This window comes from Nicotiana attenuata, chromosome 5, assembly GCF_001879085.1.
Source record: "Nicotiana attenuata strain UT chromosome 5, NIATTr2, whole genome shotgun sequence".
NCBI classification, from domain to species: domain Eukaryota; kingdom Viridiplantae; phylum Streptophyta; class Magnoliopsida; order Solanales; family Solanaceae; genus Nicotiana; species Nicotiana attenuata.
Window position 1 is genome coordinate 43648442 of NC_031993.1, and position 72089 is coordinate 43720530.

The 72089-nt window shown below is 37.9% G+C and overlaps 3 protein-coding genes across 3 annotated transcripts; 1 reads left to right on the forward strand and 2 right to left on the reverse strand.

Annotated features, from left to right (window-relative positions):
• On the forward strand, nucleotides 15045-18037 carry LOC109226370 (GDSL esterase/lipase EXL3-like). The gene is made up of 5 exons (XM_019391150.1): nucleotides 15045-15455; nucleotides 16095-16225; nucleotides 16504-16746; nucleotides 17437-17692; nucleotides 17775-18037. Exons 1-5 carry the CDS (start codon nucleotides 15149-15151, stop codon nucleotides 17963-17965), a joined length of 1128 nt encoding a protein of 375 aa, XP_019246695.1. The 5' UTR covers nucleotides 15045-15148; the 3' UTR covers nucleotides 17966-18037.
• LOC109226371 (expansin-A8-like) lies at nucleotides 32346-34457 on the reverse strand. Its single transcript, XM_019391151.1, has 3 exons — nucleotides 34246-34457; nucleotides 33669-33981; nucleotides 32346-32966 (listed from the first exon to the last, which is right to left on the reverse strand). The coding sequence occupies exons 1-3, from the start codon at nucleotides 34391-34393 to the stop codon at nucleotides 32663-32665; spliced, it is 765 nt and encodes a 254-aa protein (XP_019246696.1). The 5' UTR covers nucleotides 34394-34457; the 3' UTR covers nucleotides 32346-32662.
• On the reverse strand, nucleotides 54897-59803 carry LOC109225724 (transcription factor RF2b). The gene is made up of 4 exons (XM_019390489.1): nucleotides 59218-59803; nucleotides 56487-56619; nucleotides 55867-55951; nucleotides 54897-55589 (listed from the first exon to the last, which is right to left on the reverse strand). The coding sequence occupies exons 1-4, from the start codon at nucleotides 59658-59660 to the stop codon at nucleotides 55219-55221; spliced, it is 1032 nt and encodes a 343-aa protein (XP_019246034.1). The 5' UTR covers nucleotides 59661-59803; the 3' UTR covers nucleotides 54897-55218.

A 72089-nucleotide genomic window follows, 5' to 3' on the forward strand; every position in this document is an offset into this window, starting at 1 on the left:
CTCCAACTTGAAGGGGGGTGTTGGGCTATCTGAATATTTAGCCTCAGACCCAATAAGGGACATTTAGTGTTTGGGCTGGCCACTGGCCATTATTTTATTTTATACGTAACCACATTTGTATTTTGATTAGTTTTGGCTTTTTGTGTAAATGGACCATGTATGTAAATAGGCTACATATAAATAGAAAATGGCTGAATGCCTAATTACTTTTTCCAGCCATAAACATTGCATCTCTTCTTCTTCTCCTTCTCGAATATTCCGCAGATTTCTAATCTTCTCGTTCCTAAATCCTCAATCGATCCAGAATGTTCACAGTCATACTAGCTGTTTTTATCTAGAATTTAGTATTTTCTTAATGAGTATGCCCAAAGCAAATTGGTCATTTATTGTGAATCGGTGAAGCACTTAATATGAACAGGAGGGAGTAATAATCATCCTTATCACTGCAAGGGAGTAATAATCATCCTTATCACTGCAAGTCTGCCAGGCATCTGATCTAACTTTTTAAAAGACAAATACTTTATTATTCTAAGAATTAGTCACGGGGTTCAACATGAAATGAAGACATGGAAAATTAGGCGGAATACAAGCTATTAAAAAATAATTCTCTTTCTTCATTTGATTGGTCATGGACTATAGTCTATATATACACACACCAGATTTAAAGTATGTGCAATGCACGTGTACCTTGTATTAGTGTACACAATTTTTTTTAAATCATATAAATATTGGAAAACATATTTGAGTTATAAAATAGAATCTAAGGAAATAAATCATAAATTTATAAAAATGATAAATGTTAAGTTGTTGATTCTATTTAGCTAACTCACTGAATAAAGGAATCATATCTTATATAATTATCAGTTCTTATATATTTTAATTGAATTTTCAGGTCTTCCAGGTATTCTTTTTGCAATTTCGGACGATTTATTTCCTACTTCGGCATGAGCTGAGACTAAGATCCTGTCTTCCTCCTCTGTCCACAAATCCTTCTGCTCAAAAACAATTACAAAATAAATTAAAATTCCAATAAATCTAATGGTACCGGTGAAATTCTCCTATATAATCGTTTTGTTTCAATTCACTGTCTCCTTTTGTTGTTGTAATAAAACGAACTTTAAAATTAATAAAAATAAGGCCATTTTAAGTTTTAGCTACACTCAAATGTAGAAGAAGGAAAAACTCATATGTATTATCCAATTGAAATCTAGAAGCCAATAGTTTGGGAAGGGAGATGTTAGAGATATTAGCTATAAATCATCTTATAAAATGTATTATCAAAAAATTATATTAGCTACTAGCAATTTGATGATAAATTAGCGACGAATTTCCTAATTAATTTTTATCATTTTGTAGAGATAGCATACTTTTTTTATTTAAAAAAAATTATTTTTTCGTATAATTCAAAGTTTATGGATACACGTGGTAAGCATTTGAATGAGAAATTCTATAGACAGATATAAAAAGAAAGACCTCAATGAAAGCAAAAAAGACCCTTTAGATGGAAGGTGATAAACTTACATTTAATTAACAAATCTATCTATCTATCTATACTATATTATATTAAAAGCACGAAAGCCCTTAGCGAAATGTCGTTCGCCTTTTTTACCCCTTAAAAATAGATTTTATACTAGGCAAAATAGTAATTTAATTATTTTTCTTATATTTAAGAATACTAGTCTCTACGAATGTGCGTTGCACGTTAAAAATTGTACCTAATGGTTTAGGCAATTATTTTTATGAAGGAATATAAAATTTAAGTAATGAGAGAATTATATAGAATACAATAATTATTTAAACACCGAAAAATGTCGTTACATTAGCATAAGACATGATTTCAAAATGATTGAACATCGTTATTTGAACCTGCAAAAATGATCAATTTAGTCATGTTAGTTAGATAATATTATTATACTTATAGTTCTTACCTAAGTCTTCTTTGTAGATGATGTTCTTTATGTATGTTTCATTTTGACGCTTTGCTAGCTCCGTTATAACCAGAACTTTTGTTGCGGACATTGATATTCCTCTTAAAAGTGCAGTATATAATTATCCGTGCGAGAAAATATGTTGCGAAAAATACAGTATAGCATTTGAAATTGTTTGCCCTTGAACTTTATTTATTGTCATTGCAAAATAGAAGCGTATTGGAAATTATTTTTCGATAAATTTTGAAAGGATATTCTTCATTTTCTGGAGGCGAAAGTTGAATTCTGGGGATGAATTACGCATGCTTGAAAGTACATTGACCGATAATTATGATTTTTGCAGATATATCGTTGTTGTCAAAATCTTTACATATTATTCTTATACTATTACATAAGCTATTGAATGGATCTAAGTTTCTTAGTAACATGATGAATGTATTTTGCTTCAAAATCAGCCTGTGTGATGTGGAAATTTATTTTTAAATTAATAAGAATATCTTCAATTCTCCTGCTAAAAGCAACTACCAATTAAAAAACTAATGCACCATGAAGCCACTAAATAAACAAAAACCACGTAAAAAAAATAATTAATGGCCTTTAGTTGTCAAACGGAATTAAAAACTCACTAAAACATGTATTTTGACTTTTGGCTTTCAAAGACTTACAGTGAAAAAATTTTTTGTCTATTATATACATACGTGAAAATAAAACATAAAAAATAATGAACTTGACAATAAATTTGTGAGGTGGGATGTTATTTGGTGTTAAATATTTAAGTATTTTTTTGGTAAATAGTTGGTATAATCTTCTATTGAGTCGAAACTGATAAATATTTTGCTCTCACCAAGAAACTTAGCAATCAACATCTCATCTAATTGATCAATATATTCATTTCTGCTAGGTAATATAGCTCTTTCTGTCATGTACCTTGCAAAACTTTTATTTTTATTCAGTAAAATATTTTCCTTGTTAAGCGATCTTCACAACTAATATTATCATTGAGCTTGATGACCATTTATTTTGGAAGATGGATTAAATTATCTTTTGTTGTATGCTCTTTATCATTTTTGACACGAAGCAAGAAATCATAGAATGCTATATATGCCCTTGTTGTTAGCCGAATATTCAAGTTGTCATCGAATTATATATTTAGTATGCCAAAACTAAAATTGAAGATACCAATATTCTGGGAGATTAGTTAGATATACTCTTTAACAACGCAACTTAGCAAGTATTTTATAGCATCAAAGAGTATAACAGTATTTACAATCAAACACGTCAAGTTTTAAATAGTATTATAAAGTGTTATATAGATTTATTAGAAATATATTTATTTAATATAAAGAAATAAAAAAAGTGAAAGATTTTTTATCTGTTTGCCTTTACTCGCAAACGACGTTTTTATCGTACAATTGCTACAATTAGCAATTTTATTTTTAACATATATTTTCTTGTAATATTTTCTGTAAGAAGAATATTACAATACATCTCTATTTTTAAAGCTTGTTATTTATGCATAGGATCTACAATATAAATCCTACATATAAAGAAAAGTCAATATATTGAATTTTACACATTGGGAAATGACGTAAATTATTTTAAAATATTTTGAAATTTTTTACCTTCACAGTTGTAGATGAACTATTTATGATGGTTTTAAACATTCGAAAAAAACGTAAAATTGTTTTGAAATTTTTTACCACTACAATTGTACATGAGCCAAATAGATATCATTAACTATTTTAATGTAAAGTAAAAAATTGTGTATCCCTATATAATTTTAATTTTAGGATTAAACTTTCTAAGACGTGCATTTGAAAAAGACCCAAAGGAGCTATAGCGGCATGGCGGCCTAATCCAGTACATCTCTGCAATAAAATGAATAAAACATTAATAACTGGCTTAATTAATAGGTGAACGCTAATTAAGAAAGAACTAAATAATAAACATAATATTTAATCCAAACAGAAAAGAGATAAACATATTTTGATCTAATACTGATAGATCTGAATGAAACTCTCTCTGCAAATATANATTTTTGAGAGGATTTACAGTACTGGATGATCTGTGTTTTTCACAAACTTGTGCATGATTTGAGTTTAATCTCGCTATAGCATTGTGGCATCATTAAGTAAAAAGTGTTATGAGTTGTTAAGTGTGTCTTGATATATGGCTTCGAGCCAAGTTGGGGAGGTTGCTATTGATTAGCTGATTGCACGGTTATGCGCTATGCTGGTTCCGTATCGAGGTATGCTGGCGGATCAGTCCTGGTTGCAGGAATTGAGCCGAGGATGGCACGAGTGAAGCAAAATTATGACAAAGGCTATATGGTGCTTCGTAGGTGTGAGAAAATAATAGGATGTCTTGAGTTGTTATTGATAAAGGATGCTTAGTGTATAGAGAAGGAAGATGTTTGTTTGTACTGGAAATGAGATCATATCCTGCGGTGTCAGAGTGCTAATAAGGCACGAGTGGCTTGGCTCGTTAAGTCAGGTAATTTGCAGTTTGTATAAGAGTGGATGACTCTTGAGAATGGTTTTAATGTGTTCAAGATTCTACAAGTAGCACTCAAGTGTTTTAAGGTTGTGTATGTGACCAAAGGTAGTGTTTTCATTAGAAAAAGTCAAGACTTGTGGTATTTTATGTTAGTTATGGGATTCTATGTATCAGTATCTGGAAAGTAATGGTAACGAATTCAGATTCGCTGGAAGTGCTTCAAAGTAAAGTATTCTGGAATGTGGTATTTCTGGGAACATTGGAGAGAGTATTCAGTGGCTTATGGGTCTTAGACAGTGTGGTCTTGTGCTTGAGTCTCGTGTAGTGAGCCTGGGTTGAGGCATTGCGGTGCTACAGCAAGAGGGAATATCAAGTTGATGATGAATCAGAAGGGAAATTAGATGGATATAATAGCTTAATAGTGGACCGAATCGGTATGGTAAGGATATGATTAATTCTTCGTATGTGTTCGAGGTAATGAGCCCTTACAGGTATTGTGTAGCGAAGCTCTTGAGTCTTGACAGCTTGCTTAGCTTGGTTCAGGTAGAAGGATTCAGTTCTGGCAGTTTAGCTTGTGCAATGGAATTGGGGAGAGAGTTTTTGATGAGTTTTATCGTGGTTTGGAGACGTATATATTGTCTATGGGAGCATGGGATGTGTAGTGATTTTCTTCTAGATGGGGTCAATGGAGAGTTCTCGACTAGTTGGGTACGTAGATGTTTGTGGTTAGGAAAAGGGAGATGGAGTTCTCATGTTATCCTGGTGTGGTATGGTATATGCGATATGTTGTGGAGGATTGGGATTTGTGTGTGTAAGGCTTCGGTTCAGTTCAGAATGGAAGGTCATTAAATTCTTAAGCAGCACGGGCAGCTGCAGGTGATTAAAGAATCGATCTTCAAATGATTAAGGATAATGGTATTGCCAACCATAGTGATTCGACGGGGGCATATGTTCCAACAAAAGGGCAATGTGATGTAAACTGATGATACTTCGGTAGTGTTGTGGCATTTGGGATCGACTGTTGATATCTGAGTTTGTTTGATGGCACAGGGAAATTTTTGATTATCTTTCGTGGGATGATTGGGTACTTGAGGTGTGATATGTATTCGTACGGCGCAATTTGGGATCAGGTACAGTGATTTGTGTGCTATATGGAGTTGGAGACTAGGAGTCCTCGTGTTTAGGCTATGCAGTTGTTGTGAATCTTGTGTACCGGCACCGTCTAGCGGTTATTGGGAATTAGAGGTCCGAGTGGATCTTTCTTTGCTTGGTATGCCAGATTTTGGATATGATATTGGATTGTAGACTGGTTGTCTTAGTGTTGGGTTATTCTAGACTATTGTGCTACAGGCTAAGTTGGAAAATGCCACAGGTTGCGTGGCGAGGCGCATCGGATTGTGTTATAGCAAAGTAGTTTGTATCCCAAAGACCAGCGGACGGCTGGGAAGGATTGCGTTTTGTAATTGGGTCTTCGTGGCGGATGTCAGTACAGAGGTTTCTACCATTGATTCAGTTCCGATATTGAGGGACTTTTCAGATGCGTCTCTTGTGGCCGGGCATGTTACCGGGCGAGGTTGTGGATTTCGATTTTGATTTGGTGCTGGGCACCGTATCGTACGGCTCCGGCAGGAGTTATAGTAGTGGAAGGAGCAGCTTCAGGCTTCTTGATATTGAGTTCGTTGGCAGGCCAATGTGGCTACGTATTTAGCTTGAGTTAGCTTGGTTAGTCCCGATTTGTATTGTTGAGGGATAGGTTGATTCGATCGTTCTTGAACTTGTTAGTGATCTGGGGAGATCTATGAGTTGCTTTTTCTGTGCTGTGAGACGTTATGATTTGTTGGATATGGGCACATGTGGTACGGTTCTATTGGGGATTCATAGAGGAAGTCGAGCGGGAAGAGTAATTGAGAGTTGCTTGGTAAATGGAGTATTGGTTGTGACCTATCGGGTTGCGTGTCGTATGTTATTTGTTTCACCGTGAGTGTAATGAATTACTTTGGTTTCAGACATCACATTGAGCGTGGCTGTCGATTTTGAGCATAGCGACTTGAGGTGCTTCATGTGTAACAGTGTTTGGATAGGATCGCGCATTGTAGCGAGGCTATGTGGAGTTATGACCCTTCGGGGTGGATTCAGGTATTCTATTTCTATGATGTGAGACGGGGTCCCAGCCTGGTGTTGTGATGGTATTGAGGAATTTGAGTTACAGCTCTTTCGTTTGAGTCATTTGTCATGATGAATATGTCCAGACCGTTTCTCATTGGTGCGTGTATTATGCAAGTTGTGGCTTAGGCCTGTGTTGAGGTGTCATATCACCAGAGTGGTGTGTTGGATTCGAGGTGATCGTTGGAGTCATTAATGAATACGAACAGATTTGATCTCAACTTGTTAGAAGGATAATATCGAGGTTTGGCCCTGAAATCTGTTGTGATATTAGTCAAAGGGAAGTGGCTTCATGAATGGTTGATCTGAGAAATTGTTACGGTTTATTGCGTGTTTCATTTATCGTTGGCAGTATATGGAAGTGTTGGAATAAGACCTGAGATGACAAGGGGTTTCTATCGGTATTTGGTTATTGTGGGCCACTGCTGTGAATAGAGGCTACCATTTCGAGTGTTTGGATTATGTGGTACATTATATGATTTCAGCTGAGGTTGCAGATATGGGTTATTACAGCCGGTTTGGGCTTATTTTGAGTATAGATGTGAGGAATCTGATCTTGTGTATGATTTCGGAAAGTGCAATGTGGTTCTACGGTTTATGGTTTAGATGGACTGTGAAATTTCAGCTATATTGTGTTATCGGACCAATGCGAGGTAGGGTGACGAGGGATCCCCCGGGTATGTGCTTGGTAAGGTCATTCAGCTATTGGGTTGCTTCTAGTACAACTCTGGGTACGCTCGAGGACGAGCGTTGGTTTAAGTTGGGGAGGATGTGAAGACCCGACCCATCGTCTCATGTGTCACTGCTCCGTTTCCCCCCATTGCATGCTTCTTCATGTTTCGTTATCGGTATGTGGTGTGTTAGAGTTGATTTGGATTGGTTTGGATAAGAAATAAGACACTTAGTCTCTTTAAGGAAGGCTTAAGTTGGAAAAGTCAACCGGATGTTGACTTATGAGTTATAGGGCTCGGATGTGATTTCCGGTGATTCGGTTAGCTTCGGGGGATGATTTGTGACTTAGGAGTGCGAACGGAATTGATTTTGGAGGTCCGGTGTAGAATTAGGCTTGAAATTGGCGAAATTAGTATTTTGGCGAATTCCGGTTGATAGGTGAGATTTTGATCCGAGGGTCGGAATGGAATTCCGAGAGTTGTTGTAGCTTCGATATGTGATTTGTGATGTGTGTGCAAAATTTCAGGTCATTCGGACGTCGTTTGGTTGGGTTTTTGATCGAATGCGTGTTTCGGAAGTTTTGAAGAAAATTAGGCTTGAATCCGATGTGATTTAATGGTTTTAGCGTTGTTTGATGTGTTTTGACGATTGGAGCAAGTTTGGATAACGTTTTAGCATGGGTTGGTGCTTTTGGTTGAGGTCCCGGGGGCCTCGGGGTGAGTTCGGATGGTTAATGGGGGAGTTTTGGGAGTTTGCATACTGCTGTAGGTTGCTGCATCTGGTATTCTCGCTTCTGCGGGTTTTGGACCGCAGAAGCGGAGGCGCTTAAGCGGAGTAATTCATCGCAGGAGCGGTCCAGGGGTTGGTAATGTAGATCCGCAGAAGCGGACCCTTCTTCGCATCAGCGGGTCCGCAGAAGCGTAAAGTTAGCCGCAGAAGCGATTTTGGCAATTTAAGTGAATATCCGCAAAAGCGGAAATTTGGCCGCAGAAGCGGTCCCGCATAAGCGAAAGCGGGACCGCAGAAGCGAAAACTGGACTGTTCAGAAGGGTTTTTATTTAATATTTCATCCGCGAGCTTGGGATAATTTCCACCATTGTTGGGCGACCTTGGGAGCTTTTGGCGAGAATTTAAGGGAGTTTTGACTGGGAATCGATTGGAGGTAAGTCCCCTGACTTAAATACATGAGGTTATGATAGATGTAACATGGAAATTGGTTGAAATTCATTAAAAAGGGGTAAAACTAGGGCTTGAGTTTTTGATATTCCAAATTGGGATTTGATAGGGCATTTGAACTCCGATTTTGATGAATTTGATATGTATGGACTCGTGGCGAGACGAGGAATCCGGTGATGTAAATTTTGTAATTTTTTGAGAAGCGGGCCCGGGGCTCGGGTTTTGCTAGTTTCGAGATTTCTTGGTTGTTTTCGATAGGGTATTGTTCCCTGGGCATATTGTAATGTATTCGCTCTGATTTTGGTTAGATTCGACGCGCGTGGAGGCCGATTCGAGGGGCAAAGGCGTCGCGGGCTAGAGATTTCGCCGGTTCGAGGTGAGTAATGATTGTAAATGATATCCTGAGGGTTTGAAACCTTGGATTTGCACCCATAGTGCTATATTGAGGTGACTTGCACGCCAGATAGAGAGCGTGGGGTAGAGCACCGTTGGGGATTGTGACTTGGTCCGTCCCGGTTGTTGATTTTACCGCGTATTTCGCTATGACTTGTTGTTTTCAGTATAACTTGGGCTTATTGCCATATTTGGGGCTTATTGCCGACTGTTTGAACTCCCTATGAACTATCATCACTGTTTTCCTCACTATTTGAAATATTATTTGAACTCAGTCCATTGTCATTACACTGTTTCATGAACTCAGCTATATTTTTGCTCAACCTCGAGTTTTAACTGATATTTGAACTACTGTTTGAGCTGAGCATTATTGTTTCTTTACTGATGCCCGAGGGACTTATGATTATTTTTCGACTGATTGAGGCCGAGGGCCATATGTGAGGATATGCTGAGTGATGTAAGGAGGCTTTCAGGCCTCGAGTGTATTGTGATGAGGCTTTCAGGCCTCGAGTGTACTGTGAGAAGGCTTTCAGGCCTCATGTTGATATGTACAGGCTTTCAGGCCTTATGATGATATAGCGCTTGGGCTGTAGGAGCCCCTCCGGAGTCTGCACACCCACAGTAAGCGCGGGTACCCATTTAGAATTGGACAGTGGTAACAATGACACTGTCATACGTGTTTTGGTCAGGTAACAATGACTGACCAGTCAGGTAACAATGGCTGACCAGTGGTAACAATGGCACTGAAACACGCGTTGGGTCAGGTAACAATGGCTGACCAGTCAGGTAACAATGATTGACCAGTGGTAACAATGGCACTGTAATACGCGTTTTGGTCAGGTAACAATGGCTGACCGGTCAGGTAACAATGACTGACTAGTAACGAAATTCATGCCCGAGGGGCGAACTTTTATGTGTTCATCTTGCATACTCATTTGCATTTTTACCTGCTATGCTGTGGTATTTGTGCCCGAGGGGCGGATTTTCTGTGCTAATCAGCACTAACTATTTGAAACAGCTTTCGTAATTATTGAAAGGACCATTTTCAAAAGAGATTTGAACTGAGCCGAAACATTTTCTAAAGAAGTTCTCTGGTTTCACTGTTTTCTCGAAAATTGTACCCGGCTTCTGTACAGCCCATTGGTTGCTTTACGTGATTTCTTGCTGCTCAGTTATTATTTACCTCTATTACTCACTGAGTTGGAAGTACTCACTTTACTCCCTGCACCTCGCGTGTAGTTGCAGGTATTTGTTACCCGGTAGCGGGTTTGAGCTGATTGAGGATTTTGTTATCGTAGCTGAGCAAGGTGACCGCCGGCGTTCGCGGCACCGGACTTCGTCTTTTGACTCTAAATTTTAATTTGTATATTATTGGCCTTTGTAGTTGTGTGCAGTTTTTCTTTAGATGCTTGTGACTTGTGACACCCCGGTCGGGCTGTGTAGGGGTAGTAAAATTATCTGTTTATAAATGCCATTTTAGTCGTATTTTATCCATTCATTTTATGTTTTAATAATTGTTTAAAAGAGACGAATTGAGTTAGTTGGCTGGCCTTGTCTTCACGAGAGGCGCCATCACGACCGNTGATTTCGGATGGCGTAACGGGGAGTTTTTTGGAATTTCATACAGCTGAAGGCATGATGTTTCTGGTATTCTCGCTTCTGCGGGTCTTGGACCGCAGAAGCGGAGCCGCTTAAGCGGAGCTGTGATCGCAGAAGCGGAGAGGAGATGGAAGGCAGGATCCGCATAAGCGAAAGAGCGGACCGCAGAAGCGGTACCGCTGGTGCGAAAGTAGAACCGCAGAAGCGGGTTTTTGGAAGTTTAATGAAGACCGCAAAAGCGGAGATTTGGCCGCAGAAGCGGTCCCGCATAAGCGAAAGCGGGACCGCAGAAGCGAAAACTGGACTGTTCAGAAGGGTTTTTATTTAATATTTCATCCGCGAGCTTGGGATAATTTCCACCATTGTTGGGCGACCTTGGGAGCTTTTGGCGAGAATTTAAGGGAGTTTTGACTGGGAATCGATTGGAGGTAAGTCCCCTGACTTAAATACATGAGGTTATGATAGATGTAACATGGAAATTGGTTGAAATTCATTAAAAGAGGGGTAAAACTTAGGGCTTGAGTTTTTGATATTTCAAATTGGAATTTGATAGGTCATTTGAGCTCGGATTTGGGAGTTCTTGGTATGTATGGACTCGTGGCGAGACGAGGAATCCGGTAAAGTAAGTTTTGTGATTTTTGGAGAAGTGGGCCCGGGGCTCGGGTTTTGCTAGTTTCGAGATTTTTGCTATTTCTCGATTGTTTTCGATTGGGTATTGTTCCCTTAGCATGTTGTAATGTATTCGCTCTGATTTTGGTTAGATACGACGCGCGTGGAGGCCGATTTGAGGGGAAAAGGCGTCGCGAGCCAGAGATTTCGCCGGTTCGAGGTGAGTAATACTTGTAAATGATATCCTAAGGGTTGAAACCCCGGATTTGCACATCATAGTGCTGTATTGAGGTGACTTGCACGCCGGATATGAGCGTGGGGTAGAGCACCGTTGAGGATTGTGACTTGGTCCGTTCCGGTTGTTGATTTTTTTACCGCGTATTTGACTGAAACTACTTGTTATCATCATAATTTGGGTTGATTTCCATGTTTGGGCTTCGTGCCAACTATGTGAATCCTTCAGGGATTGATATCACTGTTTTCGCATTATTTTGCATACTATTTGATCTCGGTCCAGGGTTTTAATACTGATTTGCAAACTCAGCCATTTTTCTAAGATTTGAAAACTTAAACAACATATTATTGACGTTTTGAGCTGATAACTGTTATTTTAATATTGCCCAAGTGGCTTATGTGCATTTCTGGACTGAGCATGGATCAGGCTGCGCGCCACAGCAGTGTTATAGTGATTTCTAGACATATGGTTGGCTCGGGATGCACGCCGCAGCGGTACTGTATTGATATTGAGGCCGAGGGCCTGGTTGATGCCACGAGATGGCTTGATTATTATGCTTGGGATGTAGGAGACCCTCCGGAGTCTGTACTCACCCCCAGTGAGCGCCGTCGACGTTAAATACATGGTTGGCTCGGACTGCACGCCGCAGTGGGTACCTGAGTGTACCGGTCATATGCATTGCATTGCACCCATGCATTGGTTCCTGTTTGTATTACGTGTCATGACATTCAGCACTCTCATTTCATTGGCATCCATACTACTTCTTGCACTGTTTATCAGATACCCTGGTGTTATTTGTTAATGGAGTGCTGTGCCCGAGGGGCTGACTTACGTGCTGACCTGCACTATCCGTTTCGCATTCATTGCTTAACTGTTGAAAAAGATATTTTCAAACGAGGTTTTAACTGAGCCCAGATATTTCCTAAGGGATTTTCACGGTTTTTACTGTTTTCTCAACGGGTTGTATTGTTCTATATAGCATAATGGAGTGCTTTACGTAATTTCTTGCTGCTCAGTTATTGTTTACTTTTATTACTCATTGAGTTGGAGTACTCACTTTACTCCCTGCACCTCGCGTGTAGTTGCAGGTATTTGTTACCCGGTAGCGGGTTTGAGCTGATTGAGGATTTTGTTATCGTAGCTGAGCAAGGTGACCGCCGGCGTTCGCGGCACCGGACTTCGTCTTTTGACTCTAAATTTTATTTTGTATATTATCGGCCTTGTAGTTGTGTTCAGATTTCTTTAGATGATCGTGACTTGTGACACCACGGTCGGGCTGTGTAGGGTTGTAAATTATCTGTTATAAATGCCATTTAGTCGTATTTATCCATTCATTTATGTTTAGTAATTGTTAAAGAGACGAGTTGGGTTAGTTGGCCTTATCTTCACGAGAGGCGCCATCACGACCGGATTTGGAAATTGGGTCGTGACAACAAGTTGGTGAATTATAGAGACGAATTCAATGTGAGTGAATATTCTAGAGCTATGGGTTGGCTAACAATCCCATTGAGTTTTCCACCTAAATCGTCTAATTAATTTAACTGGTTTATTGGTTGACATGGTTGATATTGCTTGTAGCCTTCTCCCGAAGTACAACTCGCCCATTCAAGCTAACCTAACGCTTATATTCCTATGAAATTAGGATTAACAAGAACGCATTTATAATTCCCGTATAATAACCAAGCAAGGCGATTAGGTATATTCCTATCCTAACAGCAAATCCGCTCCCCCAAAGAGTGAAGATCTTGCTCTACTCAATCTATATGCAATCTAGAATTCCCTCTCCCGAGTTCAATTTTAAATTTGTAGATAGTATTCAATTGGTGATCAAGCAATCAAATAATTAAGCGCAAGATTGAATAAATAAACCAATATGATAAAATAATAAGAACAATTCAAGCATCAAACTACAACGTTCATGTAGCACCCAACAACTCTAGAACAAATAAACTATGAGATTAAAGGAAGAGAAGAGAAGAAAAACTAGTTAAAAGCCTCCTCCAAGCGTGGTGTGTGTTCCTCCACGTGAAACTCCCTTCAACGTATGTTAGATATCCTCCAAGTGAGGTTTAGAGCCCCTTTTATATGAGTTGGGATCGTGTAGGGCCGAAATAATCTTGTCCCAGACGAATTAGAAAAACCCGCGCAACGCAGCGTCCAGGACAGCGCTAGGCGCTGGTCCTGGCGCTGAAAACAGTGACTTTTGCGATTTTGAATCCTTCACGCCAGGTACGTTTCTTTTTGTCTTCTTTCAATTGGAATTATATTTTTCCTTTGTTCTTGTCTCCAACTTGGGGGGACAAAAATCAAAGGGTGTCCCCCTTATTATATTCATTTAATTTCCTTTCTTTTTCTTCCGCTTTTAATTCAATTTTGCTCCAAATCTATTTATTTTCACACCGCTTTATTCCTACACAGTTAAAATATAATATTAAGTACAAAATAATATAACAAATACTCAAATGACAATTAAAAAGTAATAGAATATGAGGCAACAATGGAAAAATATATGCGTTTTTGGCCGAACATCAGTTACCTAGGGATTTTCCTTCAGATTAACATATGAATTTTTCCTCATGTTCTTTGTTTATTTACCTAAGAATTTTTTCACGGAAATTTACTTGCCGGTTTATTTCTCTACTAATATATATTAAAGTTACTGACGAATTTAATAACGCTACTAATATATCTTGAAAGTTAACGTTAAGAAAAAAATTAAATATACGAATATATTATAAAAATAATAAATAAAATAATATTACGTTATTTTATTTATACTTAAAATACATAGTAAAAATATATTATAATACTATATAATATAGAAGGTATTACATAAATATGAAGGTTTATATAATATCAAGTGCATAATAGACTTTTCAAGTAAAAATGTGACTTTTCTGATAACTAGAGAAAAGTAAAATGATTTTTGTGTAACAAAAGAAAGAAAGTAACTTTTGTGTAATGAACACAAAGTTAAATGATTTTTACATAAAAAAAAAAAGATAAAGAACAATAAAGTCGTTGGAATGTCAAATTTGGCTTTTAATTGTTTCAGTTTTATAGCTCTTTTTAATTATATTAGGATAAAAATAACTCTCACGCACTCTATGAGCTTTCCTTTAATACCCTATTGTCCGTAAAGTGCACTGTCCACCTAACGCTCTTATTATTGCTATTCTAACTAGCCTTTAACCACAGTGCGAGCTTTTATTAATACCTTATTCTCCGTAACGTTCTTCTCGACTTTATAGCCTGTTTGGCCAAGTTTTTTTTTTTGTTCAAAAGTGTTTTTTTTGGCCAAAATTATTTTTGGCCAAAAATTGAGGTGTTTGGCCAAGCTTTTGGAAGGGAAAAAAGTGCTTTTGAGGAGAAACATAAGCAGTTTTGGAGAAGCAGAAAAAAGTAGCTTCTCTCCAAAAGTACTTTTCTGAGAAGCACTTTTGAGAAAAATACACTTAGAAGCAGTTTTCAAAAGTTTGGCCAAACACTAATTACTGCTCAAAAGTGCTTTTTTAATTAATTAGTCAAACACAAACTACTTCTCACCAAAAGCACTTTTTTTAAAAAGTAATTTTGAGAAAAACACTTCTCAAAATAAACTGATTTTAGAAGCTTGGCCAAACGGGCTATTAGAAAGCAGTTAGGCAAGCACATTGTCATAAATGTACTCGACAAAGTTTTTATTTCTTGAAGTATCTTACTAACTCAGGCATTATTTAAGTACATTTTAAACTCCTATATGTTATTTAGCTTACTCTAAAATTATGCGCGTCAAACAATAATTAATTCCGCCCAGCCTAACTATCTATAATCTTCTAGTCTCTCTCTGTAAACAACGGAAACCGACTAGCTTCTACTTATATTTGTTGAGGAAGTCATGTCTGAACTTCCAAACTTGTATACAATGTTGTATTCTCGTTTAGTGAATGGGATGTTGTTTTCTTTGTATATCGTTTTTATAATGTTAATAAGTAGTAGTAGAATTGAAGCAAAGGTGAAGCTACCGCCCAACGTAGTTGTAAAGGCGGTTTATGCATTCGGAGATTCAATTGTGGATCAGGGAAATAATAATAATATTGTGACCACGCCAGTCAAGTGTAATTTTCCACCTTATGGAAAGGACTTCATGGGCGGTATGCCAACCGGACGGTTCAGCAATGCCAAGACTCCACCGGACATGATAGGTAATATCTATACCCATGCAGTTGGTAATTTTCTCTATTTTGACTTTCGTGAAAATCAACCAAACTGAGAAAAGGTTATATAATGTAAAATTGTTATACGAGTGTTTGCATCGAATTTATGGAGAGAAAAATAAAACTGCAATCACAAATAACTATAAACAAAAAATGATTTTATTAATAAACATTGCAAGTTACAACTCTGTTCCCTTGATTCTTCCCTCCAATTTATTCTATGTGATTCGAGGGTCTTAGCGGTGTATTTCTCGAATGTAGGACTTTTAGCAAGACATATTTGACATGTCTTTGATCTCTTAATGAATATTTCAAGAGTTTTATGGAATTTCGGAATTCTCATATTTGATCTCTTTGTACATATTACGAGAGTTTATGGAATTGCTAAGATCTTCTTTGAAGGACATATATCGCCTTATTTATAGGCATGAATTAGGGTTTGGTTGGAGTAGCCAATAGACTCCTAATATTTCAAGAGTTGTATTGAATTTAGGATTTATCTTGACCTATTAAAATTTCAGTGGCTACAGGGAGTATTTCGAAATTTTAATCCTTAAAGTGATAATTAAAAAAAGATGTGATATTATATTTGAGGAGTTTGACTTACCTCCATGTTGTCTGTTTCAGCCAAAGAACTAGGTCTTAAAGAGCTGATACCAGCTTATCTAGATCCAAATCTGAAAGTTGAAGATCTAAAAACTGGAGTAAGCTTTGCATCAGGAGGCAGTGGATATGACCCTCGAACATCTACAATCAATGTAACTTTTTATTCATTTTAAGTGACGTTATCAATATTTAAGTTAATTATTAGCAAAATCAGCAATATAAAATCCTTCAAGTCAAAAATTGTACAAACCTATTTGCTCGAACACTTCAAAAATATCATCGGGTGCGTGTCAGATTCTTCAAAAGTAGTGCATTAATTGTTGAAGAATCTAATTTGGGTGCGATATTTTTGGAAAGTCCGAGCAACATAGGTACAAACAGTGAATCAACACTAATCCTTTGTTTCATATTCCTGATTTTTGTTGATCAGTCAGCTATACCACTATCAGCACAATTAAATCATTTCAAAGAATACATTGGGAAGCTGAAGGAATTGGTTGGGGAAGAAGAAGGCAATTACATTTTAAACAATAGCTTATTCATACTGGTTGCTGGGTCTGTTGACATTGCCGGGCTTACTGGTAGCTACTACGAGGACGTAATTCGCCAAAAGCTGTACGATATCGACTCATATACCAGTCTTCTAGCGTCCTATGCTTTCGACTTTGTCCAAGTACGTATACCTTTGTGCCTATTCTCAATATATTATTTTACAATTTTGAATTTGAGAATTTGGGGTGTTAAATAGTTGAGTTGGGCTAAATTTCGATCAAAATGGGTTGAACCAATAAATTGGCCTATCATTAATTTACTCCCAAAATTACTTGGATTGTGATAAATTGGGTGAAGATGAGCTAAATAATGGATTATAACTCAACTCTAACCAAGTTTTAAAAATCTTCTTCTTCTTCTTCTTTGAATTTTTGAGTTTGCAGAATTTGATTTCATATCTAAAGTTTGAACGGCTAAAATTAAACTTTGGACCTTGGTGTCTAAAGTTTGGCTTTGACAATTCAAACGATTTAAAATATGGAACTTCGGGGCTCCGATTGAAACTTTCGTACTCAAGGTCTGAAGTTTGATTTTAAGATGGCTAAACTTTAAATACTTTGTAAATATTTGCTACTTTAAATAGCTAGGGGTTCTCAATTTGTCTATTTTCACTTTTCCCCATCAAGTATGCTAATATACGGTTAGACTTACCATCAAATTAAAGAAGTCATTTACGCAATAGGTGTGAGTTTGATTCACACTTCTCCGTTGCCTTCTCAACTCTCCCCATGCAATGGAAAACTTAAAAAAGAAAGATATAATTATCTATATTTGGATTCAATGATTTTATTTCGTTTTTATTTTTTGGAAGGAATTGTACAAGTTGGGTGCAAGAAATATTGCATTTTTGGGAGTTCCACCATTAGGATGTGTGCCAGCGCAGAGAACATTAGCTGGAGGTCCAACTAGAATGTGTGCTGAGGAATACAATCAAGCGTCCGAATTAGCCAACACCAAATTCTCAATTGCCATTGATTCGTTACACAAAAAGTTTCCTCAGTACAAGCTTGTTTTCATCGATGTCTATAATTCTATACTTGATTGCATAGTCAACCCTCAAAAATATGGTACAGCTAACATTAACCTCATCTAATTCATATTTCTTTTTCTTTTCCTTTGATCAATTTAGTTAAATTTGATTGATTATAGGACTTGAAGAAGTACAGAAAGGGTGTTGTGGCTCAGGAAACATAGAGGTGTCCATACTATGCAACAAATTCAGTGGAACATGTGAAGATGACACAAAATATTTGTTTTGGGATAGTTATCATCTTACTGAGAAAGGTTATCGGATTCTCGTTGATCAGATCATAAAAAGTTATACCAATAGTTTCTCATAGACGTTAACAGCTTGTTTGGATGGTTGTTCCTCGTTGTATCGTATTGTATTGTTATCCCAAAATAATATTTGTTTTGATTGTTTCATTAAAATTGGTTGTATTGTATTGTTAAATCCATTGTTTCGGAACAATGAAAAGTTCCTTTTTTTTTAAACAACCGATTTAGTGGGGTGGGATTGTTTCCTATTTTTCTTTTCAATTATGTCCTAACTTATTACTCTAAAATTCTATTTTACCCTTTACCTTTTTTTCTATTTTAACTCCAAATCTCCAACCTATAACCTACTTTGTTTTTTTTCCAAAACTTCTGCCGCCAACGTTAAATGTATTTTGCCGCCTTTTGTTTTATTTTTTCTACTAATTTGCTTTTAACTCAATTCTAATTAGTTGTGCTCCTTTGTTTTGCCTTCTTCTGTCTCGCTCCTTTATTCTGCTTTCTTAAGGTGTTTTGCCTTCTTCTGTTTTGTTTTTTTAAATTATGTTTATGCATAATTTTTGATAAATTTAAGATTTAAACAGTTGAGGGTATTTTAGTCAACTTATCAGTTATAGTACAGTACGATACAGTCAAACCAAACAGCAAAATATTATTTAACGATAACAAACAATACAATCTATCAAAATATTGTATTTATAAAACGATACGGTACAATACAATACAATACATTATAAAACGGAGTTAGTTTTGTCTATGGTCATTGAACTTTTGTATTTGTTACCCAAAAGTCACTTTTTTTTTAATTACGTAAAAAATCATTCAACTTTGTGTTCATTACAGAAAAGTCACTTTTCTTTCTTTTGTTACACAAAAATTATTTTACTTTGCTCTAGTCATCACAAAAGTCACATTTTTACTTGAAAAATCTATTATGTCCTTGATATTATATAAACCTTCATATTTATGTAATACCTTCTATATTATATACTATATAATATATTTTTAACTATGTATTTTATTTACAAATAAAATAATATATTCTTACATTTAATTTTTACTTAACATTAATTTTTAAAATATATTAGTAGCGTTATTAAATTTGTCAATAACTTTAATATATATTAGTAGAGAAATAAATCGGCAAGTACATTTCTGTGAGAAAATTCGTAGGTAAACAAACAAAGAAAATGAGGAACAAATCATATGTTAATCTGAAGGAAAATTCCTAGGTACTACATGCGAATTTAGCTGGGGATATTTTCTTGGGGACTTACCTGGGCAATTGGTCATTTGGGAAATTACACTACTAGAAATTCGGGAAAAACGGTCCAAAAAAATCGACTAAAGTTGGTCGGTAATGGCCAATAACCGTCCGAAACGCGACCATTAACGAGTGGTCGGTATTTTGAAGGTCGGAGGGCATACCGATCAAAGTTGGTCGGAAATTACCAACCAACTTTGGTCGGTCAATTAAATTCAAAAAAAATAATTGCTGAAAAAAAAGTTATTTTATAACGCTACTAATATATCTTGAAAATTAAAGGTAAGAAAAAATTAAATATACGAATATATTATAAAAATAATAAATAAAATACATAGTTAAAAATATATTATATAGTATATAATATAGAAGGTATTACATAATATGAAGGTTTATATAATATCAAGGACATAATAGACTTTCAAGTAAAAATGTGACTTTTATGATAATTAGAGCAAAGTAAAATGATTTTTGTGTAACAAAAGAAAGAAAAGTGACTTTTGTGTAATGAACACAAAGTTGAATGATTTTTACGTAACAAAAAAAAGAAGTGACTTTTGGGTAACAAACACAAAAGTTCAATGATCATGGATAAAATTATCTCTATAAAACGATAGGAAACAATGATCCAAAAAGAGTGTAAATCGATCAAGATCAAGATATGTCCCTCCTGGTTAATAAACTTTTGGATCTAATCCAGGTCAGTATTTACAAGTATTGAAGCAATATTTTGATGCTAGGTGTTTAACCAAAAAATGGAATTTTGACTAAAGCTATAATTTAGAAGAACACGGGTTACTGATAATCGTAAGAATGTATAAAAGAGAGTAATTTGAATAGCCAGAATATAATTGAATAAAACAAGTAAACCAAAGTATATTCAGATGATCTTTTTTTTCTTACAAACTGTTCAGTCCTCTCCTTTTATAGCTATTATGGATGTAAGTGTCTTGCTTTGGTCATAGTAAGGCTATTATGGGCAATAAATGACATTGAATACTGCGTTACATAATCATTACATTTAAGACAGATTCTCTAACGTTTTCAGCATTTAATGCTTATCAAATACTGTACTTGGACCCTCGTATGCTGTCAGATTCATTCCCTTGACTCTTCTTGATTATTAAACTTAAATTTCTTGAATAGGTACGAGTGATGAATCCTTTAAATAACCGCTCGTGCCTCTTCCTTTGCTTTTGCTCGCATCTATTACCACTCGTGCCTCTTGGCTAACTATAACTCTTTGACTATTTGACCATTCTACGTGCCATGACACGTCATCTTCACACTCTTTAATATGTAAACTCAATTTTTTCCAATACAGATAGTCCCCCCACTTGCTATTTATTCATCAAATTGAATATTTGGGAAGTGGATTTCATTAAAACGGGAATTTTTGTCACCATTAATGCTGTGACAGAATTGACACTTCAATTGTCACTTCCATTTAATGCGTTTCACACGTGTCACCTTTCTATTGGTTCTGCAATTTTTGCAGCACTTTTCTAGGCTTTCTTTTCGGCTTCCTTGTTCACGAAGTGTCAGTTATCATTATTATGGCCCTTCATCATTGCACTTTTTCCTTTGACAGTTGATTAACAATATAAATATAACTTCTTTCTTTGTCTTTGTCTCATAAAGTTTACTGAACACTTTATTTTTCAAATCTTTGTTTGTTTCCTCCTTGTATCATCTTTTTTCATTATGTCTTCGTCGAACCCTAACCCTAGAAGGACTTCCATTGTTGATACCCTCCCTAGTGCTCTTAGCAGGGGCAGAAGGGGAGATAGGCACCGCAGTTCGGGATCTGCACGAGGCCTTTCTGTTTTATCTCCTGGTTCTGGCCCTTCTTCCAGAACCAGAGGTTCCCTTTCTCATAAATCTTCCTCTAGGGGTAAAGAACCTTCTGAACCATTACGTGAACATTTAGTAGAAGAGATAGTCCCTACGGAATTGTCTTTTTATCATGACAGGGAATCTCTTAGGAATCAGGTTTCTACTTTAGATCGTGCTGATGCTTTTCCCACTCAGATTACAGAAATTTTGGCTCCTGTAGTTCGCAAAGATTGCCATTGGAGTGATGAATTTCCTATCATTATTCCTAACCCAAATCAGAGAATCACTTCTTACTTGATGGGGTTTTCTTTTGTTTATACATACCCTTTCACCTTAGGGTTCAAACCAGCTATTGACCCAGTCATTCTTGATTTTTGTCGTTTCTTCGACATTTGTTTTGGTCAAATTGGCCCAATCATATGGAGGGTTGTTTCCTGTTTAAGGCATTTAACCAATTCTGCTGGTGTTCCCTTCACTTTCCCTCACTTAATTCATCTTTACTCCCCTAGGCTTTTTTGCAATGGTGTTTTCACACTAGTAGCCAGGAGTAAGAGGGTTTTGGTGAGCCCTGAGGATGACAATGACCGTGGCTGGTATGTCCAGTTTGTTGTTTCCCCCACTGCTGGTTTAGTGGGTGAAGATAACGTTCCCTTCCCTGAGAAGTGGAACTTTGCACGTAAGTCTTTTATCCTGTTCGTGACTTTTTCCTTCAAGTTTATCAACTTTTCTAATTCTGCTTCTCTTTCTTCTTTTTTTAGCAACCATGGGAGTTGTGGGAGATGTTCCCAATTTCCGTGGTTGGGTAGATAGATTACTGAAGACTGCACTAATGGATGGGAGGTCTTGGAAGACACTTTCTAACCGTTTTGGTTGGAAAGTAAAGACTCATGGTAAGAGCTTCTTATTTTGTTTCATCTTTCATACATAAGTTTCTCTTTATGGCTCTAATTTCAATCCATCTTTTTGTCAGGATTTGCTATTCGAGGAGTTACTGCTGAGGCAGTTGCGGCTTCCCGTGCTTCTTCTGGAACCCGTATCTCTTTGGAAAGGGCTCAAGAAATAGTCTTGGGTTCTTCGAAGAGAAAAGCCACTGAAAAAGAAGATTCCGAAGAAGAGGAGGATGACGGGGGCTCTTTAGTGATACGGCCTCGAGCTTGAAGACGCATCATTTCTGATGACGAGGCTGAAACATCCCCCCGCCAATCTGTGTCTCTCACCGAGCCTACTGAAGCCCCGGTGGTAATTCCTGTATCTGATGATAACGTAGCTCCCTTAGATACTCGTGAATCCATTGAACAACTTTTCATCAGTGGCTTCGGTAGTGGAAGTTTAGGGCCCGTTTTAGATGAAACTCCCCTAGCCTCTTTTTCTAAGGGAGCTACGTTTTAGATGATAACGTAGCTCCCTTAGATACTCGTGAATCCATTGAACAACTTTTCATCAGTGGCTTCGGTAGTGGAAGTTTAGGGCCCGTTTTAGATGAAACTCCCCTAGCCTCTTTTTCAACTCCCGTGCCTATGATTTCTTCCTTACCAACCCCAGCTGTTTCTGTTCCTTCTTCTACTGTTTTTACTTCTTCTACCGCTTCTTTTTTGACAATTCCCCCTCCTATCGTTCATCATACGGATGTGTGCTCTTCAAGTAGAAGTGCTGCCATGAGGAGGGTAACTATTGAAGTTCCTGCTGATAGCATCCTTTTGAGAAAGTCAGGCCAGGCGGATGTATGGCTAGAGCCTTTAATTGGCCCAATTAAAAAAGCAAAGCTGGAGAGCCATAGTTCCCTGGTCCTAATGAATGATATCGTGCACGCCACTTTGAAGGTATTTTCCTTCTCTCCTTTCTTTACTTTAAAATTTTTTATCTTTGGGATTCTTATTCCTCTTCCTTTTTTTAGGCCAATCTCATCGGCACAGAAATGATGAACAGAATCCCCCTCTTGGAGAAGGTAGCATGTGATTCTCTGTTGGAGCCGATCAATTGGAAGGAACAATTTGAGAGTGCACAAATTGACATGGAAGATTTACTAGAGAGTAGGAATACCTTAGAGCAGCAGGTGCGAGCTTTAACCTCGGAATTAGCAGTGGCAAAAGCTTACTTAAGCCAAACTGAAAAAGAAAAAGAGCGTCTCGAGTTTTCCTTCTCAGAACAACTATCCAAGGCCAGTGAAGAGAACAGAGAGTTGAAGGTTCTCTTGAGCCAAAAAGAGACTTACTCTGGGGAGCTCGTGCAAAGCTTAACTCAAGCACAAGAAGACCTTCGAGTCTCTTCTGATAAGATGCGTGCTTTGGAAAGCTCCCATGCCTCTCTTCAAATTTCTTACAACTCTGCCCTGGCTGAAAATGAAGAGCTAAAGAATGAGACTGCTAATTAGGAAAGGGATTATGAGACCCTTGAAGAGAAATCTGCTATTGAAGCAAGTTGGGCGTTTCTGAATTCACGCTGTGATACCCTGATTGAAGCTGGCCAAGAAAATTTCAACTTAGAGTCTGAATTGTCTAAGGTTAATGAAACCATTGAGAAGGCTCAACAAACTCAAGATTTTCCTTCTCCTGCGGCCGAAGCTTCCGTGAATGTTGAAATTGATACGGGTATCGCAACTCTTCCAAACCCTGTCGATCCTGTTGCTGAGAGTCAAGATCAACCCGCAACTGTTGATGCACCTGCCCCAGTTGAGCCCGTTGCCGTTGATGCACCTTCTTCAGTTCCCTCATCTTCCTAGTGATAAATTTGAACTTTTTGAATTCTTTTTTGCAGGTACCTTTTTGGAAGGTTATGTTTAAAACCCTTGGTTTCATTTGAGGGTTTATTTTGGAAAACTATAATCAAACCCTTAGCTTTATTTGAGGGTTGATTTTGGAAACGCAAGTCCCCAAGTCTTTCTATGGGGTAATCTGTATGCAATTCGTAGTTTTTCGACTAAGTTCTTACTTAGTCTTAAGCTTTTTAATATTTTAGAAGTTTTCTCATTACTATCTTGAACTTCTATTTAGTTTATTCTTGCCTTTATTTCTAAGGACTTATAGAATAATCTGCAATAAACTGTTGAGCCCGTTGCCGTTGATGCACCTTCTTCAGTTCCCTCATCTTTCTAGTGATAAATTTAAACTTTTTGAATTCTTTTTTTGCAGGTACCTTTTGGAATGTTATGTTTAAAACCCTTGGTTTCATTTGAGGGTTTATTTTGGAAAATTGTAATCAAACCTTAGCTTTATTTGAGAGTTGATTTTGGAAACGCAAGTCCCCAAGTCTTTCTATGGGGTAATCTGTATAAACAATTCGTAGTTTTTCGACTAAGTTCTTACTTAGTCTTAAGCTTTTTAATATTTTAGAAGTTTTCTCATTACTATCCTGAACTTCTATTTAGTTTATTCTTGCCTTTATTTCTAAGGACTTATAGAATAATCTGCATTTTTATTCTTTAGAGAATGCTTTTGTTAACTTCATGAATAACTAAAGTAAACATGAGTTTTATAAAAGAGGGCCCTTTTATATTTTGACACTTAAGGAAGAAGATGTCTCAACTTCATAATGGTGTTAACATACGGTAAAAGAAATAGGAACACACATGTTTCTTTTGAAATAACATTGACAAAATTTTTATTTGAACTTTGTCTAGTTTTGAATAATGCTTTACATGTATTTGAATTACATCTATAACTTTCTCGTAACTGTTTTTCTTGTAACAGATTTTTAAGAAAAAATAATAAACACGAGGTTTTTCTTTATAACCCGTTTCAGTACAGCAAACACAAGGAATAATAAACACGAGGTTTTTCTTTATAACCCGTTTCAGTACAATAAACACAAGGTTTTTCTTTAGCCTTGGCTCGTGACCTCGTGACTTTTACTCTGCACTTGACTTTTTCAGGCTTGATTTTTCCTCAAGATTTTTACTCAATTTTCTTTGCCTTCTTTAAACACATACTCGTGTATATTATGTAGTCCCCCAAGTGTTTGAGCGTTGAAGTATGAAGCCTCGAGCACTTGATTGTTTCTCTCATTTGGTCCTTTTCCTGAAAAGGAAAAACATACGGGACTCGGAGGTGCGATTTTAGATGAAGACTGCTTAACCCGTTTGTATTTCTATCAGAATAATTGTAACCCTAGGCCAGGAATTTTAGTTTATTCCGTGTGCCTTACAGGTCGTGACTCATCATTTAGTACGGGTTAGCTTTTTGCCTATCATCTAAAATCGTTAGTAAAAGTTTAACAATTCAAAAATAAACTTTAAAATATGAGTACCTGACCGTGGGTATTCCTTAGAAATAGTATCTCTTCAAGTGAACAGCGTTCCAATGCGAAGGTAGCACTTTGCCATCCATTGTTTCCAACTCATATGCTCCTTTGCCTGCAATACCACAGATTCTATAGGGTCCTTCTCATGTTGGACTTAATTTTACTGTATTAACTGTCTTCGTAGATTGGAAAACCTTTTTGAGTACAAAGTCCCCAACTTTGAAGAATCTGAGGCGTGCTTTCCGGTTGTAGTACCGTTCTATGACTTGCTTTTGAGCTGCCATTCTTACTAATGTTGCTTCCCTTCTTCCTTCAGGTAAATCAAGGCTTACACGTATTTCTTCATCATTAGACTCTTCTGTTGCATGTGTGAACCTCGTACTTGGCTCTCCTATCTCAACTGGAATTAAAGCTTCTGCTCCATAAACCAACGAAAATGGTGTTTCTCCCGTACTTGTTTTTGTTGTTGTGCGATATGCCCATAAAACACCAGGTAGCACTTCTGGCCAATTTCCTTTTGACTCTTCTAAACGCCTTTTCAAATTGTTGATAATAATCTTGTTTGTTGACTCTGCTTGCCCATTATCCACCAGATGATAAGGTGTTGATGTAATCCTTTTAATCTGCCGGCTTTGAAAAAATTATGTGATTTGAGATCCAATAAACTGAGGGCCATTATCACATACGATTTTCTTTGGTACACCGAATCGGCATATGATATTCCGCCAAATAAAATCTCTGACTTCCTTTTCTCGTACCTGTTTGAATGTTCCTGCCTCTACCCATTTAGTAAAATAATCAGTGAGTACGAGCAGAAATTTTACCTGTCCTTTCGCTTGTGGCAATGGACCCACGATATCCATTCCTCATTTCATAAATGGCCACGATGCGATGACCGGATGTAATAACTCCGCGGGTCTATACATATTGATACCGTACCATTGACATTTATCACATTTAGCCACGAAACTTTCTGCTTCTTCTTCCATTTTAGGCCAGTAATAACCTGCCCTAATTAAGGTTCTTACCAGCGATCTTCCTCCGGCATGATTCCCACAATGCCCCTCGTGTATCTCCCTCATTACGTACTCTGTTTGTGAGGGTCCGAGGTATCTGGCTAAGGGGCCACCGAACATTTTACGATATAGGTTGCCCTGGTTTAAGCAGTACCGAGCAGCCTTTTTTCGAAGCGCATGAGCTTTTTTCTTGTCATCAGGGACAGTTCCATACTGCAAAAAAGCAACAATCTCGTTCCTCCAATCCCAAGTTAAATTATTAAAATTTACCTCATTCTTGTCAAGGTCGAGAACTGAATGAAATAAATGAATAATGGAGGCGTTTGCATCACTTGCCACATCAGCCGCAGATGCGAGATTAGCTAAGGCGTCTGCCTCGAGATTTTCATGCCTTGGTATTTGCATAACTTTCTAGGTTTGAAACTGCTTTATCAATTCCCGCACCTTTTCTAAATACTGTTGCATCCTTGTTTCCCTGGCTGCATAAGTCCCCAGCATTTGATTAACCACGAGTTGTGAATCGATTTTGATTATAATCTGATTTATGCCAAGTTTTCGTGCCAATTCTAAACCTGCAATCACAGCCTCATACTCGGCCTCATTGTTAGTTATATAATGACATTTGATAGCTTGTCGAATGGTTTCACCCGTAGGTGGTACCAAAACAATTCCTAAACCTGCACTATTTACATTAGATGAGCCATCAGCAAATAAAATCCTAGTTCCTGGGTTAGCTCCATTGAATACCTGTAATTCTTTGTCTGCTTCTAATTGCATCCCCTTGCTAAAATCAACCACGAAATCAGCTAACACTTGTGATTTTATAGCAGTTCTAGGTTGGTACGTGATTTCGTATTCACTTAACTCTATTGCCCACTTAGCCAACCTACCTGATAATTCATGCTTATGTAATATATTACGCAAAGGGTAGGCGGTTACTACAGCAATAGGATGACACTGAAAGTAAGGCCTTAATTTCCTAGATTCCATGATTAATGCAAGTGCAAGCTTTTCTAATTGAGGATACCGCGTTTCCGCATCTAACAAAGATTTACTAGCATAATAAATAGGGGATTGTTTACCTTGTTCTTCTCAAACCAAAACAGCACTTACCGCTATTTCTGAAACAGCAAGGTAAATGAGCAGTCTTTCCCCAGCCTTTGGTTTTGCTAGCAAAGGTGGATTCGATAAGTATGCTTTCAAATTCCTGAGTGCCTGTTGACACTCTTCGTTCCATTCAAAATGATCCTGCTTCTTAAGAGCTGAAAAGAATTTAAAGCACTTCTCTGATGATTTAGAAATGAATCTTCCCAAGGTTGCAATCCTCCCTGTTAATCTTTGAACGTCTTTCTTGCTCGAAAGTATATCAGGGATTTCTTCAATGGCCTTAATATGTGCAGGATTCACCTCAATACCACGGTTAGAAACAAGAAAACCCAAGAACTTACTTGATGCAACACCAAATGCACATTTTTTGGGATTTAACTTCATATTAAATTTCCGCAAAATTTTAAACGTTTTAGTCAGATGCGATATATGGTCTACTGAATGCTGAGTTTTAACGAGCATATCATCTATATAGACCTCCATAGTTTTTCCCAAATGCTCTTGAAACATTTTAGTAACCAGTCTTTGATATGTTGCACCTGCATTTTTGAGTCCAAAAGGCATTACTTTATAGCAGTAAGTCCCCCTGTCTGTTATAAATGAAGTTTTTTCTTCATCTGCTGAATCCATCTTGATTTGATTGTAACTTGAATATGCATCTAAAAAACATAACAATTCATGCCCTGTAGTAGCATCAATTAATTGATCTATATGAGGCAATGGAAAAGAGTCTTTTGGGCAAGCTTTGTTAAGATCTGTATAGTCTACATAGACTCGCCATTTACCGTTCTTTTTAGGTACCACAACAGTGTTGGCTAACCAATCAGGATACTTACCTCGCGAATAGATCCATTCTTTAACAATTTTTGCACCTCATCCTGAATCACCTGATTTTTTAAAGTGCCCTGCTTTCTTTTCTTTTGTTTGACAGGTGGATGAGATGGGTCCTCATTTAACTTGTGAGTCATTACCTCCGGTGGTATACCTGTCATATCAGAATGGGACCAAGCAAAATAATTTGCGTTAGCTTTTAAAAATTCAATCAAGTTACGTTTCATATCCGGGCTGAGATTGGCCCCTATATACACTTTTCTCTCCGGCCAGTGTATAAACAAAACCACAGCCTCCAGCTCTTCTATCGTCGTTTTGATGTTTTCATTGTCTTCTGGTTCTTGAATGGAATCGGGCATTGAATCTACATCTGTTTGCCCTTGTTCAGTTGAGGTTGACACTATGTTATCCTCAACTGAATTCTGTAATTGCTATTTTTCTTCACCCTTAACACTTGAATCAGCCACGGAGTTGATACTCCTGGATGTTTGTTGATCTCCCCTGATTTGACATATTCCCCATGGCGCTGGAAATTTAATAACTTGATGCAAGGTTGAAGGAACATCATCCATTTCGTGGATCGATGGTCTCCCAAGAATCATGTTGTAAGCCATCTCCATATCTACCACCTGGAACTATGTATCTTTGACGACTCCTTCAACGAATGTGGTGAGTGTTACCTCTCCTTTTGTGACAACACTAGAATTATCAAATCCAGATAGAGTATGCGCTTTTGGTATCACTTTATCTTCAGCTTGCATCTCACATAATACTCTTACCAAAATAATGTTCACGGAACTACCTGGATCAATTAAAACTCGTTTTACGTTAGTGTCATGTACAAGTAAAGATATTACCAGTGCGTCGTTATGTGGAGTTAATAGACCCTCGGCATCTGCATCATCGAACGTAATATTTTCTTCCTCCAAGACATGTCGCAGCCGCTTCCCATGGGTAATTGTTACTTTGGAAATCTTGTTATATGATACGCCATTGACGTCTTCACCCCCGCTTATAACGTTGACAGTTCTTTTGGGAGAAGGTGGTTTTGGAGGTTCCTGCCTGTTTTTCATGTATGCTTGTTTACCTTTCTCACTGAATAACTCAGTGAGATACCCCTGTTTTAACAAATGATCAACTTCACCCTGCAAAAACCTGCAATCTGCCGTTTTATGCCCATGATCGTTATGGAATTCGCACCAATGATCAGGGTTTCGTCTGTTGGGATTTGATCTCATTTCCTTCGGCCATCGTACCTTATCTCCCATGCTTCTTAAAACAGCCACGAGTTCAGAAGTGCTCACGTTGAAGTTATAACCGCCAAACCTTGCCTTTAGACCTCTATCATCATCTCGTGACTCACGTGTGCTTCGGTCATTTCCAAATCTAGATGATGGGCCTGGCTCTCTATTCCTCGATCTGTGATCGTACCTCTGATTGTCCTGTTTTGACCGTGAGTCTTTTCCCGCAGGTCCCATGTATGGCTCGTACCTGTTTTTACCGGACCTTTTTTCGTTTTCCACCCGTCTTGAGCTTACCTTTTCTTCTTATTGATGTCGTGAAATTATATCTTCTTCAATCCTCAACTTTGTGCTATATCTGTTGTAAACGTCATTCCATGTTGTAGCTGAGAATTCACGAAGGCTTTCCTTGAGTCGCCTCGTAGCTTCTGAACTCTTTTCATTCAAATTGCTTGTGAAGGTTATAGCTGCCCAATTGTCAGGTACACGTGGTAATGTCATTCTTTCACGTTGGAATCTGTCCACAAATTCCCTAGGCAATTCTGAGTCCCCTTGCTTGATCTTGAAAATATCTTCCATTCTTTTTTCGACTTTTTGAGCTCCCGAGTGTGCTTTAATGAAAGAATCTGCAAGCTCAGCAAAAGAGTTTATAGAATTTTCGGGTAAAAGAGAGTACCATGCACCCTTAGTGAGTGTTTCACCAATTTTTTTGACTAATACAGATTCAATCTCCTGCTTAGTCAAATCATTGCCTTTTACGCCTGTTGTGAATGCAGTCACATGGTCTCGCGGGTCTGTTGTTCCATCGTATTTTGGTTTATCAGGCATTTTGAATTTCTTTGGGATTGGAAGGGGAGTAGCACTTGGCTTCCAGGGTTGTTGTGAATATTTATCCATATCTACCCCTTTGATCACAGGTGGCACCCCAGGTATTTGCTCTATGTGGTCACTTTGCTCCTTGAGCTGTTTCTGCAATGTTAGTACTAAATTTTGTAAATCAGAATTAACTAAATTACCTGGTTCTCCCTCCTGTGATTTGCTGGGGGTTCCACCACTACCTGAATTAACGAGCCCGGAACGAGGGTTCTCTAGAGTGTTGTTATTTGGCATGGGTGTGGATGGTGCAACAGGTAATTGACTAACAAAAGCCTGAAGAGCTTTATTGACTTGTGAGGCAATAAGTTTTTGCAAAGCCTCATCCATAGTTTCAACATTTTCGAATTGAGCTTGTCCATCTGTATGAGACCCATCAGGAGTGCCTTCATGAGACCGCCGTGGAGAACCTCGTGGAGAAGGAATCAGTATGTTATTATTCTGTGGATCTCCCTGAAGTTGCTGGGTTGTTTGATTCTCTTGGTTTCCTTGAATGTTGTCATTGTTGTTCGACATGGTTGATGCAACAAGGAAAGTTAGGCTAAAATAAAATGGATTATCAGATTCCCGGTAACGGAACCAATTTGTTTAACCAAAAAATAGAATTTTGACTAAAGCTATAATTTAGAAGAACACGGGTAACTGATAATTGTAAGAATGTATAGAAGAGAGTAATTTGAATAGCTAGAATATAATTGAATAAAACAAGTAAAGCAAAGTATATTCAGATGATCTTTTTTTTCTTAAAACTGTTCAGTCCTCTCCTTTTATAGCTATTTCGGATGTAAGTGTCTTGCTTTGGTCATAATAAGGCTATTATGGGCAATAAATGACATTGAATACTACGTTACATAATCATTACATTTAAGACAGATTCTCTAACGTTTTCAGCATTTAATGCTTATCAAATACTGTATTTGGACCCTCGTATGCTGTCATATTCATTCCCTTGATTCTTCTTGATTATTGAACTTAAATTTCTTGAATAGGTACGGGCGCTGAATCCTTTAAATAATCGCCCGTGCCTCTTCCTTTGCTTTTGCTCGCATCTATTACCATTCGTGCCTCTTGGCTAACTGTAACTCTTTGACTATTTGACCATTCTACGTGCCATGACACGCCATCTTCACACTTTTTAATATGTAAACTCAATTTTTCCCAATACACTAGCAAGTGTTAGATTTTCCATAGGTATCGACTGAAATGTGATCCAGTACATATTTTGGGGATGATTTTCAGAATACTTCCTCTCGATTTGAGTTCGTAACATTAACATTTTTCATTATTTGCAGTATTACACTTGTTTCATTTGTTTTAATTTCACTGTGACAATTGTTTAATACTATTTTTATTATTGATGCAAAATAATTACAACAGTCTAACCTATTTGCATTAATTTTCTAATATTACCATTCTTCCGATTAACTAATTTTATGTGTATTACTGTTTCTTTACGAAGTTCCTTTAGAATAAAAATATTTCAGGCATCAACGTATAGAATGAATACAGATAAAATGATAATGTACGTGACAATAAGTTGCCCCAATTTAGCTTTTGTCAGAATCAGGGTTTAAACAGATAAATCGGGAGAAGTTTTATTGTGTGCCCCACACAATTGACATTAGTTGTATGAAACTCTTTTTTGTCTTATAAATTTGTGGACCCCAATCTTACACTTCTGGATCCATAAAATTCGGGGTCCACAAAACTATGAGACAAAAAAGACCTCATACAATTAGTGTCAGTTGTATGAGACACAAAATAAAATTTTCCGATAAATCGGTATAATATTCAAATGACTATTCATAAGTGATGATTGCTCAAGTTATAACCACTCTCCACTTCCAACCTTAAGATTGTAAGTTCGGATCACTAAGGGAGCAAAGTAAAAATAGGGAGCTCTCAAAGAGGGGTAAAAAAAAAAAATAGTGACCAATTGTATATCATTGGAAAGGATATGAATATGCACTCGGAAAGACTCAAAATGCAGTATTAACTAGTTTACTCAGGGGTCGTTCGGTTGGAAAGAAGTTATCCCAAGACTAATTATTCCGTGATTAGTTATTCCACTTTTCCATAGGGATAAGAAATCAATACAATCCCGGGAACTAATCCCGTGATTAATTATACTGCAATTTTATCCCAACCAAACATGGGATAAACTCTTCTTAAATTTAGTCCGGGATTAATTATTCCTTATCCCTCGTACCAAACGAGCCCTAAATATCCACTTTAGGCCTAAGCGGGTGCTAACCAACCACCAGGCACACCACAGCAATAAAGCCATACAGAAATTGGAATTTGACTGAGTGAAAGCCCCTTTGTTTATTTTTTTACCTACTAAGTTTCTTGCTAAAATTAAAATTGAACCCCTTCAAAAGTTTGTCCAAATTGCCAGTTATGTGGTGCAACGTTATAGCTTGTGATAGTCCTTCCATCACTTGTAGTAACTTGAAATGAAAGACTCTGACTATTGAGATAGGAATTGCTCTGCCAGTTTTGGCCCCAATTTCTGGACATTGCTTGCCATCCAGAACCAGATCCCTTAATGGAGACTGAATTAACATCCCCAGCACCCCCAACGTTTGTCACCAATACCAAGTTGAAGTAAGAGTGTCCATTTATTGTAAACCTTATTCCTCCTTTCTTGTTGCATGGCACCCTGTCATTGACCATTGCAAACTCCATGTCAGCCGGTTACATAATTTAATTACTACCTATAAGATATTAAATTCTTGCCTACTTATATTCAGACAATACAATGCAAATATTACATTGACAAAAAGTCTTGCTTTTTTAGTATATTCCTCTTATTATGGGTAGTTTACCTTACTGTTAACAAACGTGCACTTGTCCGTGTTAAAAAAAATTAAACTTAACTTTTCAAGAAAATCAATGGAGTTTAAGTTATGTGCACTACATAACTAGGTTAATTAAAAGATATGAGTAATTAAAACTAAATCCCCTTAATAAACATTAGTAATTAGTAACATGATAAAAATGGTACTTCCTTCGTTCACTTTTACTTGTCCATATTAATAGACTTGACACTCCCTTTAAGAAAATAATTGAAGTACATATTTTACCATAATATCCCTAACAATAATTTCAAAAAGTCTTGGAAAATAATTTGGGGAATGAGTAGTTAATGGTAAGAGTAAAATAGGAAAAAATTAAATGTTTGTCTTTCTCTTAATTTGCTAAAATGGACAAGTAGAAATAAAAATGTATTTTTAATACAATGGACGAGCAAGTAAAAGTGAACGGAGGGAGTAACTTATAAAGTATCGCATGTTACTACACTGATTTTGTAAAAAATTTGTTATACTGCTTGCTTGTATATGACTTAAAGATCAAACTTTACCTTCGGAAAGATACAGGGACAATTCCTGCTCTGTATTGAGCTAATTGCAAGAAGGCAGGCTCAGCCAAATCGAAGTGCTGGAGAGGAGGATTGCACCAGCCGCCATTGTCATTAGGTAGGGATGGATTCGGAGGACAGAAATTTGTAGCAGTTACAGTAATAGTCCCCTGTAGGCACCATTGAGCGTCATTGCTGCAAGTGAGCTCGTAGCAAGCCCCACAGCTCAATCCATTGTTGAATAGCGCTGTGCTTAGTGCTGCAGTATTGGTTCCATATCCTTGGCTGTACAAATTCCCATAACCACAAGCACCACCTGCATGTAACAAATACGGCATGTTTTTTAACTTCTATACACTAACAAACAGTATAAAAGAATTTTATACTATCATATCACTAAAAAGATACCTACACATAACCGGCTGTAAAAAGCACTGAAAAATATAGTGACACTGCCGGTGTATTTATAAGTTCCTTTTTCAGTAACAGTACAATTTGTTTTGAACTCATATTTTCAAACAACTTATAGAATCTTGAACCATAAAGATTAAATTTTGAATCCGCCTCTAAACGTACGTACCCATTGTGCCTGATGCATCACCCCCTCCATAGAAGGTGGCATGAGCATTTTTCCAGCCTCCATAATCAGCAAAAGTTCCATGGAAGCAAAAGCTTAAACAAAAGTAAAAGAGAGAATAATGTATGGAGAATGTTGCAGGAACCGCCATTGATGAAGAAGTTGGTAAGTCAATTAAGGATTAGGATAGGGTGAGAGAGTACTAAGTGACTTAATACCAGTTGAAGGGGTATGGAGGCGCTATTTATTTATATAGTAAACTGGAAGCAGAAATTGGGGCTTAAGATCTGGTAGGCAAATGTAAGTATATACGTAGATAGTGACAAGCTAGCCGTGCTCAGGTCCTGAAACCTTGCCATTTTCTACATCATGACAAATTTTATTTATATTCTCCGGTTCTCCTAAAATTGAGCTAGTCGGTTAGGGGTGAAAAATAAGATAGTTGCATCAAGCATCCTCTTAGTTACCATACTAACTTCCAAGGATGATAATCAAAACCAATTAATAGCTGACAACGTGGAACTGCATGGGCACTAGCTCGTACGAGAACATAGAGTCAAATGTTGTTAATAGGCCAAGGTCAAAGATGAAGAAACAGCTTCAGCCTTCGAGGTTGGGGAAATCCCCGTGCACCCATCAGTTTATGCGCATCTCAATTAATTTGTTCATATCTAAAGCAGAGATGGGTCTACTGTATAATTTATGAGTTTACTCGAATCTAATAGTTGGCTCGAACCATGTATATATGTGTTAAAGTTCACTATTGAAGTACAAATAATAAATTTAAACCCAGTAAATCAAATGAGTTAAATAATGTTTAGCACAAGCCTTCAAACAACTCGAGTCTAGTCAAATAATGTTTAAATAAGTCAAAACAAATTTTAGAAACTACCCTAGTATCAAAAGATTCAACCTTTGACATATTTAGAAAAGTCAACATGAAGTCGATCCGAGCTCACATCATCGAAGTCCGAAATTAAGACCTAAATCCCGACTATCCATTCTCTCCCGAGTCCAAATATGTAATTTGTGATTCAAATTGAGGTCCAAAATACCAATTAGCCATCATAAATTTTTCTCCGAAACTCCAATTTTTACTCTTTAAAATACTAGATTTAGGGATAAATTTATCGGTATTTATGGAAATTAATCAAAACTAGGTAAAAAAAATACTAACCAAAGAAGTTAGGATGAAAATCTCTTTAAAAATCTCCTCAGTCCCTGATCTAGGTCTCGAAAAAAAATCCCATTTTTCAGCCTGTATATACCTGGGCGTCAAGTGCTCTTCGCGTTCGTGAAGCACCTGCCGCATTCGCAAAGACTTTGGCCAACAAGATATTGCGTTCGTGAAGGCCTCCTTGCGTTCACGAAGGCATCGCCCCTCTCAAGCCTCCACGTTCGTGATCTACTGGTTGCGTTCGTGATGAAAAACCGCCTGCCAGCACCCAAGAGCCCATGCCTACGTGTTCACATGAAGTCTGTTGCTTTTGCAAAAGGAAAGTCCCCCCAGGACCTAGTGTTCAGTAGCTTTCCCTCACGTTCACGTAGTGTAAATCACTCCTGCCCCAATTTCCCCTTTGCGAACACGAGCATAGCTACGCGTTCGCGATGCATAATGCACCAGCAGCACATCAGTTGTTGCAAATTGTAAAAAATGGCTAGAAACCATCTCGAAACTCATTCGAGTCCCTTGGGTCCCAATTCAAATATTCACACAAGTATACAAACTACATACGAACTCGCTCATGAGCTCAAAACACCAAATTAACATCAAGATCAAGAATCACACATCAAAACTCAAAGGTTTCAAAGTTCGCAACTTTTAATTTTTAACTTTTCACAACAAGTGCCGAAATGGCCTCGTGTCACCCGAGACCCTAACCAAACATGTATACAAGTCCAAAAGCATCATATGAACATACCAAAATTATCAAAATACTGATCCGATGTTATTTACTAATAATGTTGACCATAGTCAACTCTAACCATTTTCAAATTCACAAATCAGGCTTTCTTTGTAAAATCACACTTAAACTTTTTAGAAAACTAGACGGACCACCCACGCAAGTAATAAATCATCAAATAATGCTATGTAAGGTCTCAAATTGTGAAATGAGAAGCTAGAACTCAAAACGATATGTTGGGTGTCATATTCTCCACCAATAAAAGAAATATTCATCCTCGAACGGACATAGAAATGTACTTGAACTTGTAAAGAGATACAAATATCTACTCCTCATACCGTACTCAAACTCCCAAGTAGCCTTCTTCCTCGGCTTATCTCCTCAAAGTAATTTCACAGAAGAAATATCTATAGATCTCAACTTTTAAACTTACCGATCTAGAATAGCTACGGTCTCTTCTTTATAAGTCAAGTCCTCATCAAGCTGCACCGTGAGATGCATACTAGGCTCACATAAATTATCAATGAACTAATATCTCTTGGAAAAGTTATTCCTCCTAATAAAATCGTGAAAAAAATTCTGAGCATATTGTCCTTTCATGAAAAGCAAGGTCAATGCAATTACTGAAGTAGAAAACTTGAACACAACGACTCTTGATATTCTCATTAGAAACTTGGCGACTTATGAGTTAAAACTCAATCATGATCGTCTAGATCGATAATTTGCTGAACCTCGCATGGCCAAGAACCCGGTTTTTAAGACCACTTAGAAGCAGGATATTGAAGAAGATGATATGGCACTGCTTACCAGACGTTTCCATTGAGCAATAAGGAGAGGTGGATTTTTGAAGAAAGATAGTTCATCCAACCTAAGGTTGTAGAGAAAAAAATACAGATAGATGCTGCAAGGGGGGAAAAAAGGATCACTTCATTAAAGACTACCCCTTGTGTCGAACTGAGTGGAAGAGGAACAATCCTGAAAATAAAACAGCAAAAAATAAACGGGGTTCCCGAAAAGAGGATGACAAATAAGTCTATGGACAAAATTATGAAAAGAGTTATGGCTTCCATGCAATCATCTTCAACTAATGAGTCTGATGATGATGATGATGTTGATGATGATGATGATGACGATGATGACGATGATGACGATGAAGATCAATCATTGATGGCAAAGGAATATAGTGATTCAGAACCACAAGATCTTCTAGCATTAATGGAAAATTCAGACTCTGATGCTGAAGAGGAAGAAGAACCTAAGGTAAGTTTTCAAGATATCAAAAATAAAATTTTCACCTACTCTAAAAGGAGATTAATTTCCTTGTCTATTGTATTGATAGATGCATACTAAAAGATTTCTGATAAAAAAGGAACAACTAATGAATGATTATGCATCACTTAGGTCTGAGCACAAAGATTGGGAAATAAGTAGAGAAAATCTTGCATTGTTTATAGTTAATCTCAAGGACTAGATTCTTGCGTTAGAAGATGAAAATGCATCCATAGAAACTGAGAATAATAAATAACTCAATTCTCCCAATAAGGATAAAGACTTAGCCATTGATATCGAGAAGAAACTAGAGAGTGGACTAAAAGAAGCTAATAAAAAACTTCTAGTGAATCTGAAAAGGTTACGATGCTTCAAGAAAATCTGGATAAGGCCAAGTTTGAATTAGAAGAACTTAAAGTGGATCAGGTCTTCCCAAATAATATTTAAGATACATAAGAACTATAGTAGTAACAAAAGGGGTTTAGGACATACTAAGACTAAAATTCCATACAATCCTCATAGTAAGTATGTAGACATTCCTGACAATTGCCTCTTCACTCGCTGTGGTAATAATGGACACTTCATAGAAACATGCATAGCTAGAATTCAAGCAGGCCTGAAAAATATTGCATATGTTGAGAAAAGTAAAGTGATGAAACATGTTTCTTCACTAATAAGTAGAAAACTATTAGGGTGGACTAAGAAGAATGTTATTCATCATTTTACTTAAAGACAGAGATCCAAGCTTGTCTGGGTTCCTAAAGCTAACCCCTAAATATTTTTGCAGGCTAAGGTAAGAGGAAGCATGAATTGGTGGTATGTTGATAGTGCTTGCTCCGCCACATGACTGAAAATGGAGATAATTTTCTCTCACTAAGAGCCTATCAAGGAGGGAGTGTGGGCTTCGAAAATGGAAAAAAGTAATATTATCAGTATAGGTAAGGTTGGTAAGTCTCACTCTCATGCTATTGAAAATATATATTATGTTAAAGGTCTGAAGCACAGTTTGTTGAGTGTTTCCCAAATGTGTGACATAGGGAACCGGTTTCTCTTTACCTCTAAGAACTGTATGGTTACAAATGAAAACTCCGGCTACGCGGTGCTCCAAGAAAAGGGGCAAAAAAAATTACAGAGTTGATATTATGTCTTCACCTGAAAATAAACTTTCATGTCTTAGTGCACTTGATATTAACTCTTTTTCGTGGCATAAAAGACTAGGGCATGTCAATTTTTCTATGTTGAACAAATTAATTTCTAATGACCAAGTTCTTGGTTCTCCCAAGTCAAAATTCAAGAAAGATAAAATATGTGATGCATGTACTAAAGGTAAGCAGGTCAGGTCATCATTCAAATCCAAGAAAGTGGTAAGTACCTCTCGACCCCTGGAACTACTTCACATGGACTTATGTGGATCAATGAGGGTTCATAGTAGAGGTGGAAAGAGTATGTGTTTGTAATTGTTGATGATATTCTAGGTTTATCTAGACTATTTTTCTCGCAACTAAGGATGAAACATATGACATGTTTGTGACTTTTGTGAAGAAACTACAAAGAAAAATAAACAGTCATGTAGCTAACACTAGATCTGACCATGGAACTGAATTTGAAAATGTTAACTTTCTAGAGTTTTGTGCTGGAAATGGTATAGACCATAATTTCTCTGCACCCAGGACACCATAAAAAATGGTATTGTAGAAAGAAAAAAATATAATTCTAGATGATATGTCCAAAACTATGCTAATTAGCAGTGGACTTCCTAAAACCTTTTGGGCTGAAGTTGTGAACACTGCATCCTATATCATAAATAGGTGCATGATTAGGCCAATAATTGACAAATCCCATGAACTACTTAAGGGCAGAAAACCCAGTGTAATCACCTAAGAGCCTTTGGCAACAAGTATTTTATGCACAATAATGGTAAAGAGGCTCTAGAGAAGTTCAATGCTAAAAGTGATAAGGGTGTCTTTCTGGGTAACTCACCACATAGTAAGCTTATAAAGTTTACAATAAAAGAAATGTGTGAGTTGAATAAAGTATACACATAATTTTTAATGAATCTGACCTTCTAACTAAGAAAGGTACACAGGTTGCTGATGATGGTGAGTTTGGTCCTGTGAAAAACAATGAGGAGCAGACGAACCAAGGACTTCCAGAGGCTGCTATTGAACCAAAGCAAGAACCAGGTCCTTTGGAAGATGAGCAGGATGTACCACAGACATGGGGAACAAATCAAGCAAATCAGGCAGAAGGTATTGCATCGGGTTCCAATGCTGAGCATGAAGGAAATAATGGCACTCAAGGTCTACACACAAGGTCATGGAAATATCAGAGTTCCCATCCACTTACTAATGTGCTTACACTAGTTGACTCTGGGAAGGTGACCAGATCAATTTAGAAACACGATTTCCTTCACAACCTATATATCTATGGTGAATCCTAATAACATTAAAGAGACTCTTGAAGATACAGATTAGATAGTGGTTATACAAGAGGAACTCAATTTATTTGAAAGAAATAAAGTGTGGCACCTGGTTCCTAACCCAAAAGACAGAACAATCATTGGAACTAGGTGGGTGTTCAGGAACAAGCTGGAGAATCAAGGAAATATTTCCAGAAATAAGGCAAGATTGGTTGAACAAGGCTATAATCAAAAAGAAGGCATTGACTATGATGAAACATTTGCTCCTGTTGCAAGAATGGAGGCTATATGCGTGCTCATTGCATTTGTATCGTACATGGGTTTCAAAGTGTATCAAATGGGTGCGAAGAGTGCCTTCCTAAATAGGTATTTGAAAGAGGAAGTGTTTGTGCGACATTCCCAAGGATTTGAGAGTCATGAATTTCCAAATCATGTGTATAAATTGGACAAGGCATTGTATGGCTTAAAACAGGTTCCAAGGGCTTGGTATGAGAGACTATCAAAATTTCTCCTGGAGAATGGGTTCTCACGTAGCGAAGTTGACAACATATTCCTATTGAGGAGTAGCAAGAACCTACTGATAGTTCAAATATATGCGGATGATATCAGTTTTGGAGCCACAAACGAAGTCTTGTGCGATGAATTTGTCAAATTAATGGATTGTGAATTTAAAATGAGTATGATGGGAGAATTAATTTTCTTCCTTGGGCTTCAAGTTAAGCAGACTGCAAAAGGAACCATGATACACCAACAGAAATACACCAAGAAGTTACTCAAAAGGTTTTAAATGGAAAATTCAAAGACAATTGATACTCCTATTGCCACGGCAACCAGGTTAAATATGGATGAACTTGGTACCTCCGTTGATGAAAAGAAGTATAGAGTTAATTGGGTCCTTGCTCTACTTAGCTGTAAGTAGGCTTGATATTGTATATAGTGTGGGGTTGTGTGCAAGATTCCAGTCAAGTCCAAAATAATCGCACTTGAAGGCTGTTAAAAGAATATTGAGATGTCTTAAGGGTACTCAAGACTTGTTTCTTTGGTACCTAACTAAAGACTCCTTCGAATTGATTGAATATGCAGATGCTGATTATGATAAATACTTGGTGGACAGGAAGAGCATATCAGGGATGACTCATTTTCTTGGGTCATATTTAATCTTATACGAATCAAAGAAACACAATTCTATAGCTCTATCAACAGCTGAAGCTGAGTATGTAGCAGTTACATTATGTTGTGCTCAGCTGTTATGGATCAAGAAACAGCTGGAAGACTATGGACTGATGATTGAACGGGTTCCCATATTTTTTGACAACACAAGTTCTATGAACATTGCCAAGAACCTGGTTCACCACAAGAGAACCAAACATATTGATGTGAGGAACCACTTTTTGAGAGATAATGTTGAGAAAGGTCACATCCCTATGAAGTTCTGTAAGATAGAGGAGAAGATTGCAGATATATTCACCAAACTTTGAGCAGGGATCACTTTCAAAGAAATCTCTTGGAGCTTAGTTTGATCAAAAAGGATTAGGACATTCTTGACTTCTCTCAATGATTGGCTATATCTTAAAAATTTGTCTAGTGAGTAAATGTGAAGAATAATATTTAACTCAGTCTTATACTATAACAAGTATGCACGCATGACATTGGTTTTAGGGCATAGATGCTTAATCTAATGACAAAATCCTGGATCAGAAAAGTTTTTTTAGCCAAGATTGAGGAAATTAGTCAAAGAACCTGGTTGTGTGACACTCAGTTATGTACTCCCTTTTCAATTGATAGTTGTACTTAATTGTTATACTGTCACGTCATTAAAATCAGGTTCCCACTTACCTTGCTTGTGTTTTGTAGACCATTCTCTCTAAACCATGAAACTAAAAGTGGATCAGGTTCCGAAATAATAACCGTCAGTTATATGGAAATCATGACTAGCTCCATTTCACGTGCAGTCAGGACCAGTTTCCTAAACTTCCCTGCACACGTATCTGTCGTCCAATTAAAGTCCCTAACCGCCGTTTTAAATTTCTAAAATTGATAGTTACCCTTTTCCCTCTTAGAACTGGATTAGGATCAATTAAAGAAAAAATCAAAGCTGAAAATTGTCCAGTCACCCACTATAAAATCCTTTCTTCTTTCCATTCCCTCTAATTCGATCAACATTATTCAATAATTATCCAAGCTTGAACTAAAAACCCTAACTCCTTCTTTCCTTCAAATTTCATAGCAATGTCGAACTCACCCAGCCAAATTCACTCTGAAATTTCTGAACAAAATCCTACTCCTAACCCTACTACACCTTCCTCCATAACTACCCCAACTGAGTCTTCCCGAGAACCATCTTCCCCACCAAAAGCCCCAAAAGTCCTTACTAGATTGGTTGACTACTCTGATGAAAAAGAAGAATAAGAAGAAAGTGAAGGGTCTGAAAGTGAAAACCCAATTGTGGAGGAGCCATAAATTAAGAGGGAAGTTGATGTTGAACAGGAGAAAGTGGATGTTATTGAAAAGTCAAAAGAGGTGGTTGGTGAGAAGTTGAGTGAGGGACTAGAATTTGAGACTCAGGCAGAAGCAGATGGAGTCGACAAGTCGGTGAAAGAAAAAGAGGTCGAGAAAATTATTGATGATGTGAGTAAGGAGACAACTGAAGAAACAGTGAGGGAGCATAGGGAGGAAGATCTGAGGGAGAGTATTAATGTGGGAGTAGAAGCACTAGAAGCCCCTGGACAACAAACAGGTCCTTCTGTTGTCGGTGAGGGAGAATTGGCTGATGTAGAAGAACCTTCTGTTGAAGTAGTGGTTGTGCAAGAAATTGATCAAGTTCAAGAACCTGGTTCTTTGAATGCTGATCCTGAAAACTCAGAATCCTTTGACTAGACTGACACTGAGAAGGAAAGAGAGACATAAGCTGGGAAGGAAAGTAGTGCTAATAGTGATGATAAAGTATTGATAAATATGATTGCAAGAATGAGGGAGAGAAAACAAGCTGAGGATAAAACCCTCTCTAGGAGGGTAAAAGTTGTGTCAAAGAAGACTGTTTTTCCCCCTGGATCTATCGCTCTAGGAAGAAGAACACGTGTAACCAAAGAGAAAAGCAAGGCAGCTCTTGAGAAGGCCTTAGAGGAGGGTAAGAAAAAGAAAAAAGATAGAAAAGGGTTCAGACTGATTGATAAGGCTGATGTAGAGGAGATTGAAGAAGAATAAGAAGAAGAAGAAGAAGAAGAAAAAGAAGAAGAAGAAGAAGAAGAAGAAGAAGAAGAAGAAGAAGAAGAAGAAGAAGAACAAGAAGAAGAGGAGGAGGAGGAGGAGGAGGAGGAGGAGGAGGACCATCTTCAAAGAAAAAGGAAGAAGAAGANGATTGATTATGTCACGAGATAGATTGTTATCGCGCTTGGGCCGTAAAGGGCCCCTCCCAGAGTCTGTACACCCCTAGTGAGCGCGGGTACCCGGTGTGTGTGATGTGTTGTAGCCCGATGGGCTGTTGTTATTTCATATTGGAGCCCGAGGGGCTGTTCTTGATCTATGTTGCCCGAGGGGCGGTTCTTGATTCTTGTTATGCCCGAGGGGCTGATTACGAATGATGTGAGGTAGCCCGAGGGGCTGGTTCTGTTGATATTATGCCCGAGGAGCGGTTTATGGTACATGTTTTGCCCGAGGGGCTGTTTACGTTACTATCATTTTTTCTTACTCATCGATTTTATCACTCATTTTGAAACTATTGAAAGTTGATTTAAAAGGTTTTACTAAAACTGAGCTTGATTTACGAAGTAAATGATTTCTGTACTTTTTTGGAAATGTACGGTATTTGCTGTAGCGTTATGACGTGGCTTACGTATTTTCTTACTGCTCCGCTTTCATTTACTTTTACTAATTACTGAGTTGGCGTACTCACATTACTCCCTGCACCTTGTGTGCAGATTCAGGTATTATTTTGAACTCGGTAGCGGGTGTTGGCTGCTCAGTGACAGAGCCATCGGAGGTAGCGAGGTAGCTGCCCGGCGTTCGCAGCACTACTTTTCTCCCTCTTGTCTTCCTTAGACTGTATTTAGTACATTTTTAGACTCTTAGCTGTATTCAGACCTTAGTAGATGCTCATGACTTGTGACACCCCGATATCGGGCTGGGTTTTGTTTTTCGCAGTTGTTATATTTCGCTTTATTTTGGGATTTATCATTATTAATGACTTGATTATAAATCATTATATCTATTAATTAAACTTGGGGTTTGTGTCGGCTGGCCTTATCTTCACGAGAGGCGCCATCACGACCGGGTCTGGGTTTAGGGTCGTGACAAGGAACCTAAATTTTAGTTTGTTTCCATCCGTAATTAACGGTGCTGCCATCCAGAAATTCATTAGAATCCACCATTACCAAACAAATTATTAAGAAAGATTTTTATCTACTTAAGCCTGAAGAGAAGTCCTGGATTGATTCTTTCTCCAAAAATTAGGTCGAATAATATATGGTTCTCTTCAAATTGAGGTGCAGACCAATTCTACCATATACTTCAAGATGTAACAGGAACAAATTTGCTAACAGGGTCATCGTAAACTTCAAAACTTTGCAGTTCAAATCCATGGAAAAGAGATGAGATTCAAAACTGTACAAACAAAAATATCTTTGAGAAGCTCTGTTAAAGTAAGATGAAGGTGGAAGATGAAAGAGAGAGAGAGAGAGAGAGAGAGAGAGAGAGAGAGAGAGAGAGAGAGAGAGAGAGATGTGCTCCATCCCCACAAAAAACTAGTCAAAACAATTATTTATACGCTACTTACTAGCACAAGTAACTTGAGATGAAAAAATATAGCTTTTTACGTGGAGGAACAAAAAGGATAATTAACCTGCAATTTGAACTTTGAACTTGCTGCTATGGAGGATAATGATTTTTCTTTGTATTTACAAAACAAAATTGATTGTTCGTTGCTTTTAGGAGATAGTAACATACTAGAAGAAGAGATAAAGAATTAGTAAAGACCATAAATTAGGGCTTCTAGCAATTAAAAAAAGTCTTGACTTTTAAATTTGATGTTTCGGTTCCTTTTTAAAAATTTTGAGTAATTACAAGCTGACTTTTGAGAATTTGGGTATTATATTAAGGACTTATTCAGCAAATTTTATTTTAATTTGAAAAAGTCATGACGCCTATCGCAATGCTAAGCAAGCCGACAATTCACAAATAACCACCCATCTTTAATTTAAAGCATACTGAAATAAGCTTAAATAGTAAAAACCTCATAATTTACTAACAATAAAAAGTACCGCGACTCAATACAAAATTCCCCAGAATCTGGGTGTCATTGAATACATGAGCATCTAACTGACAACATAGTCTGACTACTAAACGCTGTCTAGAAAGATAGAATAGTACAAATAAACTGAAAAGCAGGAGAGTCAAGGCATGCGGACGCCAAGGCAACTACCTCGATAGTCCCCAACAAATAAATCTCCTAGCTAGCAACCGTTGTACCCAGAAGTACCTGGATCACTATAGAGTGTAGTATGAGTACAAGCGACTCAACGTACTCAATAAGTAACAAGACTAACCTTGGGTCAAAAGCAGTGACGAGCTCAACAGGTACAGTCCTAATATATATTTTTAATAGTACAGAAATGTAGACATGCTTTCAAGTTTAACAGTTTAGGTTCAACATGGATAAAATATGCCAAGTGTGACTGGTGAGAGAAATGATACATCACTATATTTACATGTCAATTATGCATACCAATTGTAATGCAACATAGTGATAAAGTCATGTGCATACTCTCGCAGTATTTGATCTCACTCAGCATGATCAATCACTCAGTCCTCCCATTCACTCAGTCCTATCAATCACTCGGCACTCGCACTCAGTAGGTACTTGCGCTCACTGCTGGTATGTCAGACTCCGGATGGGAGGATCTTGCCCAAGCACTAATATAAGACAATCATGGCATGAATCAATAAAGCCTACTGCAGCGTGCAGTCCGATCCTATAAATATCACTCACAATCAAGCCCTTGGCCTCACTCAGTCATCAATCTCTCCAGTCTCTCGAGCTTACAAAATCTCATAACAATCAACCCAAACAATGATAATATGATGTAACAATAATGGCAACAAAGACTGAGATAAGATATGCAAATGATAGATGTGACTAAGTACATGATTGCAAACTAGCAAATAATTCAACAACAAAATGACCTCTGTGGGTCCTAACAGTATCAACATATAGCCTAATCATGATTTCTAACATGAATCACAAGTCAATTCCTCTAACACATGGAGAGTACATGAATAATAACAAGATTAGATGACTACACAGTTTTACAGAATTTTCTGAGTCACAATTTTTGCGATACACACCCACACGCCCGTCACCTAGCATGTGTGTCACCTCAACACCAACCACATAACACGTAATTCAGCGATTCATACCTTCAGAATCAAGTTTAGAAGTGTTACTTACCTTAAACCGTACAAATCTCTACTCCAACAAGCCTTTGCCTCACGAATCGGCCTCCGAACGACTCGAATCTAGCCACAAGAAACTCAATACAATCAACATGAGCTATAGGAATTAATTCCATATGAATAAGCTAAGTTCTTTTAACAAAAGTCAAAAAGTCAACTCAAAAAGTCAACCTTGAGCCCACATCTGGAAACCTGACAAAATTAACAAAATTCGAATACACATTCAACCACGAGTCCAACCATACCAAAATTATCGAATTTCGACACCAAATTGTCACTCAAATCTCCAATTATTACTTTCCAATACATGGGTCAAAAGTCCCCAATTTTTACTTCAAAAACACCAAATCTAGGGGGAAAATTCAATTATATTAATAGATAAAAACGACCAAAGGTTGTTTACCTCTCAAAATCTAGCGAACCTTTTCAAAAAATTGCTTAATCCGAACTCCCAAAGTCCAAAAATGAAAAAATAACTCTAACCCTCAATTTTATATTCTACCCAGGTATTTTCGCACCTGCGGCTCTGCTTCAGCAGAAAAATGTCCACTCCTGCGGAAGCCACTTAGGACCCTAACCAGCCGCAACTGCGGCCTAAAGAACGCACCTGCGAGGCCGCTTCTATGGTCCGCTCCTCGCTTCTGCTAAGCCAGCCATGCCTACCAAACTCCGCATTTGCGCAGCCTCGTCGCATCTGCGGGCTTGCAGATGCGGAAAACCTCCTCGCACCTGTGACCACTTCCCAACTCCTTCAAGACCATACCTGCAACCCCTAGCTCGCTTTTGCGGTCTCGCACCTGCGACCAATCCTCCGCAGGTGTGACGGCACCAAACATCAGCAGCAACAAAATTTCTACTAAGTTCGATTCCAATCTGATTTCCATCTGAATCATCCCGTGGCCCCCGTGACCCAGTCCAAACATACCAACACATCCCAAAACATGATACAAACTTAGTCGAGGCCTCAAATCACATCAAAAACATGAATTGCACCCCAATTCAATCCTATTGAAACTAATGGATTTCCAACTTCTACAATCGATGCCGAAACCTATCAAACCAACTCCGATTGACCCCAAATTTTGGACACAAGTCATAAATGACACAACGGACCTATTCCAACTTTCGAAACCAAAATTCGAGCTTGGTAACAACAAAGTCAACTCTCGGTCAAACCTCTCAACTCTCTAAACTTCAATTCTTCCAACTTTCGCCAATTCAAGACAAAATCATCTACAGGCCTCTAAATCAATATCTAGACACACTCCTAAATCCAAAATCACCCTATCGAGCTATCAGAACCATAAAAACTCCTTTCGGAAGCCGTTTACACATAAGTCAACATCCGGTCAACTCTTTCAACTTAGGCTTCAAAGTTGCATCCTCGACTGGCTGCTGTCTCCACTTTACCTTCACTGAAGCTATATTCTTTGACCTCAACTTCCGAACCCGCTGATCCAAAATGCCCACCAGCTCCACATCATAAGTCAAATCCCCATCTAACTGAATCGTGCTGAAGTCCAAAATATGAGACGGATCGCCGAAATACTTCCGGAGCATTAAAACATGAAACACTGGATGAACACTTGATAGACTAGGCGGCAATGCAAGCTTGTAAGCCACCTCTCCAATCCTCTCAAGCACTTCAAAAAGGTTGATATACCGAGGGCTCAACTTGCCCTTCTTTCCAAACCTCATAACACCCTTCATGGGTGAAACTCTTAGCAAGATCTTCTCTTCCACCATGTAAGCAACATCATGAACCTTTCAATCGGCGTAACTCTTCTGTCTAGACTCTACCGTGCGAAGCCGATCCTGAATCAACTTAACCTTGTCTAAAGCATCCCGAACGAAGTCTGTACCCAATAGCCTAGCCTTACCTGGCTCAAACCAACCAACCGGAGACTGACACCATCTCTCATGCAATGCCTCATACGGAGCCATATGAATACTCAATTAGTAGCTGTTGTTGCAGGAAAACTCTGCAAGCGGCAGAAACTGATCCCAAGAACCCTTGAAATCCATGACACAAGCGCGTAGCATATCCTCCAATATCTGAATAGTCCCCTCAATCTATTCGTCCGTCTGAGGGTGGAATGTTGTACTCAACTCAACCTGTGTGCCTAACTCTCGCTGCACTGCTCTCCAGAACTGTGATGTAAACTATGTGCCTCGATCTGAAATGATGGACACCAGCACACCGTGAAGGCGAACAATTTTGCGGATATAGATCTCAACCAACTGATCTAGAGAATAGGTAGTCCTAACTGGAATAAAGTGCGCGGACTTGGTTAACTGATCCACAATCACCCAAATAGTATCAAACTTCCTCGAAGTCCTTGGGAGCCCACCTACAAATTCCATGGTGATACACTCCCATTTCCACTCCGGAATCTCAAGCCTCTAAAACAAACTGTCCGGCCTCTGATGCTCGTACTTTACCTGCTAACAATTTAAGCACCGAGCTACAAACCCCACTATATCTTTCTTTATCATCCTCCACCAATAGTGTTGTCTCAAGTCCTGATACATCTTTGCGGCACCCGGATGAATGGAATACCGCGAACTGTGAGCCTCCTCAAGAATCAACTCACGTAACTCATCTACATTGGGCACACAAATCCAATCTTGCATCCGCAACACCCCATCATACCTAATAGAAACCTCCTTGGCATCACCGTGCTGAACCGTATCCTTAAGGACAAGCAAATGGGGGTCATCATAATGGCGCTCTCTGATGCGATCATATAAGAAAGGCCGAGAAACCATATAAGCTAGAACCCGACTAGGCTCCGAAACATCCAACCTCACGAACTGATTGGCCAAGGCATGAACATCTGATGCAAGCAATCTCTCACTAACAGCAATAAATGCAAGGCTACCCATACTCACCGCCTTTCTACTAAGGCATCGGCCGGGATGATACAAAATGGTAATATCATAGTCCTTTAGGATCACCAACCATCTCCGCTGCCTCAAATTTAGATCCTTTTGCTTGAACAAGTGCTGGAGACTCCGATGATCCGTAAATACCTCAAAAGATACACCGTAGAGATAATGCCTCCAATCCTTCAATGCATGGACGATGGCTGTCAACTCCAAATCATGAACAGGGTAGTTCTTCTCATGAGATTTCAACTGGCGTAAAGCATAAACAATAACTCTACCCTCCTGCATCAAGACACATCCAATACCAATCCAAGAAGCATTATAATACATTGTATAAGAACCCGATACTGAAGGCAAAACTAGAACTGGAGATGTGATCAAGGCAGTCTTGAGCTTCTGAAAGCTTTCCTCACACTCATCCGACCACCTGAATGGCGCACCCTTCTGGGTCAACCTGGTCAAAGGCGCTGTAATGGACAAGAATCCCTCCACGAAGCGATGATAATATTCAGCCAAGCCGAGAAAACTCCGAATCTCAGTAGCAAAGATGGTCTGGGCCAACTCTGAACTGTCTCTATCTTCTTTGGATCGACCTTGATCCCTGGACACCACGTGCCCCAGGAACGCCACTGAACTGAGACAAAACTCACACTTGGAGAACTTGGCATAAAGCTTCTCCTCCCACAACCTCTGTAGTACAATACTCAAATGTTGCATGCTCCTCCTAGCTACATGAGTACACCAGGATATTATCAATAAATGCTATAACAAACGAACCAAGATATGGTTGGATACACTGTTCATCAGATGCATGAATGCTGCTGGGGCATTGGTCAGCCCAAAAGACTTCACAAGGAACTCGTAGTGACCATAGTGGGTCCTGAATGCCGTCTTCAGAATATCCGAGTCCTGAATCTTTAACTGGTGATACCTAGACCTCGAATCAATCTTAGAGAACACTCTCGCTCCCTGAAGCTTATCAAATAAATCAGCAATGTGTGGCAAAGGATACTTGTTCTTAATTGTAACTTTGTTCAACTGCCTATAGTTGATGCACATCCACATAGTACCATCCTTCTTCTTCACAAATAGAATCGGTGCACCCCAAGGCGATATACTAGGCCTAATGAACCCCTTGTCAAAAAGCTCCTGAAGCTGCTCTTTCAGTTCCTTCAACTCTGTTGTGCCATATGGTACGGAGGAATAGAATGGGCTGAGTGCCCGGCACCAAGTTAATACCAAAATCAATATCCCTGTCGGGTGGCATGTCCGGCAGGTCTGCAGGAAACATATCTAGAAAGTCTCACACTACCAGAACAGAATCAATAGTAGGAATATCAGCACCAACATCCCTTACAAAGATCAAATATGACAAACACCCCTTCCCAACCATCTGTTGGGCCTTCAGATATGAAATCACCTTGTTGGGAACATAATCTAGAGAACCTCTCCACTCGATCCTAGGTAACCTCGGTATCGCCAACGTCACGGTCTTAACGTGACAATACAGAATAGCATGGCATGGGGACAACCAATCCATACCTAGAATCACGTCGAAATCAATCATACTAAGCAATAAGAGATCAGCTCTAGTCTCCAACCCTCCAACGGTCACCACACACGACTGATACACACGGTCCACAATAATAGCATCGCCCACCGGTATAGATATATGAGTAGGCAAAACTAAGTTCTCATGGGGCATATCAAATAATGGCTAAAATAGGATGACACATATAAAAAAGTAGAACCAGGGTCAAATAATGTGGAAGCATCCCTGTGGCATACTGAAATAATACATGTGATCACTGCGTCTGAAGCAACGGCCTCTGGCCTGGTATAGATAGCATAAAGTCGAGCTTGGCTGCCACCTGCTCGGCCTCCCCCTCTAGGGCGGCCTCTAGATGCCTGAGCCCTACCCCGAGCTGGCTGGTCGGGTGGTGAAGTAACTGGTGCAGAAGTCATAGCCTGACCCATCTGCTGAACTGGACCTCCAAATTGACGGGGACAGTGTCCCACACATGTCAAAACTCCTCGCCCTTGAAGCAACTCCCCGATGGTGGTGGGGACTAAATCAGACCCCAAGAACCAGAATAACTGCTAGAAGAACCTGGCACAGATAAACCCTAAACAGATAAAGCACGAGATAAACTCTGAGCTGGTAGGGCACTGAGAGATGACTGACCCGATCGAGCACTATATGAACCATGGCTAGCTAATGCACCATGATAAACTGGACGAGCCATCTGACCGGGTCTATAAGGACGACCCCTGCTGTTGTAGGACTGCCCTCCAAAAGAAACACCGCTAAAACTACCCACACCATGAGGCCTCTTGTCCTCCCTCTCCTCACGCTCCTGACTACGGACCTGCACTAGCCGCCTAGAAATATCAACCACCTCGTCGAACCTAGCACCTCATGCAATCTCCCGAGTCATAACAAAGCGAAGTCCATAGTTGAGGCCATCAATGAACCTCCTAATCCTCTCCCTCTCTTTGGGAACCAACCAGATCGCGTGACAAGCCAACTCTAAAAATCTCATCTCATACTAGGTCACGGACATACCCTCCTGGTGTAGCTGCTCGAACTGCCTACGCAAATCCTCCCTACAGGTCGGTGGCACAAACTTCTCCAAGAAGAGAACGGAGAACTCGTGCCATATAAGTGGTGCAGCACCTGTTGGCCTACTCCGCTCATCCTCACACCATCTGAAGGTTGTCCCCGACAGCTGAAAAGTAGTAAATGAGACCCCACTATTCTCCAGAATACCCGCCGTACGAAGAACCCATTGGCACCTATCTAAGAAGTCCTGGGCATCCTCTGACTCAGCCCACTGAATGATGGAGGCTTGAGCCTCCCAAACCTCTCTAGTCTCCTCTGCTCCTCGTCACTCAAAGTGGGACCCACCTAGGCCTGAGCAACTGCAACCGGTTGGGCTGGTAGTATCCCCGGTGTCTGAAGTCCCTACACCACCTACTCTGGAGTACGGGCGGCGAGAGTTTGATCACCTCTAAAAGGAATACGCAAATTGAAGGACTTCATGGACTTTGTGTGCATACGAAAGACTTGTGTGGAAAAAGAAGGTTGAAGAGTTGGAAACAAAAATGGAAACCAAATCTAAATAGGAGATGTTTTCCTTAACCTAAATATTCGAGGTTTTAGAGCATTAATTGAAGAAGATTTTCGGCCAATCTTGCAACTATAAAAGGAAGACTTTTTTTCGAACTTCGAGACTACGACTATTGAGAGAAATCACTGAGAATAATTCTGACGATGGCAATCACAGCTAAAATATACTTCTGAAGCTCCACGCTAATCAACTGAAGAACCAGTTCCTGAAGAAGAAACTGCTCAAGCTCTTTAGTTGTTAGGTTGAGTCAAATGTTCTAAATTGTAACCTATTTGCTTTTTAAGAAGTGTAATAATAGGTTATTGTTAAAACTTTGATTTTCTGTCAGCTTCCTAGACTAGAGGTAGTTTGGAAAGGGATTGCCACAATTGGGTTAATTGTAGGGGTTAGGGTACTAGAGTTAGTCATCTTGGTTATAGAGTTGTAGCCTAAAAACTGCTTTTTGAAGTTTAGTGGAGATTTGAGAAAAATTCTACTGGGTAGGTCGTGGTTTTTACTCCCTTGAGCAATGAGATTTTTCACGTAAAAATCTCTGTATTGATTAATTTTCTGCAATTATTTATATTTGTGTCTGTTTAGATAGTTCAAAGAACCAAATTCTTTGAAAATGCAAAAATCGGGTAAGACACAATTCAACTCCCTTCTTGTGTCTAGGTGTATCCTAAATTTACAAAGATGAAAAATTTAAAGAATTTATTTCTATATAAGAGAGTATAATATTTTTTTTTGTAACCGATTGAGAAAATATGATACACAAATTGGGACGGAGGGAGAAATATAGTCAGTTCGAGCAGCCACAAGACAACCCCACATGATCTTCCAAGGAGCCGCAGATCAAATCACTGCTCTTATATATACCCTACGTCTCCCATGTGAATTTCTGTTGTCTGCTTCGAAATTTGGCCCTAATATATGGTCCCATAACGTGACCAGTTAGTTATTTGTTCCTTCTTCTAGTTGTTTTTTCCATTTTTATTGGTGGATGGGGAGGATATATATGATGAAAATTTAGATTGAAATATGCATTAAAGCAATGGTGCATGTCTTCTGACTTTAAAGATGCATGTGACACGGAAAGCAAGTCGTTTTCTTTTCCTACTTAGCTACATTTACTTATGATTTTTTGTTGGGTTTTTGCCAATTTCGGCCAAAAGTATGGCAGGCAATTCATTTTAGTATGTAAATGTGTTGAATGAAAATCGCAGTTTTGAAGAGCTGGCTTTCTCGTCATTAGTTAACATTTCTTCAATTCCCAGCTATTGTAATTATGAGAAAGTTGGAAAATTTCCATTTTTCTTCTTTTTTTCCAAAAAAAAAAAAAGGAAATTTGATGGGACATGTTGCATCCATTTCCCACAATAAGAAGAATAAAACAAATAGGAAAATAAAATAGAGATAAGAATTGTGAAAAAATAGGATGAATGGGGATGTCAACGGTGCTAAACGCTTGTTGAATTCCATAACCACATTCTTATTTGAGTTTATGGCTAAATCTCCACTTGGATATTGACAATAATTAGGCACGCCACAGAGAAGAACCGATAGATACACAAATGTGAAGGCGAGATAAAAGTGATGTTGGAAAATATTATTGGTTTGGTCCACCCATAAGGGGCCCCATAAAAAACAAATAATATATAAGGAATAAGGGTTACCGTCCCGTCATGACCGTTACTCAATTTTTGACATTTAGGGTCATAATAGCCCACATTTTCTGCTTGGGCCCGGGCAACGGCTAGTTAGTTAGCCTTATCTAGGATGTGGAAATCAAAGAATTAATCTGTTTTGTCAAATCTGTATCTCCTAAACTAGTATTAATACGTATATACTAGAAGTGAAGATGAATAATATACTCATTTTTTTGTTTTTTGGCTAACTAATTCGAAAGAAGGAAGGCGAACTTTCTATAGTCTGGGAAATTAGATGAAACGTGAATTAAGAATTTAAAACATAGTACAATGAGTATCAGGTAGTCATTTGGCAGTTTCACCATATTAGGTCAAAGTAGAAGCTGGGCAAAATGATTTTCCTAACAGGATTGTCAACCAGAGACGTTAACAAGAACTTGGCTCTTATGAGAATTTGTGTCAAAAGCTAAACATTCAGATGCTCCACAAAAGTCTTACTTACCTAGGACAATGGAACGCAGGAACCCTGCATTAGTGCATTATCCATATTAAAGCCTTTACACCCAACAAAAATGACCTAAAAATTGTTTGCGTTAATTCAGTGGCCATGATAAACAGGAAAGCAAGAAAATCATGAGCTTTAGTTGAAAAAAACTTGTTCATTTTCTGCATATCTTCTTAGTTTATTTTTCCAGGGGAGAGAGGGGGTGCGGACATACCTGCACGGGTTACAGGTGACAGTTACAAGAATGAGGACATTCAGGGATAGATGTAGACCCATCGGGCAGGTATAATCATTCCGAGGGTAGGTAGGGCGTTTCTACCTAAAAACTATGAGGATAAATTATGGAGGCATACAACAGTACCCTGAAAGTTGAGGGGAAGCAAAAGATCGTTACCTTACACAATAACGTGGCGCTTGCTACAAAAATCTCAAAACAACTTTTTGCAAGGTTGAACAAGAATATGTTGAAGTTTAAAGACACCATGACACCATAAGAGTACGGCCATTGAGCAGTGGTAACAACCTTCCTTTAAAGTTACATGAATAAATCACAAGAAATGATTCAAACTGGCGGAAAGAAAAAAGAGGCAAAATACAAAATAAAATTAAAAAAAAAACACATCAAGACCCCTGGAAGCTACTGAAACCTAAGACTCAAGTCAAATGGAACAAATAATTAATCAAAAAAATTGAATGATATCATGTTCTGGATGTTAAACACGTCAGTCTATGAACAATTCCATAAATAAGGTTGGGAAAGCGATTGCGCAAGTTGGCAACACAATCACAATGTACTGCTGCTCTCACTGGCAGAAATAGAAGGTGTTTCGGTCTTGACATGATGCATACCCCTGCCACCTATATCAAGACCCTGAAAACGACCAAGGGGATCCTGTTGCATTGTATCTGGGAGAGCCTGCCCATGGCCTGCAAGTAAACGGCGATGAGGAGTCAACAAGCTGTCCTGGAGGGAATGAAACTGCTGCATCTGTATGTTCTGGGATTCGCTTGGCCCTGACTGTGTCTGATGGGAAAAGAATGCTGATTGATTATATGGAATGTGCTGCATCCCCAAATTGTACGCATCTGAAGAGGACATTTCCCCTGTAGCCATTTTAAGTCTTTCCACTTCCTGTTTCAGTGCTTCATTCAGAGCTGTAATATAGGAACAGCAAAACAAATACGCACAGCATCAATAAATTTTCTCGCCATCAACGTCAACTAAATTGTTATTCTCTCAATTAAGCAGGGACAAAGCAAACATTATGACTTTCTATTTGTAGATTAGAAAAGTAACAGTAGATTCAGTTTTGCTATGTATCCTGTCCATAAGAGGTGGAATAAGCAGCTGAGAATTTCAAGATGATGTGAAAATGACTGATAAACATAAAATTCTGGAAGGCAATGGAAAAGACAGAAAAGATAAACATACCATCACGTAACTGAGCTTGTTGTGCCATAGCTTGCAAACGGATCTTAAGCTCTGTGTTCTCATTAGTAAACTGGGTCGTATCCCGCTGCAGATGGAGAGAACAATCAGATGTGAAGTATCGATTATTGTGAGGGAGATGAATGGAATTCAGTAACCAAAATGTTGAAACATCTTTTGTTAATTTGAGGCATGCACTTTTTCCCCTTTGTATATGCTTCCCTCACTCCACTACGAAAGGAAGAGTATTTAAGGGCAAAAATCCACTTCAGAATTTTTGCCATGCATGGAATACTTGGAGGAAAGGACACGCTTAATTTGTTAGACATCTAGCTGAGAAAAGGTATTACCATTTAAATGCAGGAAGTTAATCCCTAGGTTTGTCTAAACACAGTTAATTTTCACACAAAATGAATGATCACAACGTTTCCATGGTCAAATTCAACCATCAAGTTACTATTTATTTATACAGACACAGCCGTAGCTGTAGCTGGAAAAAAAATGGCTGTTATAGAATGGTGTGCAGACCAATAATTCTCATAGTTAATGGAATACAATGCAATCTGTAAGCACACCCATGAATTTTAGAACAGATTTCGAAGTTCACGAAAAGGAAGAATTACCTGGAAAAGGGTTAATTGTGCAGAAAGAGTGGTTGCTTCTGTTTGAAGGGTCTGAACCTTTCTCTCAAGTTCAGTTATGTAACGGGCCTTCCTCTCTTTCGAGCGAGAAGCAGACTGCCGATTAGCCAAAATCCTGTATAACATTCTCAAATTAGAAACATAACGTGGCACTACATGCGTCAGACATGGTGGTATATTGACTTAAATATTGGTACAGGCAGAGCATACTTAGACGCATCAGAGTGCTGGAGATTACAACAGCAACTACTACGCCTAGATACCAAACAAGTCGAGGTCAGCTATATGAATCCTCACAGGACCATGTTCCCCGTTTAAATTCATCTCAGGCCAACATTATATGGACAAAATAAAAAGGAAAAAATAGTAGAAGTTCTCCATATTTCCTATTGGCACACGAATCTCTAATTAAGGCTAAAAAACTCCTAGAAGGCATTGGACCTAGAGTGAATGCATCAGAGTGTTGGAAAGTCTTGTTGTAAAATAGAAACATATTTCCATTTGGAGTTGTCTATGCTTCTTAGACAAGAGGCAGATTAGTAGTTTTAAGAAGCTACAGTTTCCTGACAAAAAATGCTCCGAAATACTAGTGCATAAATTGCCTGACAAATTAAAGCTACTTCAATTCTAGTATTTAGCACAAGTTCTAGAATATTAGTATCCAATATAGCTTCCATAACTTACTACGATGAAACCAGTCTCACATATTCTCAGGGCATCATCAATGTGAAACATAGCACTTCGCTTTACAATGTCATTATCCAGTGTGATATGTAAAAAGGCTTCAGTATTAATACCACACAACCAGCTTTTACGCTTGACATTTGTAAGTAAATATACATATATTTTAGCTCTTGGCAAATCCGAATCAACACAAGCAATTTGTCAACTGCCTTCTTTCTTTTCCATTAATGGCATTAAGTTAAATAATCTCCTTCTGAACAGCTATCCTAAAATGACCACAAATCATAGACGTCAACATTGGAATATACCGAGTTTAGAGCCTTTTAAGAAAGCAGACAAAATGCTACATAGTATGGTCATTTCTATTGGTTTCCAAAGTCACAGAGTGTAATCTATAAGGGGAACACACAGGATTATATCACATGTCCAGGACCATTGTTTTGCCTCAGATGTAAGCTATACAAGCTTTAAGCTATAGTACAGAATTATAAGACTCTGAATCATGTGATACTAGATGGACGAGCCAAACTTTTGGAGCACAACAAAATTAAGGTGAGTGCAAAACTAGGTCAGGCAAGCAAATTTGGCATGGAATAGCACACCCCCTGCTGATAAAGGCCCATGAGTTAAGCCAAAGGAATCTTCCGTTTGGACTTTCTTGGTCCTAATAGATGGCCATCTTAGTAGCCAAAATTTATAGGGAATAAATTAAATGAATTTGGACCTGGCATTATTTCAACTATACTTGGACATGGCATTACTTCACAAAAGAATGTTGATTATACGGGAACAGAGACCTTTTTGATGGACCAAACAACAATGATAATAAGCTCATGCGATACTTCAGTAGTGCTAGGAAACTCACCAATCGGGATTAGTGGAAGCTACTATAGTTCAGAAATTTTCTTAAGCAGGTTAAGTTAAAAGAGACATGATCCAGTTATAGACTTAACCAATCATTTTCCCAGACTAGGGGAGCAAGCTGATTGACATAACTTGGATGTACTGCCATCTTCTTAAAGATAGTACATGACTACAGTTAGTCTTGTTAGACTGTACTTTACACTAAACTTCACTTAGTAAAGCTTAAGCTTCATTTCAGTTTTACCCAAATACACTATAAAGTAAGAACTAAGAACTACCTTAAAACAAGGCAGAAGCATCTCTTAATAATGAGATGGATCAAACCAAACCCAATCTAATTGTTAAAGTTGCTAAACAAAAACTTGATAAGAACAAGATAATGGGGTGCAGACTGGCTCTAGTAAAGAAATGACCAGTTCTCAGTTTCTGATATAAAAAACTGTTTTGGCCTCTGTTCTGGAAAGTTTTCATGTCAACAGGCATTCGCAAGTCTCATGGAGTTAGTCCATGCAAAAAGGGTCGCAGTTCAACATTCTGGTTTGGGAACTTCTAGTAACTTTAGAATAAAAATGCCACATTTAATCTGTACTAACAAAGCATTTTGCTTTTCAACACACCATTTCTTGACATGAGAACTTGCACATGTACGTCTTTGCCATCCTACTGTTAGTCTAGTTTAGCGGTTTTCTTGAATCTTGCTTTTCTACAGATATGCAGTTTTAATTTTAAATCACTATAACTCCATCTCAATTTCACATATAAGTGTTCAATGACGTCACATCAATCCATCCTAATCACTACTTATGAGAATCTTTAGCAAAACCATTAACAGCTTATTAACTCCCTAATTAGCTCAGCCCCTCGATCTCAACCACAAGCCCCTCGTCTGAAGGGCCTTAATTCACATTACTGTTGAGTATACACCTAGTACATTAACACTAAGGAAATCCAGATCAACTTAAAAGGTAAAGAATGTTCGGGATCTCCAAGAAAGAAAGAAATTTTGTTTAGTTAAATGATTTTGAAAGTAGTAAATCAAAATTTAAAAGGAAAACAATAAATGGAGGAATAAATCATGATATATGTTCAAACAGATCTACATCGAGAGTTTCCTAAAATAGCACCAAATGACCGTTAAAATTAAACTTGTAAAAGAAATGTATACCTTTTGGCGCGTTTAGGATCAATGGTCCAAAGTTCAGCAAGTTTATCTGGAGCCATAGCTTTCTTAGCTTCAATACTCTCACTTAGCAACAAACTGGAACTATCCACAGAATTACTATGCCTATGACGTGGCCTACTGAAAGTCTTCTCTCCGTCAGCTACCAGTAGTCCACTACTACTTCCGGCAGCATTGTTGAATCCATCGGTAGGGTTGGATCCGGTGCCGAGTTTCTCAATGTCCATGTAAGTGGAGAAGAAATCGTCCTCGGATCCGATCTCCTCGAAACTCCCGGCGGACGCATCGAATGGGTCGGATACTAGATCTAGATCCTCCGGCAGCCGGAAGTTCACTTCAGAATGAGCTCGCCGGTGGTGAGATGGCCTGAATGTAGCTGAAAATGACGGCGTTTGATTCTTGGAGTTTGGATTTGACGGATCTTGCATTTTGACCCGAATGCGATATCCTTGGGAGATTCAGACAGTGTAGGAAGAGGAGGAGCTTTTTGCGGTGGATTTAACTAGTACTACTACTGCTAGTATACTATTATACTCCCTCCAATCCATGTTACCTTCTTTTTCATGCTCAAAATATATTTACTACTTTAATGATATATCTAAATTGTCGTTTATCTTTCATTTAATCGTCTTATTTGATTGACACTTCACCAATTAAACATTAAGAGTAAATATATCATTAAAAAGTACGTATTAGATAACTTCTTATTTTTCTAATAAAACGTCAAACAGCAACAAATGCAGAATTTGAGCTATGATTTCAACTCAACCTAATATATGTATTTGTGTATGAAAATTTATAACAATTAAGTAACAAATTTAACATATTATTTGAAAAATATAATGAGTTGGTAAAAATCTTGAACGTGGAACCATAAAATTTAAATATTGAATTCACCTCTTGTATGAGATAAAATTGATAAATGTTAGGTGGATGCTCGTCGAATTGACAGGTGGCAGTGAAGATAAATAAGATATGAGTCAACAAATAATTGTCACGGGTTACGAACATGTGACCGATGTTGAGTGAGTTCCGAAGATGCTGGAACCAGAGGCGAAAGCTTGAAAGAAAGATATCGGTTGGAAATAGCAGCATTCAATGAGTAGTCATTACAAAGAATCTTTGTATTTATAATCAACTGTTATACAGCCATCAAGAGTGATTTTATTCATGTTAAAGAAGAGCTTGATTTAGGGAGCTTGTCTCTCTAAATAAAAAAATTTGTACTCATTGTAAACACAAAAATATGTATACGCAAAAAGGCTAAATCTGCTCTTATTCTATTAACAACATTCTTTTTTTTTTGTACTATATATTGTTCTTATTCTTGTTTTCGGAGAAGCTTATGTCACAGTCAGGCTTGTATTTTCTTCAAGTTTCTTTAACCAATTTGTTTCTATTCTAATTATTTTATATTCTTGAATCAAATTAATTCATATGTTTATAAACCACGTTACAAATTCAACTGTGCTGTTTTATGGGTAAACACTTTTGCTGTCAAATATTTAACAAATTTAGTTTGTTAAACAATTACTAATATTAGAATATGATGAAGTAACGTGAGAAAAAGTATCAGCATAATTTAGTAAGTTCAATAGACTATTTATTTGTAGTATTTTTGCTTTTTTAGAATTAACTCATACTTTAAAAGTGAACTATGTTGTATTGTAATATGATATGATTAATTATAATAGGGTATTATTTATGTTATTTTTCAGACTCCATATTAAATTTGAACAATATTTGCTGTTATAAGTCAATTTTCTTAATGGAATAAAATCTTGACATTGTTATGTAGAGAATACAAATTCTTTTCTGCACATCACCAATCAATACTTACTACAAAAATGACCTATATTTATTTATAAATTAGTCTGATTATGCACTTAAACTGGTTAGTTGGAGACTTTGGTTTAGACTTTTTGACTGGAAAGAGCGAGTTTTGCTTTCGGTGAGACGGGAGTCTCGTGGACATATGGGGTCCACTGATAGTCTAATCATTTCGCCGGGATGGGGATCCGTGCGCTTGTCTATGAAAAGGTTACACACAAAGATAATTTTGTTGAGTTCATGAAATCCGGTGGAATACGGATAAGGTATTGGATCCACTGAAGAGTTACGTAGATCTAGTGCTTACCGTAAAATTGGTGGAGGCTGCTTAGTTTTGGGACCGCTAATTAAGCTAGCGTTGAATAAATGTTTTATAGAAACTTGAAAAAGAGTTTAAGTTGTGTTGAAAAATAATTTTAAAAGTTGAAGTTGTATTGGACCTATATTTTACTTGAAAACATATTGAAATTTTGTGAGTGAAAAATAAATTTTCACCCAAATAATGAACCCAGACTACTTTTTGGAACTTCAAAAAGGTTTCTTCAATTTTCTTTTTAGAAAATTGATCAAATTCTATAAATAAAGAATATTTTAAATTTTTCTGGAAGAAAGTAAAAAAAAAAAAAAAAAAAAAAAAATCTATGAGGAACATCTCTAGACCTGATGAGAAGAGATGTTCCTCATTTAGTGCTGATGTTCATTTAAATAAACTCGCTACTAGAGTTAGTCCATTTGATTATCATATCAACCAAATCAGCACTAAATGAGGAACATCTGTTGACTTGATGATAAATTCGCTAGTAGGGAACCATTCAAACATCCAATGAATCTTGTCGTCGGTCAAATTGCTAAAGAAGTGCACCTAATCCACAACATTTTTCGGTTGTGCAAACTTATTTGGGATGAAAGTCATTCTCTTTGGATGATGGAAAGCTATGTGGTCATTCCACGGTCGCCGCGGAAATTCCCGACGGTATTGTCCTTTTTGAAAATGTTCCGGCAACCATATCTGTAGTAACAAGTTACAACCCTCGAAGTGTCTGAATCCCTTCTTGCAGCGGTCCAAAGCTTGGTATATATCTGCCACGATCATTGGGACGATACTGTAAGTTTGTCCCTCAATACCTTCCATTAGGGCCTTAGTAACCATAACTAAACGGGTTTGAATCCTTTCCCCTTGCATTGGGAATACCAGCATCCCTAGAAAACAGACAATGAACACGAAAATCCGACGGTGAGTCCGACCCAACGAAGTAATAGCGAACTCATTATGGTAAAGTGGTAGGATTTGCTATGTCCGTAACGTGCGTAGAGGAAGTCGAACGGTATGTAGGACTTCTTTAAGCAGGCTAACTCGTCATTCTTTCTAAAACCCATCATTTTTAGAAACCCTCGGGAAGTGCGATTCTCAGGTACCAACAGACCAGGGTTATCCCAAGGAAGTCCAGCAAAGCCCCCTATTTCCTCTAGAAGGGGAGTCATCTCTATATCCCTGAAACGGAAAACAACCCTCTTTTCATCCCAGAACATAGTAGCGGCCTCGATCAGTATGTTGTTCGGTTGAATGTCTAGCAGAGAAGGTAAATTCCCAAGAACTCTTTTCACGTGGTTTTTGTCGCTTGATGCGAGATTCTCCCACCAATCCAGTAACAAAGGCGGGGTATTCCGAACCATGCCGAACCTGAGGACCTCGTGCCTCATTTCTGCAAAACAGATAAAGTTAGCCCTTGCCCCCCTTTCAGATTCAGCTAATTTCACGCTAATGATCAACATATTGGCATGTTTTTCTCCAAATGATGCACAGATCGTGATTTTGTCCATTGGGATTATGGAAATCCCGGTGGACTTTGGACAAGGTTTGCCTTAGTGAGTTATTGCGCGGACAGCGTTCTAACTATACTAGGTTTAGACATGATACATGCACAACTGATTTTAGAATGAGGTTTCTAGAGGAGTCTAGACTGGTACCCTCAAGCGGACAACTTGAGAGGGAAAGGCATGAACCCGTCGATTACATCGCTGATCGATTAGTTTTACCGCAAATAAGCCTTTCCAAATTTAAAGGGTGATTTTAGGAAGAGCGCGAACACTCATCAAGTGCCGCTATGGTATTAATACGCACGAGTGGAATATGATGCTGAGCATGCTTTATGCAAAGACAAAATAACACATTGTCGAGTATTTTCACATTGGAAGCAGTAAAACGCAATATTGAATGGAATGTAAAGACATAAAAAGAAAGGAAAACAAGGAAGAAGTTAGTTCGCGTAATGAATGAATTGCAATGAAGAAAATAAAAGGGGTAAGGATTAGGGAGAGACATGATATAAAAAAGTTTGGAGCAAGTAAACATGCTTAGGAAAATAAGGGGAAATGCAAGTTGTAATTAAACTGAGAGTTGCATGCGAGTTCATATAAAAGGGAAATAGGGAAAAGGATGTGCATGTAGCAATAAAAAGGAAAAACAAGAGCGGGATATTCAAATAATAGCAAAATAACAAAACACGCTTATCGAGAGAGACTAATTCATGTAGATCAAGTTCGTAATGGTAAGAGCCTAAAAATCCCCAGCAGAGCCGCTATGCTGCCGCGCCCCTTTTTCTAGCAAAATCGGGTTTCGACATTTTGAAAACTCCTTTTGAGAGAGTAGGGAAAAGGAATTGGTTGTTAGAGTCGCCACTTAACGGATTAAAGTGCGTTAGGGCACCTATAGCAAATAACTCAGATTATACCAGTTTGCATCACCAGAGATCGGGTAAGGGCTTGGAGTTACCTTGAGGAGAAGGTGTTAGGCATCCCTTGAGGTCCATAACGGTGGGTTCCGGCCGAACTTAAATTATAATTAGTCTAATAAAGAAACGAGAGAATTATTTAATAGGGATGGGGGGTCCTAAATTTTTTAGCCTAAAGGATCACCCCGTGCAACATAAATAATACTTCGTAACTCCCTCGAGTTGGGGTGTTACTCATATTATTCAGCGGGCACAAACTATTATCTCCTGCTACCCGATTACTATCTTTGAGTTTTACTTAAAGCGCTCTAATCAATTCTAACTCGTACCCTATGCGTGCACTATCCGTCCCTTACCTATTGTCCTGGAGGCATTGGGACCTCTATTTGGGATGGTTCTAGACTCAGCTTAGGTTGCTCAAAATTGTAAAACTAAGCGACATACAAAACACGTTGGACTTTTCATGTAAGAGCAGATAAAGGCTCAATTTAGCCTCCATACATAAGGCAGCAAATGCACGCAAAACATATTGGCGTATTGACAGTTTAATCAATTAAGATATTAGATCCTATAGACATGATTTCTACGTGATTCTGGATTTTTAAACATGCTGACAGTAATTTCTAAGTGATCCTGTAATTGACTACTGATTTCAATTAGAGCATTTGAACCTATAGGTGAGTTATCTAAGCGTTTTATGCAGTAACTAACAGTGGTGATTACTACATTATATTCAGAATTGGTTAACTGAGTCTTATAGACATGATTTCTAGTGACAATGGTTAACCCAACGTTGACGACTATTAAAGAAACGAGTAAAGCAATTAATTAACAGGTTCAGATCCTATCAGCATGATTTCTATAATTAAACCGATTTTAGATTCTATAGGCATGGTTTCTATCGTTGAACCGACTTTAATCCTATAGGCATGCTTTCTAAAATTGAGTAGTGCATAAGCAGGAATTTATATTCATTGAGCCAGAAAATAATTAAGCCAAATATTGATCCTAATAATTACTGGATAAATTGATACACCTAAAGGCAGGTTTCTAACAAATCATAACGTTGGTCTAGGCAGGATTTCTAACATGTGAACACAACATAGAACCTATAAGCAGGATTTCTAACATACAACGGCATAATGTAGAACTTATAAGCAAAATTAACAACACAAATAGAGATCCTATAGGCAGGATTTCTACCCAACCTTGCAGATGAAAATAAGAAACCCTTCCCTATTTTACTAAATACCCCAGAATTGTTTGTTACAAAATTATTACAGACCAGGTTAATGAATGAATTACATAATAATAATGAAATAAACTATAGAGAGCCTACAACAGGCCCAAATACACTTGGGCAACCCAAGTCTTCAAGTCGTAACATCTCTAAAGCCCATGTTCATAGGTACGATATGACCAATGGTGAGTGATCCACTCATACCTCAAAGATAGGCATACAAAACCCAAATCTCTAGTGTGTCAGAGTTCACGAGGGTCTCATAGGAACCCTGGGCAGTGCTCACACCAGGAAAACCAATGGACAAGGCCAAGATTACTTTGGCCTTCAGCCAGCAGGGATTAGAATTCAGGATAGTGTAAAACAATATTGGGAAACAGGTTTAAGGACAAAATCACACATAGAACCGAGGCAAACATATTGAAACTAAATAGACCTGAAACTAACAAGTATGAAACAAGCTGACAAAGACCATTTTTAAACATGCTTCACAAAGGCAACAAAGAGTTCAGATTGGGTTAAGTCATATGAAATTAATCATGAATCAATAGGCATATTGGTTATCAATAAACATTAACTAAGAGGGTGCAGCATGGTGGGCACAGGATCAAGTAAATACATGACACAGACTTAGCAATAACTGACGAGTTTACATGGTGAATTAGTGTCACAAACACAATTAATACCAAATAGTAGTCTTAAGTTACACACGTTCACACAAGTTCATCAATTAATTCACGGAGTTTAAACATGTCTAAAACACATAGAGCAATGAACCTAATAACAGTAGCATATTGGGCAAGTGACACAGTAGGGAAGTTCCAATAACTTACTAGTTCAGATGAAACAGAAAGAAGCTAGGTAATGCAGAAATGATCATTAACATAAATAAACAGCAAGAAGGTTTCTGGCCTTGGCTTCCAGCCGACCAGGAATTAAAGCAGAGTAGAATATAGTATATAGTTTCAGTAGTGAGAGATACTCTCCCTCTTAAGGGAAATGGGGAGAGGTTTAAATAGCACTGGAATAAGCACATAAATATGGCAATAATCAATCAAGGAAACATCTAATAGTCAATTAAAGGAAGAAAACTCAAAACCTTATTTAAGGTAAGCCAGAAGTAGCAAGTGCATAGACGCGTAAAACATAGAGTCAGAGATTTTAACACGGTAATTAGGGATTCAAACAGATTTGAGGAATTAAAGACTCCTAAGTTTAGGGTAAGTGAAATTGGTCAACATTTAATGGCAAGAATCACAAAACATATAGACAGAATCACTGAAGGAAACAATGAAAGAAAGAATCGAAAAACCCTAATTTTTAGGGTAAGTAAAAATTAGTCAGAAATTAATGGCAAGAGTTATAATAAAGATGCATAGAGACATATAGACGGGAATAATTAAAGATTGAACCTATTTGGTTCGATTTCAAAGAATCAAAAACCCTAATTTAGGGTAAGTAATTAGTTAGAAATATCTATGAAAAATCGTAATAGAGATGCACATAGATAGATATACGAAAACATTACAGAGAAATATTTAACAAAAAATAGAAAAACTATAATAGATCTTGAAAGATCTGAACCCTAGCTTTAGGGTAAATAAAGAATCGAGAAAATCTCAGAGATTCACACCATAAGAGACGAAGAATGAACATAGATGGAAAGAAGCAAAGATCTGAACCAGATTTGGTTCAAAATAAGAGAGATCTACTTGCCATGTTAGGCAAGCAATTATTTAACACCATAAATGGGTAGCCAGTAGCGAGACAGGATGAATAAGGTAAGAAGATCGTTGATGGATTCCATATTTGGGTTGGAATCAAAGGGGAGATGGGGTGACGACGCTAGAGTTTGCAGAGGAAAGGAGAAGATTCGAGAGAGCATAGAGGCGGCTAGCTGACCAAAATGGTCTCTAGGGTTAGGGGTATAAGGAGAAGTGGGGGGGGAATATTGTGAGTCGTTAATCATTTTTGATCAACGGTTAAGATTAGGTCGGGTTCTGGACTGGGTTAGGAATTAAGGGGGGTTTGGATTGCGCTTAAAGATTGGGCCAAGGGTCTGGGTTGGTATTTTAGGTAATTGGGCTAGGTAATTTTGGGCTGGTTTGGGTAGTTTTAGGTCCGAAATTAAATAAAAATGGGGCCAGATTTTAAATACCCAATTTTAACAAATAAATAATTTATAATAAATAATAAATGAATACCAAAAATATCCTTTGTGCATTAAAATGACTTAAAATAGCTATTTAACATTTTAAAAAATAAAAGATCATTTTCTGCATAAATAATATAATTATACATTGATATGGGCTATTATTGCAAAGATATACAATTTTAGCCTAAAGATACAAATATAATTATAGTAAATGCGTCAAAAATATTTAAGATTTTAATATGGATATAAATGATGAGGTTAGATAATAAAATCATCATAAAAATTATTTGTAATGTAATTAATGATTATTTATACAATAAAAATATGAGAATAAATTGATTAAAAATCTTTAAAAATTATGGAAAAATTAGGAAAAATGCTTGATGATATTCATGCACTATTTTTAAAGTATATATGCATATTTGAAATATATGAGCGAAAAATTGGGTATCAACAGTTCTCATTTGCAAATTTTTGTCGCATTTGCAATATCTGGGCTTCCGATGCATAGTTTGCATTTGCGACCCGTGCTTCGCATTTGCAGTGTTCACAATTACGAACAAGACATCGCAATTGTAAATCTGCAACTGGGTAAAAGAGGGGGGAAATGGGACTTAGCCCATTTTACACCATATCTCAACCCTAAACACTCTAGAGGCGATTTTTCAAGAATTTCTTCTTCCCAAAATCATTGGCAAGCAACTCTAATCTACTTTCTTTCAATTCTCCATTACTTTTCATGAGATTTCAATATCTAATTTAGGATTTTCATGGTAAAAATTAGGGATTTGGGTAGAAATTGGAAATTTATAAATTTGAGGTTTAGACCTCAAATTGAGGTCGGATTTCACAACAAATCACATAACCGGGCTCGGGGGTGAATAAATAATTGGATTTTGGTATGAATCTCGGATTTTGACCAAGCGGGCCCGGGGTTGACTTTTGCTGACTTTTTCAAATATGATCAAAATTGAACCTCTTTCATTAATTGGTAGCTTCTAAAGCTTATTTTGAATTGTTTCATCGATAATTTACTAGATTTGGTTGGTTTGAAGGCTTGTTCAAAAGGCAAGGTCATGGCTGATTGATTGCTTTGTTCACGGAGTGAGGTAAGTGTTGTGTCAACCTTGAGTTGAGGGAATTAGGACTTATTGAATTATTTGTGACGTGAATTATATGGGAAAACGACGTATATGCGAGGTGACAGTGTATATACACCGTCATGGAATTTAGCATGCGGGATTTGGATAATTATTTCCATATTTTCGTTTATTCCCTGATATCTCTTGTTATATGCTTTAATTGTCACATGTCCTTACTTGAATTTTATGCTACAATTGTTACCTGTTATTTAATTGTTACTTGCCTTAATTTGTTCATTCCTCACATGATTTCTGCTTATTTGCTACCTGTTTCTACTTGCCTTAATTGTATATTTTAATTGTCACATGTTTTAACTGCTTTTATTGTTCTTATATTATTTGATGCACTCTATAATGTTGTTTCATTTATGTGACCCGTTTAACTGTTTTGTACTGATGAATTGGTAAATTTTGAGATTTCGAGATGTTAGATATTCTTCGATTATTCTGTGGTTCTTTACTGTCTTGTACATTCACCTTCTTTATGTTGATATTTTGTAAATATTGTTGTTGAATTATTTATGCTAATGATTTGAAATTATTTGGGGAGCGGTTAGCACGCCGCATCAGAATTGAATGGTATTGAAATGATAGGAAGGAATAAGGACGGTTTATGATGTAAACATATGATGATATGGTGGGATCGGGTTGCGCGTCGCAACAGACTTGATTGTTACGACCCAAAATCCAACTAGTCGTGATGATACCTAACCCAACCCGCTAGGTAAGCCAATTAACAATAACACAATCCAAATGAGATTAATGAGAAATAAATAATAAAATAACTGAACTTTTATACAACAACCCATGGACTGGTAGTACAAGTCATGAGCCACTTAGATTTAGATTTACAAAAGTGAAATGAAATAATCAACATCTGTTTAGAATGTACATGAACATAATTCGAATCTAAAGCTATCAAGGACAAGTGATAGCCATAACTGGAATGCTGCTACATCTTCAATACCAGCTCCCGCCATACACAGCACCATCAAGTCCAAGATCAGCAGGTAAGGTGCAGAAGTGTAGTATGAGTACGACCGGCACATGTACACAATAAGTATGGTAGCTAACATCGGCGAGGTAATAGAAGCAATAATCATAAATGATACTTGATATCACCTCTACAACTTATAATTTCAATAGGTATACAACAGATATATGATCAAATCAGTAAATCTCAGGTAAAATCACCTTGGTGCTCACAATTCTTTGTTTTAAAGTATTATACTCAGTCAAAAATCCAATATATAAGGAAGATATGCAAGTAAATCAGGTAAACGGTTAAATAAAATCGCAAGTAAAGATGAAATGCAATAATCACATATCGGTCTGTTGCGGTGTGCAACCCGATCCTAATAACAGTAACCAGCTCTCCCAGAGCTCACATCAACCTGAAACCCGTCGGTTTCTCATAATCCGCGTGTACACCATCAATAGAGAAACATGAGAGGGTGACCTTAGGCGGATGGATCCGTATCTACACGCTACACGAACAATTCACGTGCTAATAATATCAACCGCACGAATAACTCACGTGATGCACGGACAACTGACGTGCTGCATGGACAATTCATGTGCTAATAGTATAACAACCGCACAAACAACTCACATGTTGCACGGACAACTCACGTGCTAATAATTACAATTCGCCCACCATGGTCACAAACTCAATATAACAATCCGACCATCGTGGTCACAAGCACAATATCAAATTTGTCAGTATACTACGATCCTTCCCCAAAGCTCACCACCAGAAATCCTAGCATGAAACCACATGGTCTTAAAACCCATGAGCTGCTGTATGCCCTCTTAGGCACCCCAATTACCGCAGTCGAGATACCCAATCTGAAAAGACTTTATGTGAATTTAAAGTTATTTTCTCAACCTTCCAGATACTGAAATGTATAACCCAATAATGATACAGAAACACCGCGAGTCCCAACACCATCTAATGCAAATTTCATATCTTAGCCATTTACAAGTCCGAAAATTCCTCAAATACCACATATGAATCTTGAACCCGTTAGAACCTTCTCGAGGGTTATCCACCCTATTCTATTCTCAGATGCACCACTTAAACAAGCCAAACGACCTATGCTCCATTAGCACACCAACACCCAAAGAAGTAACCTCACCTTAAAGGAACAACTTCTCACCTTAAAGCAGCCGAGTGACTCTACTTTCTTAGCACATCACATGCATCATGAATAACGAATCCAAGTCAATTCAAGATTTCCATATATCCATGAAATGTAAGACATCATGCATCTAGAACTTTTCTTACTCAATTCACCCTCAAAGCCAACCTCTCCAAGTCATAATTGATCCACAAATATGCCTCAGACCAGAACTAACATAACACACGACCATACAATTTGATCGTCGATAGTAGACTCCCCCACTTGGATCCAAGCCATAGATCATAACATCCGATAACCCACAATACCTTTACTTCATAACTGCCACGATCGTGCACCGTAATTTACCCAAATTCTTCATGAGCTCATGTAGCATTAATCATACAGTACCTCAAATCATCTACAAAACTCACATTTATCCTCGCGACAGTCAAGCCAATTTCCTTAAGCAATTCAAACTCAAATTGCAACACACATAACCTACCGGTAAAAGAAAACTCTTCGCAGAGACATCATAAAAACCACATATCCGTAGACTCCCACAGGTGACAACCCACTGCTCAGCCTCAAATCGGTATCCCTCTATGGCCTCATCTTGGTCACAACCACCATGCAATCACTAAATCTTCCCGAGTCTGAACTCATCAACAAGACTTAAGAACACACTTTATTTCACATACGAACAACTGAAAGGTCCCTAACACAATTGTAACTCAAGACCAAACAATACGTCAAGACAGAAATGAAGCACCGAATAGTCCTTTCCATATCCCAAATAAACTCTTCACGTCACACCTAGGCCATCTGAACATATCCCGCAGTCACATCATACTCATCATATAATCACCCAACCACTTACTAACCATCAGTCCCACTCCTAGGGACACTGCCAGACATATGAGTCCAAAACACATAATTCACGCAACTAAAACCACCAAGCCCAAGTTGCGGTCAAAACCCGACCTCAAGTCCTCCAGATTGGCCCAACTCCAAAACACAGAAAACACATCTCGCACATTATCCATGGAATCACAAGTCGTCAATGCACAGTCGATACCGAGCGCTCACATAACATACGAGTGAGTGGAAGGAATTCAAATAGGTAAGCTTCAAGCTGAACAAATGTCGCACAATAATGAATGAAGGATGGGAAGTTTGTCCAAAATGACCCATAGACTCTCAAAGATGGGTATGGACATCATTGTATCGATCCGTAAGACTCTACTAGGCACCTGCTCATGACTCATAGAATCTATCAACCTAGAGATTTGCTACCAACTTATCACAACCAAAAATTCAACAAGTCATGATGGCACCTAACCCAACCCGCTAGATAAGCCAATTGACAATAACACAATCCAAATGAGATTAATGAGAAATAAATGATGAAATAACTGAACTTTTATGCAACAATCCAAGAATTGGTAGTACAAGTCATGAGCCACTAAGACTTAGATGTAAAAAATTGAAATGAAATAATTACAACATCTGTTTAGAATGTACATGAACAGAATTCGAATCTAAAGCTACCAAGAAAAAGTGATATCCATAATTGGAATGCAGGTACATCTTCAGTGCTAGCTCCCGCCATACACAACAACATCAACTCCAAGATCT

What these genes read in the sequence shown, in the direction of transcription:
- LOC109226370 (XM_019391150.1), top strand. Translation starts at nt 15,149, where the DNA reads ATGTCTGAACTTCCAAACTTGTATACAATGTTGTATTCTCGTTTAGTG. An exon ending in GACTCCACCGGACATGATAG is followed by an intron (nt 15,456 to 16,094) that starts GTAATATCTATA and finishes TGTCTGTTTCAG; the next exon opens with CCAAAGAACTAGGTCTTAAA. An exon ending in AGTCAACCCTCAAAAATATG is followed by an intron (nt 17,693 to 17,774) that starts GTACAGCTAACA and finishes GATTGATTATAG; the next exon opens with GACTTGAAGAAGTACAGAAA.
- LOC109225724 (XM_019390489.1), bottom strand. Translation starts at nt 59,660, where the DNA reads ATGCAAGATCCGTCAAATCCAAACTCCAAGAATCAAACGCCGTCATTT. An exon ending in GATCCTAAACGCGCCAAAAG is followed by an intron (nt 56,620 to 59,217) that starts GTATACATTTCT and finishes AATGTTATACAG; the next exon opens with GATTTTGGCTAATCGGCAGT. An exon ending in ACAAGCTCAGTTACGTGATG is followed by an intron (nt 55,590 to 55,866) that starts GTATGTTTATCT and finishes CCTATATTACAG; the next exon opens with CTCTGAATGAAGCACTGAAA.
- LOC109226371 (XM_019391151.1), bottom strand. Translation starts at nt 34,393, where the DNA reads ATGGCGGTTCCTGCAACATTCTCCATACATTATTCTCTCTTTTACTTT. An exon ending in TGATGCATCAGGCACAATGG is followed by an intron (nt 33,982 to 34,245) that starts GTACGTACGTTT and finishes TGTTACATGCAG; the next exon opens with GTGGTGCTTGTGGTTATGGG. An exon ending in GTCCCTGTATCTTTCCGAAG is followed by an intron (nt 32,967 to 33,668) that starts GTAAAGTTTGAT and finishes GGTCAATGACAG; the next exon opens with GGTGCCATGCAACAAGAAAG.